At 42.2% G+C, this 72,089-nt stretch overlaps 2 protein-coding genes across 2 annotated transcripts; one reads left to right on the forward strand and one right to left on the reverse strand.

Annotated features, from left to right (window-relative positions):
• Positions 1 to 13,941: 13,941 nt before the first annotated feature.
• LOC141098970 (olfactory receptor 5AP2-like) lies at positions 13,942 to 48,971 on the reverse strand. Its single transcript, XM_073587026.1, has 2 exons — positions 48,906 to 48,971; positions 13,942 to 14,922 (listed from the first exon to the last, which is right to left on the reverse strand). The coding sequence occupies exons 1-2, from the start codon at positions 48,969 to 48,971 to the stop codon at positions 13,942 to 13,944; spliced, it is 1,047 nt and encodes a 348-aa protein (XP_073443127.1).
• A 20,569-nt stretch (positions 48,972 to 69,540) lies between these two features.
• On the forward strand, positions 69,541 to 70,473 carry LOC141098971 (olfactory receptor 5J3-like). The gene has a single exon (XM_073587027.1). It carries the CDS (start codon positions 69,541 to 69,543, stop codon positions 70,471 to 70,473), a length of 933 nt encoding a protein of 310 aa, XP_073443128.1.
• Positions 70,474 to 72,089: the final 1,616 nt, after the last annotated feature.

Below are 72,089 nucleotides of genomic sequence, written 5' to 3' on the forward strand. Positions count from 1 at the left end.
AACAAAAAACATTGTAATTAAAGTGCCACCCTAACACACTCCTACCAATGGCAATTGTTCTTTGGTGCCTTGTGGCTAATATGGCTCTTTCTCACACACATTTCTGATAAAGATGTCTACATATATTAGAGAGGTTGTCCAGGTTTAGGAAAAAAATCTGTAGTCTCAGAAAACGTGTGGTGCACACTTTCATGAATACTTGGAATTCCCCATGTTAGGCTGGTTTCACATTTGCGTTTTTTTTCGCGGTATTTTAGCGCTAAATAGCGCATGCGTTTTTTTACCTATACTTTGCATGGGATGCGCTTATGTGCGCATACACATGCGTTTGTACGCGTTTTTCCGCGCATGCGTTTTTTTGCGGTATGCGCTCGGGCGCACAAAATGCAACCTGTTGCATTTTTTGGGCGTCCGACTTGCCTCAAAAAAACGCATGCGCGCGCAATGCGTTTTTTTACAGCAAGACACCCATTATAAGTCTATGGTGAGCATATGTGCGCATTGGCATGCTTATGTATGCGTTTTTTTGCACATGCGTTTTTTTTTTTTACCATTAGTTTAGACAATGGAATTTAGGGGTTTGGGTTAGAGTTAGGGTTAGTTAAGGGGGTTTAGGGTTAGGGTTAGGGTCAGGGTCAGGGTTAGGGTTAGGTTCAGGGTATGGTTTGGTTAAGGGTTAGGGTTAGGGTCAGGGTCAGGGTTAGGGTTAGGATCAGGGTATGGTTTGGTTAAGGGTTAGGGTTAGGGTTAGGGTTAGGGTCAGGGTTAGGGTTAGGGTATGGTTTGGTTAAGGGTTAGGGTTAGGGTCAGGGTTAGGGTTAGGGTTAGGGTTAGGGTCAGGGTAAGGGTTAGGGTTAGGGTATGGTTTGGTTAAGGGTTAGGGTTAGGGTCAGGGTTAGGGTATGGTTTGGTTAAGGGTTAGGGTCAGGGTTAGGGTTAGGGTTAGGGTCAGGGTTAGGGTTAGGGTATGGTTTGGTTAAGGGTTAGGGTTAGGGTCAGGGTTAGGGTTAGGGTTAGGGTATGGTTTGGTTAAGGGTTAGGGTTAGGGTCAGGGTTAGGGTTAGGGTTAGGGTCAGGGTTAGGGTTAGGGTTAGGGTATGGTTTGGTTAAGGGTTAGGGTTAGGGTCAGGGTTAGGGTTAGGGTCAGGGTTAGGGTTAGGGTATGGTTTGGTTAAGGGTTAGGGTTAGGGTCAGGGTTAGGGTTAGGGTTAGGGTCAGGGTTAGGGTTAGGGTTAGTAAAGTCATGGTTTGGGTTAGAGTGAGGGGCCACCTAATGTTTGGAAAAAATGCAAACGCGGTAAAAACACACTAAAAATGCATACAAACGCATAAAAACGCTGCGTTTTTTTCATGCATGCTCATAAAAATGCTTGAAAAAAACGCAGCAGTTGTATGCTTTTGTATGCGTTTTTTCAATGCGTTTTTTTGCGGGAAAAACGCGCTGCAAAAAAAAGCAAGTGTGAAACTAGCCTTAGCAGACATTCACATGATCGCAGGTACATGATTTGCATACTCTCCACCAGTGCTGATTAGTGTTGTTTGGCCTCCCTTAACCCCTTCACCCCCAAGGGTGGTTTGCACGTTCATGACCGGGCCAATTTTTACAATTCTGACCACTGTACCTTTATGAGGTCATAACTCTGGAACGCTTCAATGGATCCCGGTGATTCTGACATTGTTTTCTCGTGACATATTGTACTTCATGTTAGTGGTAAAATTTCATTCAAATAACTTGCATTTATTTGTGAGAAAAACGGAAATTTGGCGAAAATTTTGAAAATTTCGCAATTTTCCAACTTTGAATTTTTATGCCCTTAAATCACAGAGATATGGCACACAAAAAACATGATAACTAACATTTCCCACATGTTTACTTTACATCAGCACAATTTTGGAACCAAAATTTTTTTTGTTAGGAAGTTATAAGGGTTATAAGTTATAAGTTGACCAACGATTTCTCATTTTTGCAACACCATTTTATTTTTAGGACCACATCACATTTGAAGCCACTTTGAGGGGTCTATATGATAGAAAATACCCAAAAGTGACACCATTCTAAAAACTGCACCCTTTAACGTGCTCAAAACCACATTCAAGAAGTTTATCAACCCTTTAGGTGCGTCACAGGAATTTTTTTGAATATTTAAAAAAAATGAACATCTAACTTTTTTTCACAAAAAAAATACTTCAGGTTCAATTTTTTTTATTTTACCAAGGGTAACAAGAGAAATTGGACTGCAAAAGTTATTGTGCAATTTGTCCTGAGTACGCTGATACCTGATATGTGGGGGGGAACGACTGTTTCGGCGCATGGCAGAGCTCAGAATGGAGGGAGCGCCGTTTGACTTTTTCAATGCAAAATTGGCTGGAATTCAGATCGGACGCCATGTCACGTTTGGAGAGCCCCTGATATACCAAAACAGTGGAAACCCCCCACAAATGACACCATTTTGGAAACTAGACCCCCTAAGGAACTTATCTAGATGTGTGGTGAGAACTTTGAACCCCCAAGGGCTTCACAGAAGTTTATAACATAAAGCCGTACAATTAAAAAAATCATATTTTTTCCAAAAAATGATCTTTTCACCCTCAATTCTTATTTTTCCAAGGGTAACAAGACCCTAAAAGTTATTGTGCAATTTGTCCTGAGTACGCTGATACCCCACATGTGGGGGTAAACCACTATTTGGACGCATGGCAGAGCTCGGAAGGGAAGCAGCGCCATTTGACGTTTTTGGCTGGAATTGAGATCGGACACCATGTCGCGATTGGAAAACCCCTGATGTACCTAAACAGTGGAAACCCTCCACAAATTACACCATTTTGTAAACTAGACCCCCCAAGGAACTTATCTAGATGTGTGGTGAGCACTTTGAACCCCCAAGTGCTTCACAGAAGTTTATAACGCTCGGACGTGAAAATAAAAAAATCATTTTTTTCCACAAAAATGATATTTTTGCCCCCAATTTTTTATTTTCCTAAGGGTAACAGGAGAAATTGGACCCCAAAAATTGTTTTGCAATTTGACCTGAGTAGGCTGATACCCTACATGTGGGGGTAAAACACTGTTTGGGCGCATGGCAGAGCTTGGAAGGGAAGGAGCACCATTTGACTTTTTCAACTCAGAATTGGCTGGAATTGAGATCAGACGCCATGTTGCATTTGGAGAGCCCCTGATGTACCCAAACAGTGGAAACCCCCAATTCTAACTCCAACCCGAACCCCAACACACCCCTAACCCTAATCTCAGCCCTAACCCTAGCCCTAACCCTAGCCCTAACCCTAACCCTAGCCCTAACCCTAGCCCTAACACTACCCTAACCCTAGCCCTAACCCTAGCCCTAACCCTAACTCTAATGGAAAAATGGAAATAAATATTTTTTTTTTATTTTATTATTTTTCCCTAACTAAGGGGGTGATAACGGGGGGTTTGATTTACTATTTATGGCGGTTTTTATATTTGGCAGCTGTCGCACGCTAAAAGACGCTTTTTATTGTAAAAATAGTTTTTGCATCACCACATATTGAGAACTATAATTTTTCCGTATTTTGACACACCAAGTCAAGTGAGGCCTTATTTTTTGCGGGACGAGTTGACATTTTTATTGGTACCATTTTCGGGCATGTGACATTTTTTGATCGCTTTTTATTCCGATTTTTGGGACGCAGAATGAACAAAAACCAGCGTTTCATGAATTTCTTTTGGGGGGGTGCGTTTACACCGTTTCACGTGCAATAGAATTGATAAAGCGGTTTTATTCTTCGGGTCAGTACGGTTACAGCGATACCTCATTTAGGTCATTTTTTTATGTTTTGTCGGTTTTATGCAATGAAAACTATGTTATATAAAAAATAATTATTTTTGCATCGCTTTATTCTGCGAGCTATAACTTTTTTATTTTTTCGCTGATGATGCTATGTTGTGGCTTGTTTTTTGCGGGACAAGATGATGTTTTCAGCGGTACCATGGATATTTATATGCGTCTTTTTGATCGCGCGTTATTACACTTTTTGTTTGGCGGTATGATAATAAATCATTATTTTTTGCTTTGTTTTTTATTTTTATTTTTTAAGGGGTTCGCTAAAGGGGTTAACTAATGGGACAGTTTTATAGGGCGGGTCGTTACGGACACGGCGATACCTAATATGTGTACTTTTATTGATTTTTTCTTGTTATTTCCAAAAAATGGATTTATTTGGGGGAATATTTTTTTTTTTTTCTAATTTATTTGGCGATTTTTTAAAATTTATTTTAACACTTTTTTTATTTTTGTTTTAACTTTATTAAATAGTCCCAGGTGGGACATAACTGTCCTGTGACAGATCGCTGATCTGTCACATCACAGATCACTGTGACAGATCAGCGATCTGTCACAGGCAGTGCAGAAGGCTTCCTCATGCCTGTGCTTTGCAGGCACTGAGGAAGCCAGCTTCCTGCAAGCCCCCGAAGGCCCCCGTCGCCATCTTGGATTTGGGGGACTGCAGGAAAGGAGCCCCATGCAGCAGCGCTGCACATTGCGCTGCCGTGGGGGGCTCAGGGAAGCACGGAGGGAGCCCCCTCCCTGCCGATGCTTCCCTTTAACCCCCGGTACACCGCGATCATGTTTGATCGCAGTGTGCAAGGGGTTAATGTGTCGGGGGCGGTCTGTGACCGCCCCTGACACATTGTGCCGGGTGTCAGCTGTGATAATCAGCTGACACCCGGCCGCGATCAGCGGCGCTCACCACGTGGGCGCCGCTGATCGCGGTAGACGTACTATCCCGTCCATGGGCATAGGGGCCCGGGTCCCATGGACGGGGTAGTGCGTCTGATGGCAGGAAGGGGTTAATAGAAGTTAATTGAGAAAAGCCAGAAGCCAGATGAGTCTAGACCTCATATGATCAAATACATGTAGTTGTAAGAAAGTGGACAAGAGAGAAGATGAGTATATTTGATGCCTAGCTGAGTAATTGTAAACGAACCTGCATCTACTGATCAAAGGTGAAAGTTAAAATAAACGAAGAATTATAGTAGTAGTAACTTAATAAGCATTTGTTATTGCCTGTTTCCTTGTGCACACTGCAATCTGTCTGGCTGGCTCTACTTCTATCAGGCTCCACCTCCTACAGCAGTTCCCACACCCCATCCTGCTCCTTCTCATCGTCCGTTTCCATTGCGGTATCTCAGAGCATGTCATCCACATGAGACGGAAGCTGGAAGCTCTGCAGCACTGCCTCAGCGAAGCAGAAACAGACTATGCTGAAGCTAATTTGTTTAGGAGATAAACCGCACACCATGGTAAAGTTTCTTAAAGGAATAACAGACCAGATAGATCTGTGGTTTTTGCCACTGAACCTCCAACCAGGTATGGTTGTGTAATCTGGTGGCGGCTGTGAAGCATGGCAAACTTACACACATGCCATGCTTGGCATATGTGCCCAACTTGGTAGTTCAGCGCAGGGGCGGATATATCATTGGTGCAACTTGTGCAGCCGCACAGGAGCCCCAGGGGTGAAGAGGCCCAATTCTACCTCCAAAACTTTTAGGAGCTCATAGGTTGCAAAGGGCCCATATATTGTTCTTGCACAGGGGCCCTTTTCTGTCTGTGTCCGCCAGTGGTTCAGCGGTTTCTGAAAACATATCCAGATTTGCTAGAGTTTCTGGTCAAGATATGCCACGTCAGCGCCCATTTCCACAAGTTGGCTACAGCTTCTGCTACTCTGTCACGCTGTGACTGTTCTTGATTGGGGAAAGGGGACCTGACCCGTCCCTACGACTGGGGGCCCTAACTATCCCTGCTCCTAAAGGTACCCCTAAAGATGAGGGGGTTTGGATGAATACATACTTCTCTAACTTGGTATACATGGTTATTATCCTGTAGAACCTGTAACACCTGTAACACCTGCCTGATATGTACCCGATGAGACTTGAGATCGAGCAAGTAGATTAAAATTTTGTCAAGATACATTACTACAAATCTACCCACAAGGTGATGTCATTTTTGAAATACTGGAACACGGCGGGAGCATTAGTCAAATCAAATGGCATGGCAAGAATTTCAAAATGCCCTTTTGAGGTGTTAAATGCCATCTTCCACTCACCCTCCTCCTTAATTCTTATCAGATTTTAGGCTCCCCTGAGATCCAACTTGGAGCCTGCAGTCTCCTTGAATTGTTGGAGTTAAATAAGGGAAATATTATCATGAGCTTGGGTTTTGTTTTTACCTACTAGATACCAATTTAGCTTAATGACTCTCTTCACCTATTGGACATTGCTTTCCCACCTTTCATTATAGGGTGTTATAGGGGAGTGAGGGACAGCCTACGATAAGTGGGGGTGCCAAAAATTGTCCTTTTAGGGTGCCAACCTCCACAGTCAGGTAGGAAGTAATAAAGGAATATTGTAGGGTATCTGATAGGTTAGGTTTATCTTTTGGTATATCTGGGTATATACCTTTTTTCACTGGGTTGGTGTTTTTTAACATATTCTAATAAATGTAGTTTTTATAAGGAAATATATGTTCACTCGTCAGTTAATTATTTCCTGGATGTATTTGTCTTGTGATAGAATAATGTCGCTGACCTGACACTGTGTGTAGGTTACTGTGCACAATCCTGGTGACAGGTTCCCTTTAATTATCTCTGTGGCCTGCCTGTCTATAGGAGCCTTTACACATAGCAATATCGCTAGCGATATCGCTAAAGCGTCACCGATTTTGTGACGCAGCAGCGATATCGCTAGCGATATCGCTAGCAATATCGTTATGTGTGATACTTATCTCCGACTGGCTCCCCCGCTGTCTGTTGCTGATCACGCGAGATCGTGCAGCTCCATTTCTCATCGGGCGCTTCCTGCTGGGCTTCCTGCTGGCGCTGACGAGCGACGCGTGGACGCGGGCGGGAGGATATCATCATTGCCGCGTCTGAAAAGTAAGTAACGACTGCTGCTGCGTCGCTACATCGCTGTGAGATCTGCCTGTGTGGCAGCACACTAGTGACCATTTAGCGATGCACCAGCAATCCTGACCGGGTCGTATCGTTGTTGGGATCGCTGGTGCATCGCTAAATGTAAAGGGGCCTTTAGACTGGATTATGCTTAGTCAACCAGGGAAGACAAAGAACAATTGGAGTAGGGGGGTCTTCCAGAAAGTAACAAGAAAATAGCTTCCTGTGAAAAACCCCTACACAAAGGTTCACCTTATGCGCTATTTGTGTAAAGCTTCCCTACCCAAGGGTGGAGAGTCTATCGCAAACTGTTAGGAGTCTGATTTCTTCCTTCCCTATGATGAAATCTAGACCCTTACATGCTGCAGTCTCCTGCGTTTCATCTGCGGTAGAGGAGATTGCAGAGGAGAGTGCCTTGCGGCAACTCTCTCCAGAGGCTAAGTTCTCTGTTCCCTCCACTGAGCATTCTTATGGGACGAGCTCCCATTGGAGTTCGGGAGTCACATGCTCAGGTCCTGTGTCTAATCCTATTGGCTCCTCCTGGAGCCTTGGAGACTTCCAGAAGGTCCTGTCTGGTATAAAAAGCGCGCATGGCTTTTCCGCCATGCGCTAGTATTTCATACTTGCTGCTGTATGTATGGTGATGGATGCTTGGACTGGTGACTAACTTATTAAGAAACCCCTTCCCTCTGATAATACGATTGTGTGAGTGTTTGGGTTCAGCCAGTAGCAGCGCTAGAGTCAGCGCACATATGCGCCATCTTGCTCAGCAGCTTAGCATCTGCATTGCGCCAGCGTTATTGCAGCGCCTTGCCAGCGGCTCAGTTCTTGCCGCGCTGCAGTTGCAGCTTTCTCTGCGTCTGCGGTTGCGACACTTCGCACCTTATTTGACGGTAGGTCTAGACGGAGTAGTCCTGCTGTTTAAGGCTACTCCTGTGACCGCGAATACCGCGACTGTATCGATGTGTGTCTGTGACTCTGAACAGACTCAGCGTTTAATTTGAGCTTATTTGCCTGCAGCTCTGTGAGTATAACAGAGCTTGCTTTTGTGCACTGGGTGCCGTCTAACCCTTGTGCACATTACCGCATTGTGCTCTGCCTCTCTAGCAGCGGTTTTTCCATTCACCACACGGTGGACCCCGGGTGGCGAAGGCACTTTATTTATTTTTTATTTAGTGTCTTCTGCCACTCCTAACACAAACGAGTCTAAGAGCCATGAAAAATCCATCTACTGACTGTAGTGATAATGAGTCAGGTGGGAGTGAGAAGACTCAGGATTGAGGTTCTCATGAAGTTGAGACATAAAGGCCTTACCAGTCATATGTAATAGAACAGAGGCATATCTGGGGGGCAGCCGGGGCTTGAGCCTAATGCGGCGCTCCACAGTGTCTCCACTGGTGGCTGCATTCTGCCGCCATGGACTGGGAGTCAGCTGTTCTCTGTACTAGCTGTCAAGCTGACAGCCTGCACAGAGAAGCTGCAGTGCACTGGCTCCCAATGTTCAATTGTACTCACATTTTAGAGACGCAAGTACAATTGAAGCACTGCCCGCCAGGTCAGAGCAACCCCAGCAGTGTGATCATGTCATGTGATCACTCTGCTAACGTCACAGCACCGCAGATTGGTGGTAAGTGCTCCACGTTAGTAGAGCTGAAGACACCGAAGATAGGAAGGGGGTACTTACTGCTTGCAGGGGCATTTCATACCCTGAGGGTGTGTTTACTGTGTGTGTTTTTGTGTGTTGTTGTATTTACTGGATGTGGGTGGTGTTTAATGAGGGGTGAATTTACAGTGTGTGTTGTATTTAGTGTATGGGGGTATTTACTGTGTGTGTGAGGAGGTATTTACTGTGAGGTGGGGGGGCATTTACTGGGTATGAGGGGGTATTTACTGTGTGTTGGGAGTATTTACTGTGTGTGTGGGAGGTATTTACTGTGTGTACGAGGGGTATTTACTGTGTGTGAGAGAGAGAGGTGTTTACTGTGTGTGTGTGGGAGGTAATTACTGTGTGTGGTAGGTATTTACTGTGTGTGTGTGTGTGTGTGTGTGTGTGTGTGTGAAGGGGTACTTACTGTGTGTGAGGAGGTATTTACTATGTGTGACTGAGGGGGGTAATTACTGTTTGTGTGAGGGTAGTATTTACTGTGGGTGTGTGAGGTGGTATTTACTGTGTGGGTGGGGGTATTTACTGTGTGTGGGGGTATTTACTGTGTGGGAGGTATTTACTGTGTGGGAGGTATTTACTGTGTGGGGAGGGTATTTTCTGTGTGTAGATATTTACTGTGTGTGAGGGAGTATTTGCTCTAATGGGCAGAAGGAGATTGACTGTGATGGGGATATTTAGTATAGCTGGGCTGGGTGAGATTTTGTCTAGCAGGGTATGATTTGAGGACACAAATTTGGGAAGCAAGGAAGGGACAGGTGCAGACACAACATGGAGAGCAGGAGAAATTTGAAGACACAATATGAGGAGGAAGGTATGAGATAGGGGGTGTGTAAGGGGGGATGGGTGCAGGGAAAAATATATGAGGACACAGTATGGGAAGTGAGGGTGATGGCATGGTTGCAGACACAGTATGGGAAGTCAGACGGATGTGTGAAGAGGCAGTATGGAAAGTGAGAAGGTAAATGTATGAGGAGGGAGGAGGAAACGCGCAAGGAGACAGTATGGTGGGGAAAAGTGTGAGTGGGCACAGAATAGAGACTGAGTAGTGTGGGGGGTAGAGCATGTGGGAACAGTGTAAGGGTACAGTCAGGAGGCAACAGTATACCAAAGAGGGGGAGTGTGATAAGGGGTCACAGTATAGAGACTGAGCCCTATAGGGGTGACTCAGTGTGAGAGAACAGTGTGAAGAAGGGGCCCAGTATGGAAAGGATGGGGCAGTATGAAGAGCATGTACCATAAGAGGGACAGTGTGGGGTCATATTTTGTGCAGGGAATATAGTGAGGGGCAATTATTTAGGGGCTCAGTGTAGGGCACATATTTTATTCAGGAGCATTATAATGACACTGCTATCTTTAAGGGCATCATGTGGGAATGTGCTGCACAAGACCGGAGAAGAAGGAAGTCTGCAGAGACGGCTGTGGATGAGAAAACTCATGGAGTCTGGACAAGATGATGAAGAAAAGAAAGAGAATGACTCCAGAAATGGTGTCATCTATCAGGTACCTGGATGTAAATGTTTTTTGTGATACTGACTAATTCTCTTATTTCTATTCATGTTAGGGATATTAAAGGAGTTGTCGAAGTTTGTGATGAGTCTGCAGTCATTCTATGTGACTGCAGACTTCCGAATTCTCACAGAGCACACTGCATGCTGTCAGGATTCTCTGGTGCTGGTGATTTGCATACACTTGGTCACGCCACGTGCTGACAAGATATGCGTGGACTGACTCAATAAAAATGAATTGAGCAAGGCCGGGCACGTCTAGTGGCCAGAAGTATTCAAATCACATACATGTGCAAAGGAATATCCTAAATGTGTGCAGTGCACACTCTGTGAGAATTCAGAAGCCTGCAGCCTCCTATAGTGACTGCAGACTTTCATCTCAAACCTGGACGCACCCTTTAATTATACAAAGATGCCCTGCAGCCAATCCTAACAGCCTGAAATATACTCACTGTCAAGATTCAGCTCTGCTTGCTAGTTCCAGCAGTCATCACATGGCTGCTTCACTCATATGCGATTTTCATACTGTTGGGTAACAACGAGCTTCTCTTCAGCTTCTCTCAGTTTTTAACTGAACATTGAATTAAGGAGAGCAGCACATGACTAAGGCCAGAGTCACACTAGTGAGTGCAATGCGAGAAACTCGAGCGAGTCCCTCTCACCAATACCCCGCACTGCTGTTGGTGGTTCAGACCGGAGCGTTCAGCTGCATAGAAAGACATGCAACCGCACACTCCAGTCCTAGGTATTGAGATGCAAGACTCGTGCGAGTTTCTCGCAAGTGTGACCCTGGCCTAAGTGTGCAAATCGCATATGTGCTTGGGGGGGGGGGGGTCATCAAACTGAAACAGTGTATGTAATAGAATGTTGCATAGATTTTGTATTAAGTCGCATTGCTGTGTCCTAATAGACTATACTGATCCTGTTACTGTAATAATATTATTAATAATATTAATTTTATTTCTATAGCGCCGACATATTTCGCAGCACTTTATATATACATATATACTTATAAATAGATTTTCTTTTTTGTGTTAGTGTTGGTTAAGAACCACTGTCTCCTCATTGTGTGCGCTATTGCATCCAAGTAACTTGCTTAAATAATTACAAGACTGTCGACTGTCATAGGGAAATGTGACAGCACGCAGTGTGGCAGCCTGCAAGCACATAGATTGACTACAGACATTTATACAAAGCCTGGGCTACCCTATAATCACATTTAGTATTCATCTAATTTGCAAATTAATCTTAGAATTTAGAACTCAGTAACAGGTTAACTTTTTTATTAATTGCCATTTTTTCATAAGAAGATTCTTCTACATGCTGCATACAGTGCAATGAAGTGATTATGCTGCTATAGTGACCTCTTTTGGATATAAGGAAAAAAGAACAACTACTAGGAGAATGTTTAGTTAAATTGTATTGTGAAGCATTTACAGAATTAAAATATTTTTATCTATTAATGACTAGTGATGATCGAGCACTAAAATGCTTGAGTGCTCAGTACTCAAATCGAGCAGGTCGGACGCTTGGACGGCGAGACTCAAGTACCGAGTATAATGGAAGTAAATGGGAAACAGAAAGGCTAGAGGGTACAGGAAAATCGCTGAAATGAATGGAAACAGTGTGCAGATTGAATGGGACCAGCATGAAGAAGACGCTTGGATCCATCTCTGACTTCCAGGTCGCTAGTGTGAACAACATTGTCAGAGTATAACTCCACTTTTACAGACTGACAATAAAGCATATAAAACCAAGGATAAAGTGGATTTTGCAGGAAAAAATTTAGGAAACATTATTTCCCATATAAAGACTTGTATATAAGGCAACTAAAAAGAAAAAGAAATAGCCTCCTCTGCACCTTAACCCTTTCATGACCGGAGGTATTTTCATTTCTGCGTTTTCGTTTTTTTGCTCCCCTTTTACCTTGAGCCATAACTTTTTTTATTTTTTTTGTCAATATGTCCATATGAAGGCCTACTTTTTGCGGGATGAGTTGTACTTTTGAATGACACCATTGGTTTTAGCGTATTGTACTGGAAAACGGGAAAAAAATCAAAGTGCGGTGAAATTGCAAAAAAAAGTGCAATTCCACAATTGTTTTTTCGTTTTACTTTTTTACTGTTCACTAAATACTAAAACTGACCTGCCATTATGATTCTTCAGGTCATTACACCAAACATGTTTAGGTTCTTTTTTACTTAAGTGGTGAAAAAAAATTCCAACGTTTGTTTAAAAAAATTGCGCATTTTCCAATACCCGTAGCGTGTCCATTTTTCATGATCTCAGGTAGGGTGAAGGCTTATTTTTTGCGTTTGTGTTTGTTTTTTTATTGTTTTATTTTGAATGGGGCAAAAGAAGGGGGGTTAGTTGATTTTTTTAATATTTTTTCTTTTTTTTTATATTTTTAAAAACTTTTTTTTTTACTTTTGGCATGCTTCAATAGTCTCCATGGGAGACTACAAGCTGCCATACAGGCTATAATCAGATTGCCTGTATGTAGCAAAATTGCTGACTTCCTATGAGAGCCGACAACCGGCGGCGCTCATAGCAATCCAGTAGTGACAAGCATAGAGGTCTGCTGGAGACCTCTGGTTGTCATGCCAACCCATCGGCGACCCGCAGTTATGTGACACGGGCGCCGAGGGCCGGGATTTCTGGTGTGCTTGCCGGAAGCATGTGCTAAATGCCGCTGTCAGAGTTTGACAGCGGCATTTAATGAGTTAACAGCTGCAGAAGGATCACGATACAATCCGTGCCTGTCAGTGGCACATGTCAGCTGACATGTCTCGGAAAAGATATGGGCTCACTGCCGAAGCCCACATCAAAGGGAGGGTGTCCGACATTGACGTTTTATTACACCCGATGTCGGAAAGGGGTTAATAGCTTTGGCATCTCTCACCATATTTCCCCATTGCCTATGACTACAGTAGATGACAATGTAGATGGGGGAAATAAAACTATACCTACCGATAGTCACCAGTAAGTGTAATTTTAACATTTTACTACCTTTTCTGGGCATGTGCTGTATGACATGTTTAGACGCACCCTGTTTAATTTTTGAAGGAAAGACTCTGAAACTCACAAAGCCTATGCATACAATGCAAAAACTGCCAAAGATTAGGGACTCAAATTGTTAGGTAGTGGGACTCCTAGACTCATTAAGCCTATGCACTAAGTGCAAGGGCTGCATAAAATTAGAATTGGGGATGACAATGCACATTGGAAAGAATGTAGAGGAGGGCCACAGGAAACATTTAATTAGCATTTTTAGTGTATTCGAATGCATCCCTTCCCAACGAAAAAAGGGTATATGCTCCTCCTCCTCCATTCCCCACAGAAGAAAAAAGGTGAAGCACATTTGGTGACAAGACAAAGGCCTCATCACCTACTAACAAAGAGGACAGGAGGGACAGAGGAACCAGGCTGTAAGAGGTTTGTTTTGAGGTTACTTGGATGTTGAGAATCTGCTGAGCCATTATGGAAGCCCAGAAGATTCTGGAATCAGCAGTTTCCATAAGTCAAGATAGCTGTAATTTTTAAGAGGTAGTTGTTGTCCACCAGAACTATAGAAAATAATTGCTTGGAAAAGTATGATAAAGTTGCTCTGTTTTTCATGCAAAACCCTGGCACTTTGCTTTCCTTAGCAAGACAGTCCATATACAAGAGTCACATGCACAGTGGGCAACTGCTTGGCTAGTCACACTAGTGCATGCACTAATTAATATTTAGAGTAGTATACACCTTATAACTTTTTTCTTAGTTTTGCTTGTGTCTGATATTATTTGTTCTACCATCGGATTACATTGATTATACCACCTTCAACTCACAGACTTTTTGCTAATTCTAGAAATTAATGAACCATAAGTGAACAATAATTCTTTGACTAAATTGCTGCATATTTCGCCTCACTTCTTTGTTTCTCAAGCTGTAGATAATAGGATTCAGCATTGGAATAACCATTGTATACAGCACTGAAGCCACAATTTCATGACCAGTCAAAAGACTACTGGATGGATGAAGATAATTGAATAATACGGTACCATAAAACAAAGTGACACATGCTAGATGAGAGGCGCAAGTGGAGAATGCTTTCTTCTTTCCTTGGGATGAGGGCATTTTGACAATAGTGGTCACAATGAAAACATAAGATATTAGGATAATTATAAGTGAGCCTCCTCCTATGAGAGCGGCACATACAGAGATTAGTAGCTCATTTAAGAATGTACTTGAGCATGAGAGTCTTATCAAAGGAAGAGCATCACAAATGAAATGATTGATGATCTTTGCACCACAGAAAGATAAGCTGAATGTGCAGCCTGTTTGAATGGTGGCTTGTGTTATGGCTGCAAAGTATGATGCAGCAACAAATATGGTACATGTTTGATTTGTCATCATGGTTCCATAACGAAATGGGTTACATATAGCAACATATCGATCATATGCCATTACTCCAAAGAGAAGACATTCTGTGGAACCAAAGGATGAAAACATAAATAACTGCATTGCACAGCCCAACGAAGATATATAACCCTTCCGAAGAAAGAGATTGCTCATAGTGTTGGGAACAACAGAAGAAGCGTAACAGAGATCAATAAACGACAAATGGCTCAAGAAAATGTACATGGGTGTGTGGAGACTGGGAGACAAGTGGACAACTAAGTAAATGCCAACATTTCCTATAAATGTCACCAGGTACATAATAAGAAACAAATAAAACAGAACTATCTGAAGATGTGGATCCTGTGTTAGCCCAAGAAGGAGGAATGTGGATGTCTTTGAGTAATTCTTGAGACTTCTTACTTCTAGTAATGATGGCTGATTCATCTGAAGAAAGAAAGAAGAGAACATCATTTCATATACTGTTATAATTTATATTTTAGTTCTGTTCTTAAAGTGATCCTTCGTAGTTCTTAAAACTTTATGAGATGGAGATCATATGTAAGTATCATGGATCTATCTTAAATCCAGTATATTTATGAGGATTCACATTGATATGCAGGAGAATAATGCAGTTTAGGCTTAAACTATAGTGGGATATTACACTAGTTTAACCATATACAAGTATATTATGTCTTATAAAACCTTTAAACTGTTGACAATTCACCTGTTTGGTTGAAATACAATTTGAAGACTCAAATTTTAAGCAATCCACTAGAGTTGAGCGAAACGGGTCGGTCATATTCAAAAGTCGCCGACTTTCGCTGAAGTCGGGTTTCATGAAACGAAACCCGAACATAGTGTGAGGTCGGCCACGCGGTCGACGACCAGAGCGCCAAAGTCGAGTTTCAAAAGATGCTTCCAGCGCCCTTTTTCAGCCAATGATGGAGGACGCACACTGTGGGCAACGCGATGACATAGGCATCGGTCACCACCATCTTTGAGAAGGGCATGCAAGTGATTGGCTTGCTTTGTGTGGCGTCACAGGGGCTATAAAAGGGCGCGAACGCCGACCGCCATCTTACTTATGCCGATCTTAGCATAGAGAGAGCTGCTGCTGCTGATGATTCTGTAGGGAGAGCGTTAGGCAGGGAAGAAGAACCAAAAAACTGCTTCTGCTGTTAGCGATTTCCACTTACAACACAGCACTTTGTGTGCAGTGACAGAGGAGGCTCTATTTTTGTGCATCAGCTCTGTTGGTTATTAGGCTGCCTTATAAGGCTCCCTGATAGCTGCATTGCTGTGTGCACACTGCTGTGCAAACTGCTTTTTTAAAAGCAAAAAAACTTTTCATCCTCTTTTCTGCACAGTTACCAAGGGTTCATTTTTCCACCCTTTTGTGTGTGCACTGTGCAGCAGTCCTGCTTATTAGGCTGCCTGCGTCCTTACTTGGACTGAGAGCACCATTGTCAGCATCCTCAAATCTCTAGTGAGATCCAAAATCTCCCCAATCCTATAGACACCCTCCACCTTGTCATGCACCATCCAATTTCAGCCTGTTACATTAAGGTGTAATCTCTACTGGGCCAGAGACAATAGATCTGCGTCCTCAAATCTATAGTGAGATTCAAATTCTCACCAATCCTATAGACACCATACACCTTGTCATACACCATCCAATTTCAGCCTGTTACATTGAGGTGTAATCTCTACTGGGCCAGAGACAATAGTTCTGCGTCCTCAAATCTATAGTGAGATTCAAATTCTCACCAATCCTATAGACACCCTACACCTTGTCATACACCATCCAATTTCAGCCTGTTACATTGAGGTGTAATCTCTACTGGGCCAGAGACAATAGTTCTGCATCCTCAAATCTATAGTGAGATTCAAATTCTCACCAATTGTTAAATATTAATAATCCGTTAATTTCTTATAAGACTCAGTTCTGTACATTGCTTTAGCTTACACGACATAGGCTATTTTTAAGCTTGGCTCATGGTAGAAAGACAGCTCCATATATGTAGAGACCACGTGCTTTAGGAGACGTATATAATTCATGGCTAACTGTAGAGGTCGCTCTTCTTCTTCCCTCACCATCATGAGACACAGACGCAAGATGACATAACTCAACAGCTGGTATGTTACTTTACTACGAAGAAGCCGAACTGAGAGACAGACGCCATTTGCCATGTGAGATCCCGGAGAGATAGTAGAATACACGTTGCTTTGCTATGAACTGATGGACAATATCTCACCTATTTTTATTCACCTGTTTTTTTGTAATAACCTTTCTTTGATGGAAGAATCCAAATAAACCACTATATTTTTATCTGGTAATTAGTCCTGAGTATTTTACAGGATAAGCATTATTTTACATTGGAGAGCCAGCCAGATCTGAATTTTTGTACTTTTTTGCGGATTTCCCTCCACTTGCCCGAAAGGGGATTGGACTTTGCTAACGTCAAATCATATGTGCAAGTTATCGGGAATTCCACTACTTACAAGAATCACACAGAACCTAGAAGTAAGAAGTACCAGATAGATTGAGAAGTACTACAAGTGCCAAAGTGCCAGACGTGCTGAAACCAAGACAAGAGCCCAGCATTGTCTATCAAAGGAACAAGCTGAGAAATTTCAAGGTAAGAGAAATGGATGTAATTAATTCTTATGCTAAGCAGAGTAGATTGAAATTTAAGTCTGTAGACAATTCTAATTCAGAAGTTTTATGGTTAAGTTTATATGCCGAGTGTGAACTCGAGAATCAAAGGTTAGATTCTAAGTTTTTCAATAGAGAAAGAGAGAGATTAAAAAATATTCTACAGATGGTAGATATATTTCATAGATCTGTGTCAGAGAAATCTAAAAATGATTGTGTAGAGGATAGTGATATTCCCGAGATTCACTGTAATGTGGAGAAACAGTTACAAGTAGCAGCAGCCATTGAAGGTGACCTTGCAGACGTGGAACAAGATGGAGAAGTAGGAGGAGACTTCAGAACTGACGTAGAGGACGTACAAGGGAAAGACGTACCACTAAAAATAGACGACTCACAGGCCCAAATCCGAAGGAAAACTTTGATAAAGATATGCAGAATAATTCCCGCATATGACAATACAATCCATGTTTGTAGAAACTCTGAGGTTTTTGAAAGTTGTGTTGATAAATTTGATTTATCTAACGAGGAGAAGAATCAGTTGTTCAAAATGTGGATCCCTGTAACCTTTTCCAGGAGATTGACTTTAAAGTTATCTGGTGAAACACATGAGAATTTAACTGATAAAGACAGATTAAAAATTCTCATTTTTTGTTCATCAAATGAAAATCATCCAGATATTGATATTCTTCAAAAATTAAGGATTGGTCGGAAGGAATGTATTTTTACGTTCATGTCCATATATGAACGTTTGTATAGAATGCTGAGTGAGAATGTCAAAACACCGTCCCTCATAAGGAGTTTTGTAAGCAAATTTTGGTTTCTAAATCCTGCATCTCGTGTTATTGCGTCACAAAAAGATTCTTTGTTTGAATGTGCGCAAACCCTTGATTTTGCCAGAAAACACGAGAATCGTGAAAGGAAAGTAAATTGTGCTAATTTTGTAAAGACAGGCAGAGTAAAATCTTATCAGAAGCTTGTATTAGCAAAACCTTCTAAAATGAGTTTTCCCCAAATATATGAAGTACAAAGGAGATCACATGTTTGTTATAAGCCATATGGAATGATGCAAAAGAACACCGAAAAGACACAAATTGAATTAAGAAAAATGATGAGTTCTGATTTTCTTTCTGTAACCAAGATGGCCGAATTTGACAGACAGAAACAGGTGGTGAGTGACATCATGGCCTGTAAACTGAATACTCTGCTCCAAGAATCTATCAGCTTTAAAATGGCAAGAACCTTTCAGGATATTTTTTGCAGAGAAATAAGTATGGGTTTAGGAATTGGCTAGAAAAAGTAATTATATATATATATATATTTTGTGTAACAGTGTTATACAATTAGTGAGTTATATGTAATTATTTTATAGAGTATAATCCTGTAGTTTTATGGTTTGTAGATATATACATAGTCATACAGTATATATAGAGTGTTTGTAGAAGTAGAAATTGTAGAACTGTATTTTTTAATGAAAATTAAAATCTACATCAGTAATAATATTTAGAATATGAATATGATATTAACCTTATTTTTTATGTTTCCTTAGAATTTTCATTTCAAAGCAGGACTTAATCGGGAAAAATTCTCTTACAAGAATTTATGCCTTTATTTACACAGGATGTTGCAATAATTGCATGATTTTATATCTAACCCTTAAAAGGAAATAACTAATTGCTTTTTAAAATGTTCTGGGTGTATGCTTTACTGCATGGTTTGAATGACAACCACAGCAGGGGAATTTGAACCTTGTTCTAATAATACAAGTATACCAGTATACTATGTCCCTGTTCCTTAGGAAAATAATTTTTAAGGGGGTCTCAACTTTTGCAAAGCAATGGAATTTTTTTTTTTTCCAGGCCTAAATGTCAAGTATAGCTATACATATACATATATTTATGTCATGTGGGGAATATTCAAAGAAATATTAAGACTAAATTGAAATAGTTTACAATGCATTGATAATTAGGATAATTTGGGTTAAAATACGTGTATTCATCACACCTTCGTATGTGAGGTATTTGGTTTAAACTTAATATGTGACACAGTCTGAGTGACAGTGACTGAGTGTATGAGCAGCTGCTGAGCGAGTAATGTGATATGTTTGTGAGGCCTCAGGATTCTGAATGAGGAAAGAAAAAAAACCCCAAAGCTTTTATCTTTAGGAGAAATATGCAGATCAGATAAATTATTAGAATATTAGGATATATAATGAAATATTATCTATACAACATATATTTCTGTATTTCTATAGTAATTATTTCTTGATTTAGTTAATTGTGGATAAGTGCAAAGTGCAATCGCACATCAAAATGGTTTATGCAAATTAATTTTTCCAAAGGATAATTTTATGATATTCAAATTAATTTTAATGGTTACACATCTTCAGACAAATAAATGGTATAAGCAAGTATAAATTCACATAATTTATACATTAATTATTTTTAATTTTGGTTTTGATAAATGAATTATTTCATAGAACAATATTTTTTGGTATTAAGGGGGAAAATATGTTTTTGATCCTGACTACATCATCACATTTGATTAATACTTCTTCTTCACACATTTTAATAGGAAAAAAATATTAATAAGGTACAATGGTATAAGTATTGGGTATAATAACAAGTATTATAAAGAGTCATTTCTTTACACTAAGAGGAATTATATGCAAAGTTGCATAATTTGAATATTTTGATAACACAAGTTTATGACAATTATGAAATAATCCAGATCATGGAAATATTAAGGGTATATGTTACTGAAGACATAACTACTCTGCATCAACATAAAGGCCTTATTCTTATTTTTATTTTTATTCTTATTTTTCATTATTTTTAATTCTTTCACCAATATTTAGTAAAGTAATATCTACTGAGAATATTGCTTCATTAAATATAGCAATTATATGGTTCTATTACTAAGGAAATGTTTCACTTCTGAGTTATATGCAACAATTCTTTTATTCATTCATTCGCTCACTCATATATTCTTATTTTGGTTCATGGCTTTACATTCCTACATATTATTAGTATAATAAATATATTCCTTATTAATAAAGATGATAACACTGGTTACATAAAACACAGTGACACCTATGGGTTGAAAAAGGTAATTACACCTATGACATAAAAAATGTTCTATCACATGAAAAATACGGATAATAATGTATTATCACTTATTATTGGTTTATTATTTCAAATATTGAAATCCATATATGGTACAAATTCTGATAATAATTATATGGATATTACTGATTGCTATGGTACGCTGTGACATTATAGAATAGGAAAATTACCAGATTTGGTATAGACTAGGGAATGAAGACTTCAAGCAAGATACTGAAATTATGTTAATAAAGACTTTTCACATTTCTAAACTTCATTGATTCTTATCAGTTGCAAGAAGAAGAATGCCGCGATCCAGAAGTCCCAGAAGGTAACAAAACTATGATTTCTGAGTATAGACTGTGTTAATTACAAATGCAGTATTCACCACTGTCAATCACAAGTGCAGTATCCACCACTGACAGTCACAATTAAAGTGTCTAACCTGACAACCAGAGGACGATGCTCCTATGATGCTGAGATGAACTGTGTTATCACGTTCTTATCAAGTTCCAGAGGTTTTCAATCACCTGAAAAGCTTCGATGAAAGCTGGTGAACAATGAAGGTAATTAACCCTGACATATGTCCTGTGCATTAGGACAAGGACTGGTTATGGTGCTATGTTTAGCAAGGAAGAGTCATTTTAACCCTTGCTTTGCTGACCAAAGACGTCACACCTGTTCAAAGACCAGTACCGATGGAGGATTCCAGAATATCCAAGACGAGCCAATGTAAGCCCAGGTTTTTAAAAAAATGACACTACACAGATATTAAAGCTGCATAGACTTTGTTTTTGTATTAACATTTGAATTTATGGACTTTGATTTGATACACGACACGATTTCTACAACATCTATATGCTATAAGAAAACTGTATTTTTAAAAGAACCAAGAAGAAGACAGAATACATCAAAATGAAGACCAGATGACATCAGATGATGACTGGACCTGAGATGCTTCAATTTAGACTTAGGGAAGTATAATTATACATATTTTATATGAATATTGTTCACGGCTTACCATAACATGAATTCACATCAATTATGTCATTGAGTACTTATAACGGTAATCTGATATTATTATTATTATTATTATTATTATTATTATTGATATTAAATTATTTTGTCAAAGAAGAAGAAAAGAAGAAAAAAGATCTCATTATATTTTGAGGGTTCCAATTAATGTCTGTCTCCCTCAAAAGGGGGAATTGTTAAATATTAATAATCCGTTAATTTCTTATAAGACTCAGTTCTGTACATTGCTTTAGCTTACACGACATAGGCTATTTTTAAGCTTGGCTCATGGTAGAAAGACAGCTCCATATATGTAGAGACCACGTGCTTTAGGAGACGTATATAATTCATGGCTAACTGTAGAGGTCGCTCTTCTTCTTCCCTCACCATCATGAGACACAGACGCAAGATGACATAACTCAACAGCTGGTATGTTACTTTACTACGAAGAAGCCGAACTGAGAGACAGACGCCATTTGCCATGTGAGATCCCGGAGAGATAGTAGAATACACGTTGCTTTGCTATGAACTGATGGACAATATCTCACCTATTTTTATTCACCTGTTTTTTTGTAATAACCTTTCTTTGATGGAAGAATCCAAATAAACCACTATATTTTTATCTGGTAATTAGTCCTGAGTATTTTACAGGATAAGCATTATTTTACACCAATCCTATAGACATCCTCCACCTTGTCTTCACCATCCAATTTCAGCCTGTTACATTGAGGTGTAATCTCTACTGGGCCAGAGACAATAGTTCTGCGTCCTCAAATCTATAGTGTAGTAGATACACCTTCTACCTTGTTTTACAGTACCATATAGCTGGTGGTATTTTGGGTACATTTTCACAAAAATGATCAAGTATGGTGGAAGACGCCATGGAAGTGGGCAGGGGTTGCCAGCTGGTCCCGATTGTGGTGGTGGTGGTGTTGCATCTGTTGGTAGTGGCAAAAGCACAATAGCACTTAAGGCAGGAGGTGTTGAGCCTGCGTCATCGTCTGGCTCCACAAGGCCTCGAAGGCTCTCTTTTCTGGGAGTAGGTAAACCACTTTTAAAGCCGGAGCTCCAGGAACAAGTTTTGGCATACATTGCTGACACAGCCTCCAGCTCTCTCACCTCCTCTTCTGAAGTTTCAAAAAATAAAAGCACTGAGTCGTCATTGGAGGCTCCTGGTCAGGAACAACACCTTTCCTTGTGTCCTTCACCCCTACCAAAAGTGAAGGATGTGGCACACTACCGATTACTCCATCAAGCTCTTTTCACATACCATGCCTGGGTTAGCAAGTCAAATCGTGAATTCCCCAGTCCAAGATGAATCTGACATGGAGTGCACTGATGCACAGCCACTGCTAGATTTTTCTGCTGGTACATTCACTCAGAGCACTACATTGTCCTCGCAGTGTACTGAGGCAGAATCAGACCCTGATGAAACTCAGGTGCCCCTTCCCGCATATTATACCACCTTACATGGTGACACAGAGGAAGGTGCACATGAAATTGAAGAGGAGGTGATGGATGACCCAGTTGTTGACCCAGATTGGCATCCATTGGGGGAAGAGGGTGCCGCTGCCAATAGCTCAGAAGAGGAGGAGCAGGATCCGTAGCAGGCAACGACATCGCAACAGCTGTTATCTGGCAGGACCGTAGCAGTCCAAAAACGTGTTGCAAAAACCAAAAGGGTTGCAGGACAGCTTGGCCAGACAGTCAAATTAGCACAGCGTGCAAGGTCTCAAAATGTCTTCCATAGTAGGAAGAGTGCAGTGTGGCACTTTTTTGAGCAAAATACTAATGATCAGGCAAAGGTTATCTGTAAGAAGTGCGCAAAGACCTTTAGCCGAGGGAAAAATCTGAGAAATTTGAATACCAGTTGCATGCTTAGACACTTAACTACCATGCACTTGCAAGCGTGGATGGACAACCAAACCTCACGTACCACATGTGCACCTGCTCCGAATGAAGGTAGTCAGCAATGCTACATTGCTTCCCCCACTGTAAGCCCACCGGTTAGCACAGCACCATCAGCAAATGTCGAGGTGTCGTCGCAAGCGCAAAGCAGTCATGAAATCACAATGATATTGCTACGAAAGACTGAATCTAGGTCATCAGCAACACCACCAACACCATCACCAACCCTCTCTCAGTCCACCATATGCAGCTCTCAAGTCCAGCTCACCCTACCAGAGACTCTGAGTAGGACAAGAAAGTACTCATCCTCTCATCCGCGTACACTGGCTTTGAACACCCACATTGCCAAATTAATCTCGTTAGAGATGATGCCCTACCGGTTGGTTGAAAGCAAAGCTTTCCACGAGCTCATGGCCTATGCAGTACCACGCTATGACCTGCCCAGTCGGCACTTCTTATCGCAAAAAGCCATCCCAGCCCTCCTCATGCATGTGAAAGATCGCATTGTCCATGCACTCAAGCAATCAGTGAGAGGAAAGGTGCACCTCACAACAGATGCATGGTCCAGTAGGCATGGCCAGGGCCATTACGTGTCCATCACTGCGCACTGGGTTAATGTGGTGGATGCAGGGTCCACAGGGGACAGCGGCAGTGGAACAGTGCTGCCTAGCCCATGGTATAGGAAACAGTTGGCTGTGGGCGTTCGACCCTCCTCCTCAAGCGAAAGCTTGTCCACAGAGCGCAGTCGCACGAGCACTCCATCCGCAGCTGCCAGTGTTGCACACGAGGTGTCCCACTATCAAACAGCTAGTGGTAAGCGTCAGCAGGCTGTGTTGAAGATGATGTGTTTGGGAGACAACAGACACACCGCGGAGGTACTGGCCGACTACTTGCAGCGACAAACTGAGTTATGGCTGGGCAGTCTACATCTTGAGGCAGGCAAGGTAGTCAGCGATAACAGCCGGAATTTTGTGGCAGCCATAGCCCTTTCAAAACTCAGACACATACCTTGCCTGGCTCACACCTTGAACCTGGTGGTGCAGTACTTCCTCAATAATTATCCGGAGTTAACACCCCTGCTCCATAAGGTGCGAAGACTGTGCTCGCACATCCGCCGGTCGCCCGTACACTCCAGTCGTATGAAGAAGCTGCAGCAATTGCTCCACCTTCCCAAGCACCGCCTAATTATCGATGTTGCAACAAGGTGGAACTCCACCATGCACATGGTTCAGAGGCTGTGCAAACAGAGGCATGCTGTAATTCATTTGTGTGAGGATACACGTGCAGGCAGTTTGCAGGCAGACATGGAGTTGTCTGGTGTGCAGTGGTCGAAGCTGAAAGACCTTCCTTCAGTGTTTTGAGGAATGCACACGGCTGGTAAGCGCAGACGACGCCATCATAATCATCAGCATCCCACTTATGCGTCTGCTCACGCAAACTTTGACGCACATTAAGCAGCAGGCGTCAGCAGCAGAGGAGGAAGAGGAGGAGGGAAGCCTTGATGATAGTCAGCCATTGTCTGCTCAGGGAAGTCTCGTGGATGAGGTGGAGGAAGAAGAGGAAGAGGAGGAGGATGATGGGGATGATTATTTTGGGGAGGAGGATGCTTTTCAGGGGGCAAGAAAAAATGTTGGCGTGGCAAGGTCAGGTACAGGGTTTGTGTGTGACTGGAGGGATGTGAATTTGCCAGAAAGTGCTCCTCCACCCAGCACTCGCAGTGCATCATTGACACCTGGAACATTGGCCCACATGTCTGATTATGCCTTGCGGATCCTAAAAAGGGACCCCCGCATTTCCAAAATGATGAACGATGACGACTACTGGTTGGCCAGCATCCTGGGATCCACGCTATAAAGGCATATTCCAAATCATCATGCCACAGGAGAACCTAGAGCTAATATTGGCTAACAAACAAGCAACTCTGGTAAACCGTTTGTTTGAGGCATTCCCAGCACACAGCGGCGGTGATGTTTTTCGAACAAGCTGTAGGGGGCAACTTAAAGAGGTGTTCGTGGTGCACACAGCTGAAGTGGCGTTGGACACAGGGGTTTCATGACCATGTTGTGGACTGATTTTTCAAGTACCGCTCACACGACTGGTAATACTGCATCGATCAAAAGTGATAGGAGACGGCAGTTGTCAACTATGGCTACAAACTACTTCTCCTCCCATATTGATGTCCTCCCTCACCGGTCATTCCTCTTTGACTATTGGGCCAGTAAACTTGACACCTGGCCAGAATTGCCACAATATGCCTTACAGGAGCTCGCTTGCCCTGCTGCTAGTGTGTTTTCTGAACGAGTCTTCTGTGCTGCTGGATCAATCCTGACAGAAAAAAGGACAATGGTTGTTACTGCTGGATTGCTATGAGCGCCACCCGGTGGTCGGCGCTCATAGCAATTGAGTAACTGCTACATAGAGGCGATCTGATCATCACCTGTATGTAGCATAGCCGATCGGGTTATGGCAGCTTATAGTCTCACATGGAGACGATTGAAGCATGCCAAAAGCAAAAAAAAATTTAAAAAATATAAAAAATATATAAAAGTTCAAATTACCCCCCTTTGCCCCATTCAAAATAAAACAACAATAAAACAAACATACACATATATAGTATCGCTGCATTCAGAATCACCTGATCTATCAATATAAAAAAAAGAATTAACCCGATTGCTAAATGGCATAACAAGAAAAAAGTCAAAGCGCCAGAATTATGTTTTTTTGGTTGCCGCAGCAATGCATTAAAATTCAATAATGGCGATCAAAAGATTGTATCTGCACCAAAATGGTATCTTTAAAGACATCAGCTCAGCATGCAAAAAATAAGCCCTCACCCAACCCAAGATCATGAAAAATGGAGACGCTATGGGTATTGGAAAATGGCGCAATTTTTTCAACAAAATTTGGATTTATTTTCTTTCACCACTTAAGTAAAAAAGAACCTAGACATGTTTGATGTCTGTGAACTCATAATGACCTGGATAATCATAATGGCAGGTCAGTTTTAGCGTTTAGTGAACATAGTAAAAAAAGCAAACAAAAACAATTGTGGAATTGCACTTTTTTTTTGCAATTTCACCACACTTTGAATTTTTTTCCTCATTTCCAGTACACGATATGTTAAAACCAATGGTGTCATTCAAAAGTACAACTCGTCCTACAAAATCAAGCCTTCACATGGCCATATAGACTGAAAAGTAAAAAAGTTATGGCTTTGGGAACAAGGGGAGCAAAAAATGAAAATGCAAATACCTTCGTTCATGAAAGCTGCAGAGGAGACTTTTTTTTAATTTTGCCTTATATACAAGCCATTATATGGGAAAGAATGACTATTGAAGCATGCCAAATGTAAAAAAAATGTTTTTAAAAATATATAAAAATTTTTTTTAAAACATCCCCCTTTCGCTGCATTCAAAATAAAACAATAAAAAAATCAAACATACACGTATTTGGGATCGCTGCATTCAGAATGGCCCAATCTATGAATAAAAAAAAGAATTAACCTGATCACTAAATGACGTAGTGAGAAAAAAGTCAAAATGCCAAAATTTTTTGGTCGCCTCGACATTGAATTAAAATGCAATCACGGGCGATCAAAAGATCGTATCTGCACCAAAATGGTATCATTAAAAACGTCAGCTTGGCATGCTAAAAATAAGCCCCCACCCAACCCCAGATCACGAAAACTGGAGACACTACGGGTCTCGGAATATGGCACAATTTTTTTTTTTTAAAGGGAATCTGTCACCCAATTTTTCGCCTATCAACTGCCGGCACCGACATCAGGGGCTTATTTACAGCATTCTGTAATGCTGTAGATAAGTCCCCAGATGTAACCTGAAAGATAAGAAAAATGAGTTAGATTATACTCACCCAGGGGCGGTCCGGGTCCGGTCTTGGCCCTATGGGTGCGCAGGCACCGGATCTATTCTGCAAGAAACAAACCTTAGCATGGCCATATTGACGGAAAAATAAAAAAAGTTATGGCTCTTGGAAGAAGGGGAGCGAAAAATAGAAACACAAATATGAAAAAAGGGCAAGGTCTTGAAAAGGTTAAAGTTAACCTGTCACGTCTTTTTCAATATTAAACTATCCACATTGACTTGCCAGTGATGACTATCATGGTCTTCTCAAGCAAAACTTCCCACTATTTATCTAAACCCCCCCACTTTTTATCCTTAAGTGATTGCATCATATGCCTTCTCTTTAGTCGTAGGAGTGACACTTTTTATCCTTCAAGTCACGGTCAGTCACAATCATCTTCAAATTATTCAAACCCATTGTAGCCTAATTGATTGCCTTGGCTGTCCCAATGTCATGGCAGTTGGCCAGTAAATCTGACGCTTATGCACAGACTATCAAGACCTCCCGTACATGTGCATTTAATCTGAGTGTATGTCCCCAGCTTCATTTCATATCTGAGCATGCTCTGGAAGCACGGTGAATCAGTGTCTAGGTGACATATGCATTCCGAGCATGCACACTCTGCGCAGCACTCTGTTTCCACGTATCCAAGGCATGCGCAGATATGAAGTTAAATATCTAAAAAGGACGTGACAGGTTTCCTTTAACAGTGCACCAGCAGGGGTGTCACATCATAATAATCATTAGCACAATTGTGACGTGATCGCGGGTTGCCAATGGGTTGTTATGACAACTGGCAGTCTGGGTCTGTCTGGGTTTCAAAGGAGAATGTGATTTTTAATATATACAGTAGGCAGCAATACTGTAGCGTGGCTGTATATAGCACAAGCGGTCAGACGATCACAGCTTCAAGTCCCCTAAAGGAATTATCAAGTACAGTGAAAAGTAAAAAAAAAAAAGCATTTCAAAATTATGAGAAAATAAAAAAGCTTTAAAAGTTTAAATTACCCCACGTTTAACCCATTAAAATTAAAGATGGTTGTAATAATAATAATAATAAAAAAAGTAATACATATAGGTGATATCACCACTTTCAGAAAAGTCCATCAAAATACAAAATCAATTAACCCAATCGGTAAACACCATAAACTGAAACAATTCAAGATCAAGCACTTTTTTTTGGCTGCTGCAGTACCACAAAGTAACAAGTAATCAAAATGTGATATCTATCCCAAAATGGTATCAATAAAAATGTTGTCCCATCCTGCAAAAAATAAGGTTTCACCCAGCTCCGTAAAACGAAAAATGAAAATGTTATGCGTATCGGAAAATGGCGACATAACGCCCCAATTTTTTTTTTTAAACTTCTGATTTTTTTCATCACTAAAATAAAACTGGACATGTTTGGTATTCCTGTAATCTTTCTGAAGAGGAAAATCATATTGCAAGGTCATTTTTTCCATACAATGTATGCCATAAAAACAATTCCCAAATACAATATCAGAGTTGCATTTTTTTTTTTAGCAATTTCTCACCACTTGGAATTTTTTTACGCTTTTCCAGGACAACTTGTCTGGACAGAAAAATAAAAAGTTATGGCTTTGGGAAGAAGGTTAGGGAAAAACAAAAACGCAAAAATCGAAATTCGCTGTGTCGTGAAGGGGTTGATTTTCAAATTTACCCCTTCAAGTCTATGGAACCTTGAAAATTCAGACAACACACAAATGTCATCCTACGAAATGTTCATCATTTTTTTTCGCATATAAGAAAAACTTATTACAAAACGATGGAACAAAACAAAACACTGACTAAACACTGAAAAACTAATGAAAATGTGATGCAAAACACTAATACAAATTAGTCAGTTTTTCACACACAAAAATGGACACCTGAATGAGGCCTAAGAGTCATGTAAAATAATAAGTAATCTGAAAGAAATGATTAATTCAAAATGTCTACAACCTTTATATGTAACAAGTGGGCTTACAATAAAAGACCCCACCAAGATCTTTGAACAAATTATTAAACAGCATGTATGTAAATATTTAGATAAAAATATAATATTTAACAGTTTTTAAAAGTTCATGGGCCAGCATGGGTTTGTAGCAAACAAGTCATGCCAAGATCAATCCTATTTCCTTCTATGATGGAATTACTAACTTGGTGGATAGGGAAAAATGGTAGATATAGTATATCTCGAATCGACTTTATCAAAGCATTTAATAAAGTACTAAATACTATTGTTATTGAAAAAAATGACCAAATATGGGATTGTCAAAGCTACGGTTAGGTGGATTCATAACTGGCATCTGTCTGAGATAGTTTGGTGAAACCTTCTTTGTGCATAATTCAATGATTCTATGAAGGTTTAGAGGCTTAGTAGACTTTCAGGAAAGCCAATTTGCATAATTTGGATTTAAGCAAGATTAGTAGTCTACATAAAAAATAATATATATCAGTCATCTACTCAGCAACATACACAAATTAATAGCTTACAATGGTCAATCATTTGATCTCCTCTTTCCAAGTAAGAGCAAGTAGAGTTTATCCTCTGAAAGAAACATAGGACACTGTTATGCTTCTTCTGTCCCCCCGAGGGTGCACAATCAACGAGTTATGTGTTTCAGTGCTGCAAGGTTATAATGTCTTCCGCATACCCAGGAGGATGTCTTCCCTGATAATTATATATCTCCCTTGATAATTGGGAGTTATGCCAAAGTAATTACTATTTCTGGTGGAAAATTAATTAGTACAGTTTTCATGCAGTTTAGTTCATTAAATGACTCTATTCTAAGTATATTTCTACATATGGGACAAATATTGTCATATAAAATTAAGTAAAAAAGGCATTCTGAGAGTAAAGATTTAAACAGCAGGCTGTCATGCTCGCCATGTCTGTCATGTCCGCCATGTCTGTTTTGCCTCATGACCCCTGGAGCGGTGTGCACGCGCATCTCATGTCTGCTATCCTGCATGTTCCCTAGAGCAGTGTGCACACTCACCTCATGACTGTTGGGCTGCAAGATGCCTGCGTTTCTGCTCTGCCTTCTGTAATCATCTCTGCATGTCTGAAACCCCTGATCATGTGACCTTTCCTAGGTTCCAGCATTGTCTGGTTCTGCGATCGTCTCTGCATGTCTGGAATCCCTGGTCATGTGACTGCTCTCTGTGATCCTGGAGGATCTAAACTGGAAGTTCTCCCCTGGTCCTGACCCAGAAGTGGAGGTGCTAATGCCCTATATCAGACCACCCCTCCCTATGCTCAGGGCCTGAGTATTGTGTTTTTTCCCTGCATGGCTGCTTGGTCTGCTGGGTCGCTCCCTCTATTCTGTGCCCCTGCACTCTGCCCTGTCGTGCGTCTGTGCACACGCTCTGTGCTTGTACTCCGTCTCTTGTCTCGTGCCATGTCTAGTGTTTGTCCTTTGTGCCGTGTTTTGTCTCTGCTCTGCTTTGCCTTGTAGTCCTTCCTTGCTCGGATTCCATTCTGTGCTTCAGTCTAGCTTCCGTTCCTTGTTCCGTACCTTGCCTTGCTCTGCCTTGTTCCTCCGTATGGCCTCTGTCTTTGCTTGCTCTGCCTCGCTCTCTCCTATGGTGCTCTGTAGTGCTCCCTGGCACATGCACCATTCCTCCTCTCTTACTTTTGGTGCTCTTTTCCATGTCTAGTCCCAAGGTTCTGCCTTGGCCTGGCTCTGGGCTTCGGCCTACGCTCTGCTGCTAGACTCTGTCCTATTGTGCTCTCTTGCACATTTCTAGGCTAGTCCCAAGGTTCTGCCTTGGCCCGGCTCTGGACTTCGGCCTACGCTCCGCTGCTAACTCTGTTCTTGCTCTGACCTGATTCCGTGTCTCTGCCTATGCTTCCCTTCCTGGTTCTGTACTCTGCCTAAGCTCTGTCTTGTTTCTCGTCTTGCCTTGCCTTGTTGCTTTGTGTGCTCTTTGCATATGCCTGGCCTTCCTAGCCTCCTGTCTGTGCCTCAGCCGTGCCCGCCCTCGCCGTGCCCGCCTGCTTGTGCCTCAGCCGTGCTCGTCAGTCAGTGACAGCTGTGTCGCCTGCCATGTCTCAGCCGGGTTCGCTGTAGTCTTGCCCGTCTGTCAGTGCCGCAGCCCGATCAGCTAGCCAGTGCCCCAGCCGTGCTCTCTGTGCTCCCTTGCACCTCACGCTGTTTCTGCACTGCACTCTACTTGCTCTCTAAAGCACGCGCAGGCCCTCACCTGCTCCTTGGCATACCTCCCCATGCTTCTGTACAAGTACGCGCAGGTCTTGCCATGTACACTGTCGTGCCCTCTTGCACGCACAGGCCCTAACCCTGTCCTTGAACCCTGACCCTGGCGTGCCTCTCTGCATGCGCAGGACTCTGTCTCGCCTGACCCTGGCATGCCTCTCTGCATGTGCAGGACTCTGCCTCGCCTGACCCTGGCGTGTCTCTCTGCACGCGCAGGACTCTGCCTTGAACCCTGACCCTTGCGTGCCTCTCTGCACGCGCAGGACTCTGCCTTGAACTCTGACCTTGGCGTGTCTGTATACATGCACCTTGTTTGTATGTTGAACCTGTCCCTGGCGTGCCCTCTGCATGTGCAGGCCTCCATCCTTGTACCTGTCCCTGGCGTGCCCACAGCACGTGCATGCTTCAGTCCTTGAACCTGACCCTGGCGTGTCTCATAGCACGCACCCTGTCTCGTCTCCTGGTTTGCCTGCCGGATTCCCGAAGCCTGCCGACCGCTGCCAGAGCTCCGGAACCAGATGACTGCGGCCTGATGTCCGGAGCTGATTTCCGCAGCCTGATGCCTGGATCCTGTCGGTCGTTGCCTGTAGTCCGGAGTCCAATGCCATCGCACCCAACCTTGGACCTTGGCGTGTCTCCTTGCACGCACTCTGCCTTGGACTCTGGCGTGTCCCCTAGCACGCACCTTGTCTTGGACTCTGGCGTGTCCTAGCACGCATCTTTTCTAGGAACTCTTGTGTGATCCCTAACACGTCCCCTGCCCTGGACTCCGGTATGTTTTGTGCACGTGTTATGATTGGAACATTTGGCATGCCCTTGCACGCATCTTGCCATTTGTGCCCTGCACCTGATTCCCTGTTTATGCCTTGCACCTGAATAAAGTGAGTAACCACGTTTGCTGAAGAAACTCTGTGACTTCGCTTTATGTTTCGTATCCTGTCCGTCCTGTTGCCAGACACTCAATAGTGTCTCCCTGAGCCGGCCGTCTGGTCCAGCTGCTGTGGTGGCTCACCCCCTTGGTCTTGCCCCTGACACTCCCTGTATAGGGGGTGGCTTCTCACTAGGTCAGCTCGTCCTAGGTGGGTGGGTGCCATGGCCCAGAGGGTTCACTCTAAAAAGGAAAATGACTCAGCGTAAGCTAACGCTCGTCACACAGGCATCATGTTTGTTGTAATCATAAAGGACTACAATTAATTGCCAATCAAGGGGCGAAACTGAACACTGTCCCATCCTCCATTTTTCTTGTTCTAAATTTGCAAAAGGGACCTGATTATTAGGGTCCATTTTATTTACCACTAGCTGAAGAGCCCAGCGCTGCCCAGGCATAGTAACTAACTATGGTTAGTTATAACAAATTATAATGATTATATCTATATTTATAAAGCTGAATGTAGAGCCCCGCCCACTCCGCATAGCCACATTCACTATAATATCCCACATCATCCCGCCAACCAGAGCCACCGGACTACTACTCCTAATATTCCACATCATCCCGTCAGCCAGAGCCACCAGACAACTACGACTAATATCCCACATCATCCCATCACAGACGCCAGACTACTTCCCCTAATATCCCACATCATCCCATCAGCCAGAGCCACCGGACTACTACCACTAATATCCCACATTATCCCATTAGCCAGAGCCACCGGACTACTACCACTAATATCCCACATCATCCCGTCAGCCAGAGCCACTGGACTACTCCCCCTAATATCCCACATCATCCCGTCAGCCAGAGCTACCTGATTACTACCAGTAATATCCCACATCATTCCGTCAGCCAGAGCCACCAGACTACTACCCCTAATATCACACATCATCCCATCAGCCAGAGCCACTGGACTACTACCCCTAATATCCCACATCATCCCATCAGCCTGGGGTCAGAACCAGAGCGCTTAGTGGAACGGTCGTAACTTCCATACCGGGAATCCCTTTAAGAGAGGCCTGTGGTCAGAACCAGAGCGCTGAGTGGATTTGTCCTGACTTCCATACCAATGATCCCTTTAAAACCTCTTCAAGACCGCAATACGTATATATACTGACCTGAGATACAGTGGGGAAAAAAAGTATTTAGTCAGTCAGCAATAGTGCAAGTTCCACCACTTAAAAAGATGAGAGGCGTCTGTAATTTACATCATAGGTAGACCTCAACTATGGGAGACAAACTGAGAAAAAAAAATCCAGAAAATCACATTGTCTGTTTTTTTTTCATTTTATTTGCATATTATGGTGGAAAATAAGTATTTGGTCAGAAACAAAATTTCATCTCAATACTTTGTGATATATCCTTTGTTGGCAATGACAGAGGTCAAACGTTTTCTGTAAGTCTTCACAAGGTTGCCACACACTGTTGTTGGTATGTTGGCCCATTCCTCCATGCAGATCTCCTCTAGAGCAGTGATGTTTTTGGCTTTTCGCTTGGCAACACGGACTTTCAACTCCCTCCAAAGGTTTTCTATCGGGTTGAGATCTGGAGACTGGCTAGGCCACTCCAGGACCTTGAAATGCTTCTTACGAAGCCACTCCTTCGTTGCCCTGGCAGTGTGCTTTGGATCATTGTCATGTTGAAAGACCCAGCCACGTTTCATCTTCAATGCCCTTGCTGATGGAAGGAGGTTTGCACTCAAAATCTCACGATACATGGCCCCATTCATTCTTTCATGTACCCGGATCAGTCGTCCTGGCCCCTTTGCAGAGAAACAGCCCCAAAGCATGATGTTTCCACCACCATGCTTTACAGTAGGTATGGTGTTTGATGGATGCAACTCAGTATTCTTTTTCCTCCAAACACGACAAGTTGTGTTTCTACCAAACAGTTCCTGTTTGGTTTCATCAGACCATAGGACATTCTCCCAAAACTCCTCTGGATCATCCAAATGCTCTCTAGCAAACTTCAGACGGGCCCGGACATGTACAGGCTTAAGCAGTGGGACACGTCTGGCACTGCAGGATCTGAGTCCATGGTGGCGTAGTGTGTTACTTATGGTAGGCCTTGTTACATTGGTCCCAGCTCTCTGCAGTTCATTCACTAGGTCCCCCCACGTGGTTCTGGGATTTTTGCTCACCGTTCTTGTGATCATTCTGACCCCACGGGGTGGGATTTTGCGTGGAGCACCAGATCGAGGGAGATTATCAGTAGTCTTGTATGTCTTCCATTTTCTAATTATTGCTCCCACAGTTGATTTCTTCACTCCAAGCTGGTTGGCTATTGCAGATTCAGTCTTCCCAGCCTGGTGCAGGGCTACAATTTTGTTTCTGGTGTCCTTTGACAGCTCTTTGGTCTTCACCATAGTGGAGTTTGGAGTCAGACTGTTTGAGGGTGTGCACAGGTGTCTTTTTATACTGATAACAAGTTTAAACAGGTGCCATTACTACAGGTAATGAGTGGAGGAAAGAGTAGACTCTTAAAGAAGAAGTTACAGGTCTGTGAGAGCCAGAAATCTTGATTGCTTGTTTCTGACCAAATACTTATTTTCCACCATAATATGCAAATAAAATGAAAAAAAACCAGACAATGTGATTTTCTGGATTTTTTTTTCTCAGTTTGTCTCCCATAGTTGAGGTCTACCTATGATGTAAATTACAGACGCCTCTCATCTTTATAAGTGGTGGAACTTGCACTATTGCTGACTGACTAAATACTTTTTTTCCCCACTGTATAAGAGAATATCATCCCCATAAAGGTGACAATCCAGCAGTTTTCGGCTGTCCACTATATCTGACAACTTGCCGTATCACAAATTATCGGTGTTGACACCGTCCATATCTGTTTAACCCCTTAGTTGCTGCTGTCAAAAGTGACTACATCAAATAAATGGTTAAAAGATTGTGGGGGCTTGCACTTTAATCTAATTGACACACCGAGATCATGATTGTGTGGTCCTGATGTTTGCCATAGCTGTTCATGGCCTTAGAGTCTCCCGGCTATAGCGGTCAGTTCAGAAGTTAGCGACATTTAGGTGGTAAACAAACACTTTTTCATTCCGGCTATACCACTTTGCATTAATTCCTAAAAATCACCGGAAGGGTTAATAAACTACCTTACAGCGGTTTTCAATATGTCAGGGGGGTGCTGTTTTTAAAATGGTATCACGTTTGGGGTTTCCAATATATAGCACCCCTAAAGTCACTTCAAACCTGGATAGGTCCCTCAAAAAAATAAATTTTGTAAATTTCCTTGAAAAAATGAAAAATTGCTGCTACATTTTTAAACCTCCTAAAAGGCTAACAAAATAAATTACAGTTTAAAAAATTGTGCTGATGTAAAGCCGACATGTGGGAAATGTTGTTTATTCATGTTTTTCTGTTGTATGACTATCTGGATTAAAGGGATAATCATTCAAAGTTTGAAAACTGCAATTTTTTTACATTTTTGTCAAGTTTCTGATACTTTTATAAATAAACACAAAACATATCAATCTAAATTTACTATTATCATAAATTATAATGTCCCGCGAAAAAACAGTATCAAAATCACTGGGATTTGTTGAAGCATTCCAGAGTTATGACCACATAAAGTGATATTGGTCAGAATTTAAAAAATTGGCCCGGTCCCGAAGGGGTTAATAGAAGCCTGGGGCGAGAATCAGAGCACTGAGGGATTTACCCTAACTTCCATACCGGAGATCCCTTTAAGAGAGGCCTGGGGTCAGTACCAAGCGTAGAGTAGATTTGTCCTCACTTCCATACCGGGGATCCCTTTAAGAGAGACTGGGATCAGAACCAGAGCGCTGAGTGGATTTGCCGTTACTTGCATACCAATGATCCCTTTAATAGAACCCTGGGGTCAGAATCAGAGCCTTGAGGGATTTGCCCTAACTTCCATACAGGAGATCCCTTTAAGAAAGCCTGGGGTCAGAACCAAAGCGCTGGATGGATTTGCCCTTACTTCCATACCGGAGATCTCTTTAAGAAAGGCCTGGGATCAGAACCAAAGTGCAGTGGATTTGCCCTAACTTCCATACCAATGATCCCTTTAAGAGACCCTGGGGTCAGAACAACAAAGCTGAGTGGAACGGTCCTAACTTCCATACCAGGGATCCCTTTAAGAGAGACCTGGGGTAAAAACCAAAGCCCTGGATGGATTTGCTCTGACTTCCATACCAATGATCCATTTAAGAGGGAAGATGTGCCTATGGGATGGAGGATGTGTGATGGGGATATGGGCAGGGAGGGGGGTATTCATTTCTGTCATGTGCTCTCTGCTCCTTTAAGGGGGGCAGACAATGGCTGGGAGCTTATGTTCCCGGGGATGCTAGATTTCTCCCACCATGTCAGTGTCTGCTGAGGTGTTGTCAAGTGGAAAAACTTGCTTATAGCAACCAATCACAGCTCAGCTACTTTTAACCAGCTCTGGTGAAATGAGAGATGCTTAGTGATTGATTGCAAGGAAAACTGTTGCTCATAGCAACCAATCACAGCTCAGCTTCTTTTGAACAGCTCTGGTAAAATGAAAGATGCTTCGTGATTGGTTGGTGATATACACACACATACATACATTCACTTTTATATATAGAGATTAAAGAAGCATTCCCACAAACATTTTTAGTGTTTAGATGTGTGTGTACATGCATGTAATTGTGTGAGTTTTTTTAATATTTTCACCTAATAGCACTGCTCTCTGATATCCAGTGCTGGTCTTCAGCTCTTCTCAGTGATGTCACCTCATATGAGGCCTATGCTCTATTCGTGAGCCAGAAGTCAGTGTTACAATGAAAATTTATGGCACCTTGTTCTGACGCTCCATAGGCTTACATTTTAATAGTAATTTCCGTGTCACGCAGATCAGTGTGACCTGGAGGAGTCTGCAGATCGGTGACGTCATTAAGAAGAGGAAGGTAATGGTGCTGGACACCGGAGAGAGCGGTTTCAGGTGAGTACATTAATACACTCACACTACATTATATTCACATGCACACACATTTAAACAATAAAAATGTTTGTGGGGGTACTTTAACCCCTTCCCGACCCATGACGCCTACGTAGGGATTATGGAATAAATCACCCTCCTGCGGGTCGGGTGACCAGGGTCAATGAAAGGTCACCCGACCTGCACACACAGGACCCTTTATACTTCACCACCAGGGGGTGGCTTAGCCCCTACGTGGTTATGATCTCTCTGATTGGCTGCTGAAAGTGAAACAGCCAATCAGAGCGATAGTAATATTTCATCAATGAAATTTGATGAAATATTACAATCCAGCCATTGCCGATGCTGCAGTGCACCCGCCGGACTCTGCAACGCTGCAGATTCATTCATTCATTTTGATCACTGTGATAAACTGTCACAGTGATCAAGATAAAAAAAGTAAAATGAACCCCTCCTTTATCACCCCCTTAGGTAGCGACAAATAATAAAATAAAGAAAATACTTTTATTTTTCCATTAGGGTTAGAATTAGGGTTAGGGTTGGAATTAGGGTGAGGGTTGAAATTAGAGTTAGGGTTAGAATTAGGGTTGGAATTAGGGTTAGGGTTGGAATTAGGGTTAGGGTTGGAATTAGGGTTGGGATTAGGGTTTGGGGTGGGTTGGGGTTGGGATTAGGGTTAGGCTTGTGGTTAGGGTTAGAGTTGGGATTAGGGTTAGGGGTGTGTTGGGGCTAGGATTGTGGTTAGGGTTATGATTAGGGTTGGGATTAGGGTTAGAGGTGTGTTGGGGTTAGGGTTGGAGTTAGAATTGAGGGGTTTCCACTCTTTAGGCACATCACGGGGTCTCCAAACGTGACATGGCGCCACCATTTATTCCAGCCAATTTTGTCAAACAGTGCTCCTTCCATTCCGAGCCCCGACGTGTGCCCAAACAGTGGTTTACCCCCACATATGGGGTATCAGCGTACTCAGGAAAAATTGCACAACAACACTGGGGGTCTAATTTCTCTTGTTACTCTTGGGAAAATAAAAAAATTGGGGGCTAAAAAAATTATTTTTATGGAAAAAAGATTTTTTATTTTCACGTCTCTGCATTATAAACTTTTGTAAAGCACTTGGGGGTTCAAAGTGCTCACCGCACATCTAGATAAGTTACTTGGGCAGTCTAGTTTCCAAAATGAGGTCACTTGTGGGGGTTTCCACTGTTTAGGCACATCAGGGGCTCTACAAACGTAACATGACACCTGCAGACCATGCCATCAAGTCGGCATTTCAAAACGTCACTATTTTCTTTCCGAGCCCCGACGTGTGCCCGAACAGTGGTTCCCCCCACATATGGGGTACCAGCGTACTCAGGACAAACTGTACAACAACTTTTTAGGTCCAATTTCTCCTGTTACCCTTGTGAAAATAAAAATTTGCGGGCTAAAAAAATCATTTTTTGAGGAAAAAAATGATTTTTTATTTTCACGGCTCTTGGTTATAAACTTCTGTGAAGCACTTGCGGGTTCAAAGTGCTCACTATGCATCTAGATAAGTTCCTTAGGGGTCTAGTTTCCAAAATGGGGTCATTTGTGGGGGAGCTCCAAAGTTTAGGCACACAGGGGCTCTCCAAACACGGCATGGTGTCTGCTAACGATTGGAGATAATTTTCCATTCAAAAAGTCAAATGACGCTCCTACCCTTCTGAGCCCTGCCGTGCACCCAAACAGTGGTTCCCCCCCACATATGGGGTACCAGCGTAATCAGGACAAACTGGACAACAACTATTGAGGTCCAATTTATCCTGTTACCCTTGGGAAAATAAAAAAATAGTGGGCTAAAAAATCATTTTTGAGGAAAAAAAAGTTTTTTATTTTCATTGCTCTGCATTTATAAACTTCCGTGAAGCACTTGGGGTTCAAAGTTCTCACTACACATCTAGATTCTACACAAGGGTTACAGGTTAAGAATACTATTCAAAGACCCCCCTTGCTATGTTACAGGCAACCTCCCAATCTAAGCAACATCATTATCCGAAGTTCAATGCCCTCAGATTCACCAAGAGGAACATATCCTTGCAATGGGAGAAGATGCAAAATCTGCATTCATATAGAGACCAAAATCCAAATTCCCAACACACAGCAGGACTATAAGATCCCTGGGACATTCAGATGTTCCTCTTCCAATGTGGTGTATTTAATTCTATGCAATATATGTCCTGTGGGTGGCCTCTATGTTGGAGAAACAGGACAGAGACTGAGAGCAAGGATGAGGTCTCATCGTCATACAATTACAGACAAAAAAAACATTTACCTGTGGCTAAACATTTCTGTGGTCCAGGACACAACATAGACAATTTGAAAGTTGTCATTTTAAAAGGCAATTTTAAATCACAGAAACATCGGAGGGTGTGGGAACATAAATTCATTGCAATCTTTGATTCTATTCACACCGGACTCAATTTGTCAGAAGGATTTATGGTCCATTACCATATCTGAGCTATTTCCTCCAAATAGCCCTTTGATCTCACAGAACTTTTACACCACCTATCTAATCTTACATAATTAAGGATTCTCTCTTCAAGCTCAGTGTTGGTTTATTGAAAGTCCATGTATCACACCTTGCCTGTGCATTATATTGTATATAAATAAGGTTTCTTCAAATATTTTGTTATATCAACCCGATGAAGGGATGTAAGCAGTCCCGAAAGTTTGCTTTGTAACATCATTCACTATAATTTGTTAGCCATTAAAAGCTATCACACCCACAAGATTCCTATTTTGTTTTGCTCACTGAGAGCACTTTATATATTTATAACTCTCTGGTTTAACAAAATAAAAATTCAAAATTTGAAAATTGCGAAATTTTCAAACTTTTTGCCAAATTTCCATTTTTTTTCACAAATAAGCGCAAAATTTATTGACCTAAATTTGCCACTAACATGAAGCCCAATATATCACGAAAAAACAGTCTGAGAGTTGCTAGGCTGCATTGAAGCGTTCCTGAGTTATTAGCTCATAAAGGGACACTGGTCTGAATTGAAAAAAATGGCCAGGTCATTAAGGTCAAAATAGGCTGGGTCATGAAGGAGTTAAAGATGGCTGGGCTACACCTTGAAAACAAAAAATACAGCAAATGTACAGTAATGTTAGGTGGTATAGTAAAAGTCTAGGTTTCAAAATAGGCCTCCTTTTAATGCTCTTACAAGAGGCACAGCTCCTTTAAATTGCACATTTACAGACCCCCCAACTGGACTTATGTTTATTGTATTTATTCTGCACTTCCTCTTCTTTTGTCCACCAGATTGTTACGTGAGAAGCAAATATATAATCAATAAGGGAAAACATAACAGCAGTAGAGTTACATTTAGTTCACAAAAGGGTGAAACTGGATATGCCAGTATTTCAAGTGCAAAGGATAAAGCATATGTCTGCTTTAGTTAGCAAATGGTCTGCACTAAGCAGAATATTTCCTACTGTCTGCATATATGGAAAAGGGAGGAGGGCACAGGATATTTGAAATGGCACATTAGCCATTCACACACAGCATCTTTCAAATGTGCCAATTCAGGTTATCCTGGAAATATGAGCCTATGATCCAGGCTATAAAAAGCTAGGTTACACAAAGAGAAATGTTCACATGTGGGGGCAGTTTAAAGGCTGATGTGCTCCATGATTTACTTCTCCGTCCCTCAGGGAAAACAGACAATAACTGTAGACAGAAACATTAAAGGTATTTCTGTTATTTCTCACTTTTTATTTTATAACTGTTTATAACTGTATTGCATATTTGTGCGTCATTGTATTTGACCTTTTTATATATTTTTTGTAAGCACTGTATGTTTTTAAAGCCTAAAATCTTTAATATGTTGATCCATTTTCATTCTAAAGAATCCAATAGCCCATGAGAAAGTGTGTGACCTTTTATCTGACTGTAACATATTTTAGGGACTTTTCACCCCCGTGTGTTTGATGAGTTGTGGCAGCATTAAGTAATCGTGGTGTGCTGAATGTGTCGGGGTGTGATTTATGCTCACTTTATAGCCTAAAACAGAGGTTGAGAGCTGAATTGCATGAGAGGAGATAAATTAATCCTTACAGGTGCACGCCACGTCACGTGTTGAGACGTGTGTATGTAACATTATATTTGAAAACATGTTTATTATACCGGGTGAGTCATAAAGGACGGATGTATTTGAAGTGGCTATAACTCACCACCAGGTGGAGGTAGAGATGTGCGGGAGGCGGGGTTATGTTTGTGAGGTGAAAGCATTGTTTTTATTTTAGTTTCAGTTTAAGCTATGGTGCCGTGGACGATAGAACATCGCGTTTTTGCGTACGACAGTTTTGTCAAGAATAATGAGTGTATCACAGCCGTTCAGCGTGAGTTTCGGCGTCATTTCAATATTCACAGAAATCAAGCTGTTCCCGCTCGTAACACTATTCTACGTTGGGTTGAAGCACTCCGTACACGAGGTACACTAATGAACAAACGACCACCGGGGGCTCCACGAACGGCACGTACCCCTGAAAATGTGGAACGCGTCAGGCAAGCCATGCTGCGTAGTCCGAGTCGATCTGCTCGGAAACATTCTTTAGAACTTGCCCTCAGTAATCGTACAGTAAGGCGTATTTTGCATTTAGACCTGCATTTCCACCCCTATAAATTGGCCATTGTGCAACAGTTGGAGCGCGGGGATTACGCAGCGCGACTGAAGTTCGCACATGAGATGGAAGCAATTATTGAGCAAAACGACAACCTTATTTTATTCATGAGTGATGAAGCTCATTTCCCTGTCAATGGCATGGTTAATCAGCAGAACTGCCGTTATTGGGCCTATGAAAATCCGAAAGAATTACATGAACGACCGCTGCACAGCCCTAAGGTAACGGTGTGGTGCGCTATGGGCAAATATGGCGTGATCGGTCCGTACTTTTTCGAAGGCGATAATGGCAATACTGTTACCGTGAACTCACAACATTATATCGCCATGATAAATAACTTCTTTGTTCCTGAGTTACGACGGCAACATATCCCCATCTCTAGTGTGTGGTTTCAACAAGATGGGGCAACGGCCCACACAGCCGGAGCAACAATGAACGTTCTTCGCCCTCTCTTCCCTGGTCGCATCATTTCCAGGTTTGGCGATATTAATTGGCCTCCTAGGTCCCCAGACCTGTCCATGTGCGATTATTACTTATGGGGTCACCTCAAATCACGTGTATACAAGCTTAAGCCTCGATCATTACAAGAACTGAAGGAAGCTATTCGAGTGGAAGTTGCCCAAATCGACAGAGTTGTGTTGGAACGTGTTGATGCCAACTTCCAAGAACGCCTTTGGAAATGCATCACTGATAATGGCCACCACATGGCAGATGTTGTTTTCCACACTTGAATTTGTCAAATATTTGTCAGTATACGTAACCAAATCTGTGAATACATTTATATTTAATAAATATTTAACGATTTTATGATTAGTTTAAAAACGTCCGTCCTTTATGACTCACCCGGTATTACTTGCCTATAGAATGCAATCTTTTTTCATTGGAAAATTGTGGGCCTAGGAACGTAAATTTATGCAGCGCTGATTACACAGACACATTGCAACATTTGAAAATTTGTACAACTGCAAGTCACTCAACTACAGTTTCTGCTTACATACAAGATGGGACTGCGGATAAATCAAGTCACATGCTAGGGGTTAATCTCCCTAACAATACATTTGAATTGTCTAACAATAGTTATGAGTTAAGGGCCTGTCACACTAAGCGATATCGCTAGCAATATCGCTATAACGTCACTAGTTTTTGTGACGTTATAGCGATATTACTAGCGATATCACTATGTCTGATACTTACCTCCGACCGGCTCCCCCGCTGGTTATCGCTGATCGCGCGAGAACGTCCTGGGCCGTTTCTCGTCGTCAGCTTCCTGCTGGGCTTCCTGCTGTGGAGACGAGAGACGCGTGGACGCGGGCGGGAGGACGTCAGGATCGCCTCGTCTGACAAGTAAGTAACTACCCCCGACCCCTGCGATGTCGCTGGTGAGATCTGCCTGTGTGGCAGCTCACTAGCGACCACTTAGCGATGCACCAGCGATCCTGACCGCGTCATATCGCTGGTCGGGATCACTGGTGCATCAATAAGTGTGACAGTACCTTTAGCAACAGAAGGTAATTACTCAGATAACTACAGTTCTGATAACTTAGACACTGAAGAGAAATGGTCAGAGGGAAACGCCCTGTTTCACAAAAAGTTGATCCATTTCTCATTCTGATAGCAGCTTAAAGGACTTAGTTTTAGAGATGAGCGAATATTTCAATGTTTGGTATGGATTAGAATCGCAAAATTTGCAATATTTGCAATATTTGCCAATTTATTCATTGAATATTCGCAGAACATAGCCAAACGCCTTTCAAGTGAATGGAAGACAAAAACAAAAGCATACATAACACATTCAAATGGGCCCAAAACACATCAAATGAGGGACATATACCAGGAAAGTTGCCTCAATTCACGCATAATACAAATTGTAGCATGGCATGGCATGGCAGCAATCAGCCATGCATGAGGTATTGGCATCTATGCCAGCATTTACAGCTTTGAATTGAAAGTCACAATAAGACGAGGTGGGTGAGGGAAAATAATAAATATTAATCTTTATATAGCACTAACTTATTCTGCAGCGCTTCACAGTTTACACACATTATCATCACTGTCCCCGAAGGGGCTCACAAACTAAATTCCCTATCAGTATGTCTTTGGGAGGAAACCAGAGTACCCGGAGGAAACCCACGCAAACACGGGGAGAACATACAAACTCCTTGCAGACATTGTCCTCGGTAGGATTCGAACCCAGGACTCCAGCGTTGCAAGGCTGCAGCGCTAACCACTGAGCCACCGTGTTGCCTAATGTAGATCTCCTGTGTTGGGAGCCCTGATACCACATGCAACAGCTCAACCTGCTTTCATGCTCAGGAACACTTAGGTGGCACAAATATCAGTTTCGTAGACTACTATTGTCAGAAAAATCTAAGGATAGTAACAGGGGTAGTTGACTCAAAGGTAGTGGAGGCATACTGCTAACGGCAACATGCATGAAGGAGGCCTAACCAGGAATCTACACATTTACAAAAATTAGTGGCAGACATCAACAAAGTGGCATCAATTTGACAAGAGTAGAAATAATATAATAGGGATCAACATGTCTTCCACCCCATTAACCCATCACATGGACACCCCAGGAGTGTTGACATTTCCAAAAATTAGGGCCCTACACTACTGAAGTGGCATCAATTTCACCAAAGTAGAAATGGTATAATAGGGACCGACACATCATCCAGTACAGCCAACCCAGCAGATAGAGACCAATCATGGCTGTTCACATTACCACAAATTTGTGTTAACATCTGCAGCAGCAGCAACAGCAGGCAAAGAAGTCAAACTAAAGATATCACAGAGTGCAATTACGCGAGACTAATGCAGCACACTAAAAAATGCAACAGTACAGTCTGCGATTGGGGTGCAAAAGTCCTTGGAGATCCAGCCGTATTCACTTATCCATCAGGACACCACCAGCAGCGCTGAAGACACATTCTGAGAGGACGCTGGCTGCCGGGCATGATAAAACCTCCAAGGCATGAGAAGCGAGCTCAGGCCACGCATCGATTTTTGAAGACCAAAATGTGAAAGGGTCCAAACCCTCCCTGATGGTATTGGTAATCAGTTCTAGATACTCCTTGTCGCAGGGCTACCATGACAGTGTGGAGCAAGAAGATCACAGTGTCTGATTTCTCTTACTCCTGCGCCAAGAAGAACCACTTCCTCATTTTAATGGTGTTTATTCCTTCTGGCAGAACAGGGGTTAATCGGCCATGTTGGAAATCTCTAAGCTCACAGCTGAGATCAGACTTCTTTCCCCTTTATAATCTGGACTCTGATGCAATCAGTTTTTTACAATCAGTCATAATCGTCAAAGTGTGAAAAAAACGGATCCTGTGCAGATTGTGAAAAACTGATGTGTGGAATCTGTTTTTTTGATGGATCCATCGCAGCAGCTTGTGGTGAAGTTTGTCCCTTGTGTTTCTGGAGAGAGAGAGATTTTTTGATGTGCCAAAATGGCTATAGGTGTTAAATTAAAGAAATAGAGATTATTCCGTGCATGCTCAGCTTTAAAAAACGGAATCAGTTGCTGGAATCCATCTTTTGATGGACAGCGATGGATCCTGCACCCATAGGCTTCAATTATAGCCAACGACAGATGGTGATATATCCGTCGCTGTCCTACTTTTCAACGTAGATAAAAAACGTTCCTATGTCCGTTGTATCTGGCCGATGGATAAAGAATTTCTGACAGATCCGTCGAACGACAGATAAAATGTGTGGCCATCCATTGCAATCCGTCGCTAATACAAGTCTATGAGAAAAAAACGGATCCAGCAGCATCAGTTGCTGGATCCGTTTTTTTATCACAAAATGACGGATTGTGATTGATGCCAAAAAACTGATGTGTGACAGAGGCCTTAGAGCTTGTATTTCCTGCATGGCTTCAGGAGGGAGAGGTGTTCATATGAGAAGGCATGTTGAAGGAGTTATCTTTAACTGTTGATTGGTTTGTTATTGTGGTAATTACCTATCCTTCTCTATTTTGGTTTATTCCCCTACCTCCACTCCCTGATGTATTCCTTTGTTATATGTGAGTGAATATTTTGTATGCCTGGAGTTTTCTGTTAACGCTTGTTTGTGTTGCCTTGTTTGGGTCGGTGTACTATGGTGCACTGTAGTGCCCCTCTTCCCTGGGTGGGGCAAGATAACAGACAGAGGGCTGACTCAGGAGGTAAGGCAAGGGTGGAAGCCCCAGCATGTTCACCTTCAGAAGTATCCTGGGGAATAGGGCGAGCTAGGGCACCCCCTAGTGTTAGGGACATGGAAAGAGCCCCTGGGCCTGGGTCACCCGACAGCTGTGTCGTGACACTACTGGACCATCCTCTACATTTAATAACCACGCATGAGACTTGGACTATGTTGTGCTAGTGCATGAGCTGGTCTAAAAGTGTCAAAGGACACACAGAAATTGCCTTCTTGCATTTACACTACGGCATTGACAAATAGACATGCTGGATGTTGGAAGTCAAGAGCTGTGATTCATACTGTGTGCCTCACTGCTGTCTGGCGAAAATCTCTCTTAAGGTTGTGCAAAAGCGTGTTTAGATACTCCAGCATTTGCACGTACCTTTCCAGGGCGGGAAGCATCTGGAAAAATTTGGTCTAACAACATGGATCTAGCAGAGTGGCAACCCAGTAGTTAGCACTATTTGGAATCATAACTATACTGGGATCATGTTGCAGATAGTGCAGCAAGAAGGTACCCATATGTTGGGCTCTTCCTTGAGGTCCAATCCCATGTTGTGTTGGTGTCTGGATAACACTGATGCTTGTTTCCTCCATCTCCTCCCGTCAACCATGAACAACAGAGAGGGGATGATTATCCTCTTCATCTCTTGACAGTTGCCCACCCATCACCTCTTCCTCCTCCATTTGTTACTCGGATCTTGCACCTTCACCAACAGTTTGGAGAATGGGGTGCTCCACAAGTCTTGCAATCCCAAAGGCTTTCAGGGCGCTTGGTGATGGAGAACTAAACCACTGCACACCATAAGATGTAGAACTAAACAAATAGACAACAGGGGTTGGAGAACTAAACTACTTAACAGCTATGATTGAAGAATGAAACCACTACACACCAGAACATGGAGAACTAAACTAATAGACAACAAGGGTTGGAGAACTAAACTACTAAACAGCTATGATTGGAGAACGAAACAAATACACACCAGAACATGGAGAATTAAACTAATAGACAACAGGAGTTGCAAAACTAAACTACTAAACATCTTGTGTTGGAGAAATAAAATAGTACACACCAGGGGAAGGAGAACTAAAGCACTAGACACCAAGGTGTCACTAAAAACCAAGTCTTGTAATCCAAGGCTTGCGGAAGAAACCACTGTATCCTCCTCCATCTCCTCTAGGGTCTCCACCTGTGCCACAGGTAGTTGACTCAAGGGAAGTGCAGGCCTACCAGACTGGGAGCCCTACTGCTACAGGCAACATACATGAAGAAAACAACTTGGAATCCAAACATTTAAAAAAATTAGTGGCAAACACCACTACAGTGGCATCAATTTCACCACAGTAGAAATAGCTTAATAGGGACTACACCCAACCCAGCAGATGGACACCCAACAAGAAGTGCTCACCTTTCCAAAAATTAGTCGCAGACACCAACAAAGTGGCATTAATTTCACCACAGGAAAAATAGTACAATAGGGACCGACAGGTCTTCCACTACACAAAACCCAGCAGATGGACATTCAAACAGGAGTGTTCACATTTCCAAAAATTAATGGCAGACACCACCAAAGTGGCATCAATTTCACCATGTAGAAATAGTAGAATAGGGACTGACACGTCTTCCACTACATCCAACCCAACAGATGGACACCCAACCAGGAGTGTTCACATTTCCAAAAATTAGTGCTAGACACCACCAAAGTGGCATCAATTTCACCACAATAGAAAGAGTATAATAGGGACCTACATGTCTTTCGCTGTACCCAACCCAGCAGATGGACACCCAACCAGGAGTGTTCACAATTTTAAAAATTAGTGGCAAACACCAACAAGGTGGCATCAATTTCACCACAGCAGAAATAGTATAATAGGGACCGACAGGTCTTCCAGTAAAGCCAACCCAACAGGTGGACACCCAAGCAAGAGTGTTGACATTTCCAAAAATTAGGGCCTGACACCACTAAAGTGTTGTCATGATCCATTTTTGAATCTGTGTCATAGTCTGGATTCTCTTTTATAAGCCTTTTTCCTTTCAGGCCCTCGGGGGTTAATATGGGTTTTTGACCCCGGTGGCTGCTGGTGTTACTACAAGTTTAGTGAGTCTGCTTCTGGGTTTCCCCCCCGGTTGCTGCTGGTGTTACTACATGCTTAATTAGTCAGCAGGTGGTGACCACCCCCCTCCTTCCTATAAAAGGTCATCAGGTGCTGTAGCTCACTGTTGGTAATACTAGTCATTTGGAAGCCAACTGTGCTGAAGAGAGAAGCTATCTTGAGCAGTGCTGTTTGAAGCTCATCTGGAGCAGTGGTTATCCTGCTGGAAGCAGTGTTCGGGTGCCTTACTCTGCGGTCCGGTGCATGAGTGCAGAGCAAGCTAAGTGTTGTTGTTTTTCCCTGTCTGTTATTTTCCCTGGTGTCTTATTAGTACAGCAGTGGGACCAGTGTTCACACTTGCCAGTTCCCTAGTAAGGTATAGGTGCAGGGCAAGTGAGGGACCTAGGTATCCTGGTCGGCGACAGGATGAAAGAACCTGTATAGGGAACGTGAGGAGAGTTCAGGGCTCTTCCTTAGGAGAGTGCAGGAGGTGTCCACTTCTCGGTTCCCTATTGAAGGACCCACCATTGTAATTGTGTCCCCGGTGTCCCCTTGTTTGTCTTGTTTGGTGACCGACCGATCGTCGGGTCACGTCACGCAGGGCCAGTCACATTGTGACAAGTGTCATCAATTTCACCAGAGTAGAAATAATACACAATAGTTCACATTTCCACAAATTTGTGTTAACATCTGCAGCAGCAGCAACAGCAGGCACAGTAGCCCCACTAAAGATATCACAGAACGCAATTAAGTGAGAACAATGCAGCACACTAAAAACTACATCCAGTAACAGAAGCTGTCTGTAGTCTTTGGATAGGATGTGACACTGTTGGTTCCCTAGTGCTTTCACAAACAATTCCACCTACCTCACTTACATCTTGAACACCAAGACTATTCCCCCTTCCACCCCAACCTTGTTTATTCCCAGTCATGTTCCTCAGATAGTGTGGTAGGAGCACAGTATAAACAACTAAAAATTAGATTTTTTACTCTGCCCCACCTCTTCACACAGCTGAATTTCAGCTGCACTAAATGTGAAGTTGAAATATGGTGTGTTAAATCGTGTTAGTCACAGAAGACATTATTTTTTTGTGTGGATGAGGCCTGTATAACATAGAATGGATTATCCAAATAATTTCAAAGTGAGATCTCCCCCTACTGTATGACATTAATAACTGTAGACATTTTTTTTTGGCTTGCGGATGAGGCCTGTGTAACAGACAAGATGCTACAAACAATTTCAAAGTGAGATCTCCTCTACTGTAGAACATCAGTAACAGAGTAAATGTTTTTTTTATGGATGAGGGCTGTATAAAATAGACTAGATACTTCAAGCAATTTCAAAGTGAGATCTCCCCTACTGTATGATGTTAATGTCCAAAGAATTTTTTGAGGATCTGCGGATGAGGTCTGTATAACATAGGCTAGATGCTACAAACAATTTCAAAGTGAGATCTCCCCTACTGTAGAACGTTAGTAATAGAAGAAATGTTTTTTTTTGGGCGTGGATGAGGACAGTATAAAACAGACTAGATACTTCAAGCAATTTCAAAGTGAGATCTCTCCTACTGTATGACGTTAGTAACCAAAGAAATAATATAATATAATTGCAACAAGGGATGTGGCGAGCAGTAACATGTTTAGCAACAGAATTTTTATTTTTGCTTTAATCTGCATGAGCAATGCAGACAGTGGAATTTCAAAATAAGGAAATGGTTGCACTCAATGGCATTAAGGCATGTCAATGTGAAATATAGGAAAAAACACATGATATACTTAGCACAAAATTTGGCCAAAAAATGTCAGCCCATCCACCATCGTCAAGGTAATCTCATGGATCGGATGGGTCCATGACCTAACTGCCCAGTATGAACACTAACCTATGGCTAATATCTTGGTAAAGACTATATTTATAGGAAGGTTGGAACCAAATGTGATTGGATGTAATTAAAACCACAGCATGGTGAAGGGTGGAGTGCACAGTCAGAAAGCTAGCATACAAATAGCAGAAAACTGACTGCACATCTATAACTAGTCCGAACTAGTGCATACCAAAAAACAGTAAATTTCAAAAGCCATTATGCTATTCACACTTCATATATTTCACATTGACATACCTTAATGCAATTAAGTGCAACCATTTCCTTATTTTGATATGTGTTAGGTGCTGGGATTTTTCCACTGCACAGGATAGATCCCAGGCCTTGTCTGGTGCTGTGGTTTCCCATTCAGGATCAGCTGCTGGGGTGACTGCTCAGCACAGACTCCAGCCCCAGCACCTTGCTCAGGCTTTTTCTGCATGTGTAGTTCCTGCTGGCTCTCCAGCTCAACCTATGGTTTACACATGCAGCATTGTACTCTGGAGCCTAAGTCCAGATTTCATCCTACTGAGCATGCCTTCTCATTGGTGCTCAGACATCACCTGCTCAGGTTATGTGGCAGCTTCTGATTGGTCCACAGGCAAGGTCCTGTCTGTCTGGACTTGAGCTGTATGTATAAATGGTCCTCTGGAGAGCATGCCAGTGCACTAGTATCATGTGTGTTTGGTGAGTTGGTGGCTGCTTTACCGCCCTGTGTACACATGTGCCGCTAATAGCACTGCGAGTGTTTGTCTATAGAGGCAGTGTAGGGTGGGAACTCCCGCTTGAACTTATCATCTGCACCGGGCGTCCTCAGGAGCGTGTGCAGAAAGCACAACCATGTGTCAGAGCAAGTTCAACCACCAGCTTAGTCTTCCCTGGGGGTTAAGTTATAGGGACTCCAATTAGTATTTTTCTATACGCCTGTGCAGTCTAACAGGGTATAGTCCTTTGTGAGTTGCTTCATAGTACCACACTGTGGTGTAACAGAGCTTGTTACTTTGTGCTCTGTGCACACTGAGTAACACTTAACTCAGTGTGCTTAACCCCTTCATGACCCAGCCTATTTTGACCTTAATGACCTGGCCATTTTTTGCAATTCTGACCAGTGTCCCTTTATGAGGTAATAACTCAGGAACGCTTCAACGGATCCTAGCGATTCTGAGAATGTTTTTTTGTGACATATTGGGCTTCATGGTAGTGGTAAATTTAAGTAGATAATTTTTGCATTTATTTGTGAAAAAATCAGAAATTTGGCAAAAATTTAGAAAATTTTGCAATTTTCACATTTTGAATTTTTATTCTGTTAAACCAGAGAGTTATGTGACACAAAGTGGTTACTAAATAACATTTCCCACATGTCTACTTTACATCAGCACAATTTTGGAAGCAAATTTTTTTTTCGTTAGGAAGTTATAAGGGTTAAAAGTTGACCAGCGATTTCTCATTTTTACAACAAAATTTACAAAACCATTTTTTTAGGGACCATCTCACATTTGAAGTCACTTTGAGGGGTCTATATGGCAGAAAATACCCAAAAGTGACACCATTCTAAAAACTGAACCCCTAACGCTACTCAAAACTACATTCAAGAAGATTATTAACCCTTTAGGTGTTTCACAGGAACTAAAGCAACGTGGAAAGAAAAAATGGACATTTTAATTTTTACAACAAAAATTTTCTTTTAGCATCAATTTTTTCATTTTCACATGGGCGACAGGATAATATGGATCCTAAAATTTGTTGGGCAATTTCTCCTGAGTACACCGATACCTCATATGTGGTCATAAATCACTGTTTGGGTACATGGCAGGGCTCAGAAGGGAAGGAGCGCCATTTGACTTTTTGAATGGAAAACATGCTGGAATGTTTAGCGGTTGCCATGTCACGTTTGGAGAGGCCCTGTGTGCCTAAACATTGGAGCTCCTCTCACGGTGGCACCCTGGATTGTTTCAGCGGCTTCTTAGAGCTGCAGCTCCTTGCAGATACTGCTCCAGACAGCGCGGCCTCTCTCTCCCTAAGGCCTGCTTCATCCAGTCACATTGTATCCAGCCCCTTTGATAGACTCGAGCTCCAGTCATTACAAAATAAACAGGATTTCATTCCTGCCTTAGGATATCTTTTACCCTACTGTATCTCTTACAGTCTACTCTAAAGAAACAAAAAGACCTTTCTGATGAAGGTCCGTTTTTGGACCTTTGGACCGAAAACGTTCATATGATATGAGTCTATTTTTGTCTGGATGCACAATAAAGAAAAAATTGCTTCTCCTATTTTGAGTGCCAAGTAATTTTGTATATATATATATATATATATAAACATTGGAGCTGTGTCCTGAGTACATAGACTGTGCACAAAGATACCTGCGTAGCGGGGTCCCAGTGGTGTCGATGCATGCTCCCAGCTCACAGGACCTGAAGCATGTGACTGCTGGGGGCGTGGCCTCAGCGCCACAGAGCCAGGAGCTGCAGGGACACTCCTAGAAAGGTAACTACAGGGCAATTTTACCAAGGGGCATAGACAGAGACAGAAACCAGATGAAGCAGGGGTCAAAGCACGAGATAGCAATACAGTACCAAAGGGTTAGACAGACTGGATAGTCAGGACATAGCAATAGATCAGAAAACCAGAACGGACAATAGACGGTACAATAGGGACAAACTGTAACGGAGTAACAATAGCCAAGCCAGGAGGTCAGAACCAGAAAAGACAATAGTGCCAAAACGAGAGACGGAGTACAGAGTGAGGGAACGGACAGGGTCATACACGGGAAGCAAACAAGCAACGCAGAATACACGCACACCAGGGGTCAGACACACCAGAACAACAGTATAGCTGACAGAGAACCCTGGTAAAGAGTGAGTATAAATACCCCTCCCAGATCCAGAAATAGGCCACGAACACTTAACCCTGTGAGTGCAGGGCAATAACCCTGTTCAAACCATGACAGTAGCTCCCACACAAGTGACCCCATTTTGGCAACTAGACCCCCCAAGGAACTTATCTACATGCATAATGATCACTTTGAACACCCCAGGTGCTTCATAAATTGATCGGTAAAAAAAAAGTACTTTTTTTTCACAAAAATTTTCTTTTAGCCTCAGTTTTTTTATTTTCACATGCTCAACAGGATAAAATGTATGCTAAAATTTGTTGGGCAATTTCTCCAGAGTACACCGATACCTCATATGTGGTCATAAACCACTGTTTGGGCACACGGCAGAGTCCAGAAGGGATGGAGCGCTATTTGACTTTTTGAATGGAAAATTAGCTCCAATCGTTATCGGACACCATGTCGCGTTTGGAGAGCCCCTGTGTGCCTAAACAGTGAAATCCCCCCACAAGTAACACCATTTTGGAAACTAGACCCCTTATGGAACTTATCTAGATGTGTGGTGAACACTTTGAACCCCCAAGTGCTTCACAGAAGTTTATAACGCAGAGCAGTGAAAATAAAAAATCTTTTTTTTCCTCAAAAATGATTTTTTAGCACGCTATTTTTTATTTTCACAAGGGTAACAGGAGAAATTGGACCACAAAAGTTGTTGTGCAATTTGTTCTGAGTACAATGATACCCCATATGTGGGGGAACCATGTTTGGGCGCACAGCAGGACTCAGAAGAGAAGGAGCGCCATTTGACTTTTTGAAATGAAAATTACCTCTAATGGTTAGTGGACACAATGTCGTGTTTGGAGAGCCACTGTGTGCCTAAACATTGGAGCACCCCCACAAATGACCCCATTTTGGAAACTAGACCCCCTAAGGAACTTATCTAGATGCATAGTGAGCACTTTGAACACCCAAGTGCTTCACAAAAGATGCCGCAGTGCCGTGAAAATAAAAAATATTTTTTTTTCCTCAAAAAATTATTTTTCAGTGCGCAATTTTTTATTTTCACAATGGTACCAGGAGAAACTGGACCCCAAAAGTTGTTGTCCAGTTTGTCCTGACTACGCTGGAACCCCATATGTGGGGGGGACCACTGTTTGGGCACACATCGGGGCTCAGAAGAGAAGTAGTGACATTTTGAAATGCTGACTTTGAGGGAATGGTCTGCGGGCATCATGCTACATTTGCAGAGCCCCTGATGCACCTAAACTGTGGAAACTCCCCACAAATGACCCCATTTTGGAAACTAGACCCCCCAAGGAACTTATCTAGATGTGTGGTGAGCACCTTGAACCCCCAAGTGCTTCACAGAAGTTTATAACGCAGAGCCGTGAAAACAAAAAATCATTTTTTTTCCTAAAAAAAATGATTTTTAGCCAGCAATTTTTTTTCCACAAGGGTAACAGGATAAATTGGACCCCAAAAGTTGTTGTCCAGTTTGTCCTGAGTACGCTGGTACCCCATATGTTGGTGGGGACCACTGTTTGGGCACACGTCGGGGCTCGAAAGGGAAGTAGTGACATTATGAAATGCTGACTTTGATGGAATGGTCTGCGGGCATCACGTTACATTTGCAGAGCCCCTGATGCATCTAAACTGTGGAAACTCCCCACAAATGACCCCATTTTGGAAACTACACCCCCTAAGGAACTTATCTAGATGTGTGGTGAGCACCTTGGACCCCCAAGTGCTTCACAGAAGTTTATAATGCAGAGCCGTGAAAACAAAAAATCATTTTTTCCCTAAAAAAAAGTGATTTTTAGCCAGCAATTTTTTTTCCACAAGGGTAACAGGATAAATTGGACCAACAAAGTTGTTGTCCAGTTTGTCCTGAGTACGCAGGTACCCCATATGTGGTTGGGGACTAGAGTTGAGCGATACCGTCCGATACTTCAAAGTATCGTATCGGATGGTATCGGCCGATCTTTAAAAAAAGTATCGGTATCGCCGATTCCGATACCGGAAGTCCCATTCAAGTCTATGGGACTTCCGGTATCGGAATAAGAAAAACCCTTTCCTGCCCTTGTACAGCCTCTCTGGGGTCTGTACGGGCCTTTCGGGGGGCTGTGCCGGCCTGCCAGGGGGTCTGTGCAGGCTCCGGTGGTCTGTGCCGGCCTGCCGGTGGTCTGTGCAGGCTCCGGGGGGCTGTGCCGGCCTGCCGGGGGGCTGTGCCGGCCTGCCGGGGGGCTGTGCAGGCTCCGGGGGTCTGTGCAGGCATCGTCCGATGGGACTACAAGTCCCATCGGGCGATGCCTGCTACCATGACAGTGATTGACACATTAGCCAATGATGGGACAGTAGTAGTCCCATCATCCGGCTAATGTGTTAAATGTAAAAAAAAAAAAAAAAAAAAAAAATTACATGCTACATACATACAACATGCATACTACATACATGCTACATTCATACTACATACTACATACATGCTACATTCATACTACATAAATACTACATGCAACATACATACTACATATATACTACATGCATGCTACATACATACTGCATGCTACATACATACTACATACATACTACATGCATGCTACATGCATGCTACATGCTACATACATAACACATATATACTACATGCATGCTACATACATACTACATGCTACATACTACATATATACTACATGCATGCTACATACTACATGCTACATACATACTACATATATACTACATGCATGCTACATACATACTGCATGCTACATGCATGCTACATACATACTACATACATACTACATGCTACATACATACTACATATATACTACATACATACTACATACATACTACATGCATGCTACATGCATGCTACATACATACCACATACATAACACATATATACTACATGCATGCTACATACATACTACATGCTACATACATACCATATACATACTACATGCATGCTACATACATACTACATGCATGCTACATACATACTACATGCTACATACATACTACATATATACTACATGCATGCTACATACATACTACATGCTACATACATACTACATATATACTACATGCATGCTACATACTACATGCTACATACATACTACATATATACTACATGCATGCTACATACATACTACATGCTACATACATACCACATACATACTACATATATACTACATGCATGCTACATACATACTGCATGCTACATGCATGCTACATACATACTACATACATACTACATGCTACATACATACCACATATATACTACATACATACAATACATTCATACAATACATACATAGACATACAGTACATATAACATAGAGTAACATACTTACCAATACTTGTCACATTGTTCCCCGAAGCCATTGTCTTTTCCGGAATAAATATTAACATAACAAACCACAAAAATACTCACCCACGATCCGAAGCAGTCCACGAGTGTGTCCCACGACGATCTTGGGTAGAGAACTGCAGCATCAGCTGTTGCTGCCATTCTCTACGGGCTGCAGGAATCCAATGAAGGAAGGTAGGTATCCTTCCGCACTGTATTCCTCCGCCACTTAAAAAAAAAAAGTCCCTAGTCTCACTTTATGCCATTGCTGTGTGGGAAATTCCCACACAGCAATGGCATAAAGTGAGACTAGGGACTTTTTTTTTTTAAGTGGCGGAGGAATACAGTGCGGAAGGATACCTACCTTCCGTCATTGGATTCCTGCAGCCCGTAGAGAACGGCAGCATCATCTGATGCTGCAGTTCTCTACCCAAGATCGTCGTGGGACACACTCGTGGACTGCTTCGGATCGTGGGTGAGTATTTTTGTGGTTTGTTATGTTAATATTTATTCCGGAAAAGACAATGGCTTCGGGGAACAATGTGACAAGTATTGGTAAGTATGTTACTCTATGTTATATGTACTGTATGTCTATGTATGTATTGTATGAATGTATTGTATGTATGTAGTATATATGTGGTATGTATGTAGCATGTAGTATGTATGTAGTATGTATGTAGCATGCATGTAGCATGTAGTATGTATGTAGCATGCATGTAGTATATATGTAGTATGTATGTAGCATGCATGTAGTATATATGTAGCATGTATGTAGTATGTATGTGGTATGTATGTAGCATGTAGTATGTATGTAGCATGCATGTAGTATATATGTAGTATGTATGTAGCATGTAGTATGTATGTAGTATGTATGTAGTATGTATGTGGTATGTATGTAGCATGTAGTATGTATGTAGCATGCATGTAGTATATATGTAGTATGTATGTAGCATGTAGTATGTATGTAGTATGTATGTAGTATGTATGTGGTATGTATGTAGCATGTAGTATGTATGTAGCATGCATGTAGTATATATGTAGTATGTATGTAGTATGTATGTGGTATGTATGTAGCATGTAGTATGTATGTAGCATGCATGTAGCATGCATGTAGTATGTATGTAGCATGCATGTAGTATGTATGTAGCATGCATGTAGTATGTATGTAGTATGTATGTAGTATGTATGTAGCATGCAGTATGTATGTAGTATGTATGTAGTATATATGTAGTATGTATGTAGCATGTAGTATGTATGTAGCATGCATGTAGTATATATGTAGTATGTATGTAGCATGCATGTAGTATGTATGTAGTATGTATGTAGCATGCAGTATGTATGTAGTATGTATGTAGTATATATGTAGTATGTATGTAGCATGCAGTATGTATGTAGCATGCATGTAGTATGTATGTAGCATGTATGTAGTATGTATGTAGTATATATGTAGTATGTATGTAGCATGTAGTATGTATGTAGCATGCATGTAGTATGTATGTAGTTTTTTTTTTTTTTTTTTAACATTTAACACATTAGCCGGATGATGGGACTACTACTGTCCCATCATTGGCTAATGTGTCAATCACTGTCATGGTAGCAGGCATCGCCCGATGGGACTTGTAGTCCCATCGGACGATGCTTGCACAGACCCCCGGACATCAGCACAGCCCCCCGGCAGGCCGGCACAGCCCCCCGGCAGGCCGGTACAGACCCCCACAGGGTGCACAGACCACCGGCAGGCCGGCACAGCCCCCCGGCAGGCCGGTACAGACCCCGGGCAGTCCACACAGCCCCCCGGCAGGCCAGCACAGCCCCCCGGCAGGCCGGCAGAGACCCCCGGAAGGCCCGAAATGACGGCGCATCATGATGCGCGCACACCGCGCATCATGATGACGTCAGGCCGTCAATCAACTGAACTTCCGATTCCGATGCCGAATTCCGATATTGAAAAAATATCGGAAGTCGGTATCGGAATTCCGATACAGCAAGTATCGGCTGATACCCGATACTTGCGGTATCGGAATGCTCAACACTATTGGGGACCACTGTTTGGGCGCACGTAAGGGCTGAGAATGGAAGTAGTGACATTTTGAAATGCAGACTTTGATGGAAAGGTCTGCGGCCGTCGTTATGTTTGCAGAGCCCCGGATGTGCCTAAACAGTAGAAACCCCCCACAAGTGACCCCATTTTGGAAAATAGACCTCCCAAGGAACTCATCTAGATGTCTGGTGAGCACTTTGAACCCCCAAGTGCTTCACAGAAGTTTATAACGCAGAGACGTGAAAATAAAAAAATCATTTTTTTTCCAAAAAAATCATTTTTTAGCCCCCAATTTTTTATTTTCCCAAGAGTAACAGGAGAAATTAGACCACCAAAGTTGTTGTGCAATTTTTTCTGAGTACGCTGATACCCCATATGTTGGGGTAAACCACTGTTTGGGCACACGTCGGGGCTTGGAAGGGAGGGAGCACCGTTTGACTTTTTGAACGCAAAATTGGCTGGAATCAATGGTTGCACCATGTTGCGTTTGGAGACCCCCTGATGTTCCATAAACAATGGAAACCCCTCAATTCTAACTCCAACTCTAACCCCAACACACCCCTAACCACAGCCCTAACCCCAACACATCCCTAACCCTAATTCCAACCCTAACCATAACGCTAACCCCAACACACCGCTAACCCTAATCCCAACCCTAACCATAACCCTAACCACAAGCCTAACCCTAATTCCAACCCTAACCCTAATTCCAACCCTAACCCTAATTCCAACCCTAACCCTAACCCTATTTCCAACCCTAACCCTAGCCCTAACCCTAGCCCTAACCCTATTTCCAACCCTAGCCCTAACCCTCTTTCCAACCCTAACCCTAACCCTAATGGAAAAGTAAAAATAAAAATAATTTCTTTATTTTATTAGTTGTTCCTGCCTATGGGTTGATAAACGGGGGGTCTATTTACTTTTAATTCTATTTTGATCACTGTGATAAATTCTCACAGTGATCAAAATAGAATGAATGAATCTGCAGCCGGTGGGCGCACTGCGCATGCGCCCGCCATTTTCCAAGATGGCGGTGCCCATGAAGCAGGACCGCGGGACACCGGGAGCAGGAGAGGGACATCGGAGGTACCGGGGGGGTGAGGGGGGGTCGGAAGGTGAGGGGAGCCTAGAGAAGGGGGAGGGGAGCAGATGATGACGGCGTGGCACATTGCTGCTGTCAGTCGGTATCGGGGGCCGATCGGCCCCGTGAGTCGGTGGGGGGGTCAGATCACAGTCTCCAGCCATGTCCGATGCAACTGCAGCATCAGCCATGGCTGGATTGTAGTATTTCATCAATTTTCATTGATTGGCTGTTTCACTTTTAACAGCCAATAAGAGCAATCGTATACACCGGTCACCGACCCGCAGGGGGGCTTTAAAGTCATGATGCTACATAGGCGTCATGGGTTGTTTTGGCACGACTTCTCATAACGTCTATGTGGCGTCAAAGGTCGTGAAGGGGTTAAAGTGTTTTTTTACAGCCTTGCTCCACCATTGTGCCAGCTGCGGTTTTTCCATCACCGCATGGTGAACCCTGGGTTGTGAACGCACCTTATTATTATTTCTTATTTGGTGCATTCCGCAAATCCTAACAATATGTAAGCTGTGTTTTTGGTATGCAGTTGTTCAGACTAGTTCTTGATGTGCTGGTCAGTTTTCTGTTATTTGTATGCTAGCTTTCTGACTGAGCACTCCGCCCGTCACCATGCAGTGATTTTAATTGCATCTAATCACGTCAGGTTCCAACCAACCCATAAATGTTGGCTTTACCAAAATTTTAGCCATAAGTAAATGTTCATACTGGGCAGTTTGGTCAGGGATCCATCCGATTCATGAGATTGCAGTCACACCAAAAGATCAGAATGGATGGCACAGCTAAGCAAATTATAGGAAAAATTTATTTGACTGTAAGACTGGTTCAGGGATTTCAGATGCCCCATGCAGAAAATCACCAAGTCCAGGAAATAAAGTGGCTTCAGGCACTCGCCATCCCAAAATGGTCCTTTATTCGGTAAAATGCAACAACAGCATGGACGGGTAAAGGTGTCTCCAGATTAATTAACCATATGAGGGATAAACATGCTGGCAATCCAGAAGCATTACTAAAGTACAAGGTGCCATGGGATTTAATGATAAGAATGATATGTCTGTATTTGTATGATTTCCATATACACTGCTCAAAAAAATAAAGGGAACACAAACAATAGAATATAACTCCAAGTAAATCAAACTTCTCTGAAATCAAACTTAGGAAGCAACACTGATTGACAATCAATTTCACATGCTGTTGTGCAAATGGAATAGACAACAGATGGAAATTATTGGCAATTATCAAGACACCCCCAATAAAGGAGTCAGTTTCTAACCATTTGTGCAGACAAATGCACATTTGTGGCCTGCTGGAGGGCATTTTGCAGGGCTCTGGCAGTGCTCTTCCTGTTCCTCCTTGCGTAAAAGCTGAGGTAGCAGTCCTGCTGCTAGGTTGTTGTCCTCCTATGGCCCCCTTCACATCTCCTGGTGTACTGGCCTGTCTCCTGGTAGCGCCTTCATCCTCTGGACACTACACTGACAGACACAGCAAACCTTCTTGCCACGGCTCACATTGATGTGCCATCCTAGATGAGCTGCACTACCTGAGCCACTTATGTGGGTTGTAGAGTCCATCTCATGCTACCACAAGTGCAAAAGCACAACCAACATTCAAAAGTGACCAAAACATCAGCCAGAAAGCATTGGTACTGAGATGTAGTCTGTGGTCCCCACCTGCAGAACCACTCCTTTATTGAGGGTGTAAGTTAGCGCTCATTTTAGTGTTGGGGAACACTCACTTGGCAGCAGATTAATAGGGTCAGGCACGGGAAATTTCACATAACCAGTCCATACGGTTTATTTTTACACAACATAAACCATGGAAGCATGAAGAAAAGGTAACAGTCTTACATCAGACAAAATAAATGTTCATAATAGGGCTCCGCTCTCTCAGACCTGTGGTCACACAGGCTGTGCTATGTCCAGCAAACAGGATCTATAGCCTCTACACAGTTATTTCCCCCTGTCCAGGGTTACCTCTTAGGAGCTCATGCTCCGCACGCTGACTCCTGTCAGTACTCTCTCAGGGAAGTGGCCGCACTGGGATCACCATTCCAGACAATGCCTTACTCACTAGGCCGACTCACAGTTCCAGGCCCACAGCCGGGCAGTAGCTTCCCCAAACTCAAGCCGTCACAGACTCTGCTCATACGCGTGGCCTCTCCGGGTGCTATTCAGGACGTCCATCCCCTCCTGGGACCGTCCAACACACATAGGCCTCACTGGGTGCTATTCAGGGATCCGACCGACCCCACTCCCAGGGTCTCCCAACACACCGACCTCACCAGGTCCAAAGTCTCGCCACATGCTCCAGGGATCCGATCCTCCTCCTAGGATCTCCCAACACAGACCTTACAGGACCTTGCAGTCTGCACCTTTCAGGTACACACACTCTCCCCTGTTACCCACTCTGGTCACATTATATGGTCCGTAACCACACCCACTGGTGAGGTATGGATCACATGGTCATGACCTCATTGCATGTGTTAGGAACGGCAGAACGCACTAAATAAAAATATAAATAAAGTGCGCTCGCTGCTCGGGGTCACCGTGCAGTAGGTGAAATAACCGCTGCTAAGTGGTGGCAGGAGCAATATGGCGAAACTGCACACAGGGTTAAATTCCACCCTGGTGCGTAGAGCAATCTCAATTAAACTCACGGAGATGCCAAATGTACAAACACAAATAACAGCCTGTTATAGTCACAGTACTCAGTAAAAAACGCACACACGGTGTACGGTCACAGGAGTAGCCCAAGACGGCAGCACTACATCCGTCTAGACCTACCGTGTGCACGGCGTTGCAACTGCGAACGCAAAGGAAGCTGCCACTGCAGCGCGGCGTGGACACTGCAGCTAAATGACAAGGCAAGGCGCAAGCGCAATGTCGGATGCTAGCAGGTGTGCAAGTTGAAGCAGAGGAGCGCTGGCGCTGATACTAACTCAGTCCCTATTCACATGCGTAATATCAGAGGGAAGGGGTTTCAAATGAGTCAGTCACCAGAATCATGCATCCGGCCTCATACACACAGCAGCAAGTATGACCATACTAGCGCATGGCAGAACAGCCATGCGCGCCTTTTATAGCAGCCGAGACCTTCTGCACGCTTCCAGATCTCTGAGATGGACCAATGAGAACTGGAGCGGGACCTGAGCACATGACTCCTGATCTCCAATGGGAAATCATCCCATGAGCATGCCCAGTAAGAGGACAGAAGGCCTCAGGAGAGATTTGCTGCAAGGCAATCTCCTCTGCAATCTCCTCTGCAGTGGAAAAATAGGAGGAGAGTGCAGAATGTGAGGATCTGGATCCCTGCTGAGTAAACGCAGGAATCCGACTCCTAACAGCAGGTCCTATTATAGACACAGTCACACACACAGGCTTCACTTTGGGCTTTCAGACACATGCCCCTGGGTGGATTTGTAGGTGACTGGTCCCACCCATCTCACCAAGTCACCTGGAAGCTTCCCAATTGAAAAACAGAAACCATCTGCAGTAACCTCTGCTGATCAATACATGTTCCAGCTTCCATCACAGGGCACCCACCCCTGTGATACATATCGGCCATTTACAATCCTGCCGCTCATCATTTCCCCATCAAAATAAAGGAAATGCCTGCATGCATGTCCTGGGAAGCCCATACAGCACGCCTTTGCTGTCACAGGGGTCACTGCATTACAAGGGTGTCTTGATAATTGCCAGTCATTTCCATCTGCTGTCTATTCCATTTTGCACAACAGCATGTGAAATTGATTGTCAATCAGTGTTGCTTCCTAAGTGGACAGTTTGATTTCACAGAAGTTTGATTTACTTGGAGTTATATTCTGTTGTTTGAGTGTTCCCTTTATTTTTTAAGGAGTGTAGTTTGGTTTTTATTTGTTATTTTTAACTGTTTGTTAATTTTGTTATTCCAGACATGTGAGGGATTGTGGGGTTACTCAGCTGGCGGGTTAATGACCAGCAAATGAGATATGGACTGACACATGTATTTAGTATGCGTCATTTCCCTCACAGTGCAGACCTGTAGAAGTGCTTGTGTGCACAAAACAGCTGTCATCTAGTGTGTTTCCACTTTTCTGCTTCCATGCTGTTGTTGCATTTTACCGAATAAAGGATCATTTTGGGATGGTGAGTGCCTGAAGCCACTTTATTTCCTGGACTCAATTCATGAGATTACCTTGACGATGGTGGATGGGCTCAAATATTGTGGCTAAATTTTGTGTGAAGCATCTTGTGTTTTTTCCTAAATTTCAAAAGCCATTATGCTATGCACGCTTCATTTATTTCACATTGACATGCCTTAATGCAATTGAGTGCAACCATTTCCTTATTTTGATGTGTAAGCTGTTTGTTGGTATACACTTGTTCATACTAGTTCTTGATGTGCTGAACAGTGGAATATCATCACTAATAAATAACAAGGTGAGATGTGGCGTGCTGAATCACGGGGCAGCAATCAGCAACTGCCAAAAAAAAATATTTTTTCATGTCCAACAGCTCAAATCACAGAATAATATCACCACACTACTAAGTGACATATGCCTTGCTGTATCACATTTAGCATGTGAAAAAATAACATTTAGGAAAGTCTACTCATGCATGGAGCACATTAGAAGCGCTGAAAATACTTTAGTGTCAAAGCAAATATTTCCCCATTCTTTTTACAGAATGTTTCCTATTTTTTTCAGATTTTACACAATTTTGCTTGTGTTTCTGATCACAAATTCGAATTTTATGTTTGGAGATCTTTTTTTTTAACACATTCGCTCATCACTACAGGGTGGACCATTTATATGGTTACACCTAATCATTTTGGATCCAACTTTATTTTTTCCAATAGGAAGAGGGTCATGTGACACATCAAACTTATTGAGAATTTCACAAGAAAAACAATGGTGAGCTTGGTTTTAGCGTAACTTTATTCTTTCATGAGTTATTTACAAGTTTATGACCACTTATAAAATGTGTTCAAAGTGCTGCCCATTGTGTTGGATTGTCAATGCAACCCTCTTCTCCCACTCTTGAAACACTGATAGCAACACCGCAGAAGAAATGCTAGCACAAGCTTCTAGTATCCGTTGTTTCAGATGCTGCACATCTCGTATCTTTACAGCATAGGACAAAAACTTCGCCAGATGCACCAAATTCATGAAATCATATGTACCATTTTAGAATCATAGAATCATAGAATCGTAGAGTTGGAAGGGACCTCCTGGGCCATCTGGTCCAACCCCCTGCTCAAAGCAGGATTCGCTAAATCATCCCAGTCAGATGTCTGTCCAGCCTCTGTTTGAAGACTTCCATTGAAGGAGAACTCACCACTTCTCGTGGCAGCCTGTTCCACTCATTGATCACTCTAACTGTCAAAAAGTTTTTTCTAATATCTAATCTGTGTCTCCTCCCATTCAGTTTCATCCCATTGCTTCTAGTCTTTCCTTGTGCAAATGAGAATAAAGTTGATCCTTCTACAATGTGACAGCCCTTTAGATATTTGTAGACAGCTATTAAGTCTCCTCTCAGTCTTCTCTTTTGCAAACAAAACATTCCCAAATCCTGCAACCTTTCCTCATAAGACAGGGTTTGCAGACCGGTCACCATTCTGGTCGCTCTTTTCTGAACTTGCTCCAGTTTGTTGATGTCTTTTTTAAAATGTGGTGCCCAAAACTGGACACAATATTCCAGATGAGGTCTGACCAAAGAGGAGTAGAGGGAAATAATGACTTCACGTGATCTAGACTGTATGCTTCTGTTAATACATCCTAGAATTGCATTTGCCTTTTTTGCTGCTGCATCACACTGTTGACTCATATTCAGTCTGTGATCTATTAGTATACCCAAGTTTTTTTCACATGTGCTGTCACTTAGCCCTATTCCTCCCATTCTGTATATGCTTTTTTCATTTTTATTGCCCAGATGTAGTACTTTGCATTTCTCCCTGTTAAAAACCATTCTGTTAGTTGCTGCCCACTCCTCCAGTTTATTTATATCTTTTTGAATCCTCTCTCTCTCTTCTCTAGTATTAGCTATCCCTCCTAGCTTGTGTCATCAGCAAATTTAATCAGTTTACCCTCAATTCCTTCATCTAAATCGTTGATAAAGCTGTTGAACAATACAGGGCCCAGGACAGAGCCCTGTGGTACCCCACTTGAGACATTCTTCCAACTGGATGTGCAGCCATTTACGACCACTCTCTGGGTCAGATCACTAAGCCAGTTATGAATCCACCTAACAGTTGCCTTGTCCATTCCATACTTAGTCATTTTTTCAATAAGGATTGTATGAGAGACTTTGTCAAATGCTTTGCTGAAGTCAAGATATACTATATCTACAGCATTTCCTTGATCCACCCAATCAGTGATTCCGTCATAGAAGGAAATTAAGTTAGTCTGACATGACTTATTAGTTACAAACCCATGCTGACTCTGTTTAATCACTGCATTCTTATCCAGGTACTGACATACATGTTGTTTAATAATTTGTTCAAAGATCTTTCCTGGTATAGAAGTCAGACTCACCGGCCTATAGTTGCCTGGGTCCACCTTCTTCCCCTTTTTGAAGATAGGAACAACATTTGCTCTTCTCCAGTCTTCTTGCACTTCTCCTGTTCTCCAAGAATTTTCAAAGATTATGTAGAGGGGTTCAAAAATTTCTTCTGCTATCTCCTTCAGTACTCTGGGGTGTAATTCATCTGGACCTGGAGACATGAATTCATTTATGTTAGCTAAGTGTTTCCTCACTATCTTTCTGTTTATAGATATCCTGGATTCTTCTATTCCCTTAATAGGACAGTGAAGAACAGTTGATGTTACATTTCCTTTCTGAGAGAAAACAGATGCAAAATAGGAATTTAAAAGTTCAGCCTACTCAACATCCTGTCTTACCATTTCATCATTTTCATCCTGTAAAAATCCTATAGCATCTTTGACTTTTCTTTTACTTTTGACATATCCCCAAAATCCTTTATTATTGCTTTTGACATCTCTTGCAAGCCTCAATTCATTTTCAGCTTTAGCTAATCTGATTTGTGCCCTGCAGGTTCTGCAGACAGCATTCAGCATTATATTCTTCTTTAGATATGCCTCCCTCTTTCCATTTTATAAACATTTTTTTCTTCCTTTTTAGCATGTGCTTAAGTTCTGTGTTCATCCATCCTGGTTTCCTTAAATGCTTCCTATTCTTCCCTCTTTTCGGAATTGTTAACAACTGTGCTTTGAGAATTTCATTTTTCAAGATTTCCCATCCTTCCTGGACATTTTTGTCTTTAAGGATATCCAGCCATTGGATCCCTCCAATTCTCTTTCTGAATCCCTTAAAATCTGCCTTTCTGAAATCTAACCTTGACGTCTGAGTCTTCACAGGTCTTCCTCCTCTAGTTATCCAAAATTCTAAAATAGCATGGTCGCTACCTCCTAGGGTCCCAGCCACTTTTACCTCCTCAACCATTTCCTCCCTGTTTATAAGGATTAGATCCAAGGTAGCAGTTCCCCTTGTTTTCTCCCCTACCTTTTGGAAGATAAAGTTGTCAGCAAGAGGGGATAAGAATTTCCTTGACCTGTTAGTTTTGCCTGAGAGAGATTCCCAACAAATGTCTGGATAGTTGAAATCTCCCATGACAACTATGTCATATTTTTTGGAGAACTTGGCCATTTGATGCATAAAGAGTTCATCCATATCTTCAGCTTGCACAGGCGGCCTGTAGTAAATGCCTACAATGGTGTCCTTTCCATTGTTCTGTCCTTGTATTCTTACCCAAACAGTTTCCACAGAACTCCCAGTCTCTGAAGCTTCAATCTCTGTGCAGATATACGCGTTTCTAACATACAAGGCGACACCTCCTCCTCGTTTATCAAGTCTGTTTCTTGCAAATAAGTTGTATCCTTCTAGTCTTGTATTCCAATCATGTGTATCGTCCCACCAAGTTTCAGTGATTCCAATGACATCATATTTCTTTTCCTGCGTTAGTAGTTCCAATTCTCCTTGTTTGTTGCCCATGCTTTGTGCATTAGTATAGAAACATTTTAGTTTGTGATTGGTTTCTCTTTCTCCAATATTTTTATTAATTAGATTCTTTTGTCTTTGTTCTTCCTTTTCACTTCTAATAGCAGAGTTCTCAATAGCATTTGTCAGGTGTATGGCTTTTTCTGGTCTTTTGCTTCCCTTCCCGTGTTGTTCTAGTTTAAAGCTCTCCTTACAAGTGTAGCAAGGCGACTACCAAATACATGTTTTCCAGTCTTCGTAAGGTGCACCCCATCTCTAGCAAGTAGTCCATCATATAAGTAATTCACTCCGTGATCCAGAAATCCAAATCTTTGCTGACGGCACCATCGACGTAGCCAGTTGTTCACCTGCAGAATCTTATTCCACCTCCTTGTTCCATGGCCATCCACTGGGAGGATGGAAGAGAAGACCACCTGCGCTCCCAGTTCTTTCACTTTCTTGCCTAAGTCTTCAAAGTCTCTGCAGATGGTTTCCAGGTCGTTTCTTGCGGTGTCATTTGTCCCCACATGTAGTAGCAGGAATGGGTAGTCATCTGTAGGTCTGAAGAGTCCTGATATCCTGTCAGACACATCTTTAATTTTTGCACCTGGAAGACAGCACATTTCCCTTGAGGTTATATCGTGTCTGCAGATAGCGGCCTCTGATCCTCTCAACAGGGAATCCCCCATGACCACCACTTTCCGTTTCTTCTTCACAACATTTTTCTTTCTCCATCCAGGTGGATTCTGAAGGCGTACAAGATTGCTGTTTGTTGGCAAAGTCTTATCCTGATGTATTTCTTCATCATTTTCCTGCGTGAGAGCCTGGTACTGGTTCCTGAGCAGTATGGGTGCTGACTGCCTCTTGATCCTCCTGCTTCTCTGGGTCACATGTCTCCATTCCTCTGTTTCTTCAGGTGCACTTCGAATTTCTTCTCTTTCTGTAACATGAAGAGATAATTCTGCTCTGTCCAAGAACTCTTCACCTTCCTTAATGATCTTCAACGTAGCTAACCTCTCTTCGAGATTTTGCAACTTTTCCTCCAACAGGGACACAAGCTTGCATTTGTGGCATGTGAAGTTTGGCTTTTCCACTGGTAAGTCAGTGAACATGTAGCACGAAATGCAGCTCACCAAATCGCTCCTGGCCTCTTCCATATTGAGATCTCTTAAAAACAATGAAAGATGAGCCAAAATGGTTTTCCTATTTCCTCTTTTCAGCTGCAACGGCCAAAACCCAGTGATTGTTGAGCTCGCGGAGACTCTTCACTTATCTCAGAAGGCACTGGGAATATGCAAATGATCTCCTCAAGACTCTTCCCCTGGTTTTCCTATTTCCTCTTTTCAGTTGCAACGGCCAAAACCCAGTGATTGTTGAGCTCGCGGAGACTATTCACTTATCCCAGAAGGCACTGGGAATATGCAAATGATCTCCTCAAGACTCTTCCCCTGGTTTTTTGACGAATTTGGAGCCAAAAATGGCAGCTAATACCAGAAAAGAAAGAATGAAAGTGACTTAAAAAAATCCTCAAATTATGAATCGGAGCCATATGCTTTCATGTTTCCATTTCTCTAGTACTAATTGTAGAAATTACATAACAAGATTTTTTTTAAATCTGTTTTTTTATTTTTATAAAGGGTAAATTATGTGACCATTAGTCAAAAAGCGATGTTTAGTAGCTTATGTTGTTATTCTAAGAAGCCTAGAATGATCCATTTAATTGGTTTAGGGCCTAACCATCTATTTTGTATTTGTGCAAATGAAAAGAATGATTAAAGCAAGGTTCACACTAACATTTATTTTAATTTCGAGGGAACTTTTTACATGGGGTCCCAAATGCATTGGTTGCAGTGGAAAAACTTGAAAGCTTATCATTATTTGAACTTCAAACGAACCTATGTGTCTTTTCCTCGTTTCTTTAGTCTCTCAGTGATCTGCATAATTTCTCCACTCAAGATTTCCATTATTTCTAATTGTGCCTGACCTCTAATTGTTGGGCACCATAACAATTGCTAGGACCTCTATCTATAGGGACTTGAAGCTGAATCTTCTGCAGTAAATTCTATTCATTTCTCTGTAGATTTCTGGGACAAATACAGACAACAAAATAAATCATTAATGATTAATTATGGGACAATTAGAAATAATAAATCCTCTTGGAACAATGCAGCTCTCAGATTGTGCAGCTCAAGAGCTTCAACGAAATGCTTTATAAAAGTCGTGTTTGCAGACAGCATTCTATGCTTTTAGCTGCCTTGAAGTATTTGTGCTGCTTGTTTCTGAATCTACATATAATTGCAGATTTTGTAGAAAACATAATGTTAAGTTTCATATCACGCTGACACATGGAACCACAAAAATGAAGAATGAAACATTTGTCACAGAATTTATTCTCTCAGGTCTCTCGTCCAACCCAGACCTCCAGCTTCCTCTCTTTCTGCTCTGCCTATTAGTCTACATGATAACTTTGCTGGGAAACCTTATGATCATTGTATTAATTAGAGTAACTCCCCGATTGCAGACACCAATGTACTTCTTCCTTATGAATTTATCACTTCTAGATGTCCTTTATTCATCAACTATTACACCCAATATTATTGCCAACATCTTCTCTGAAATCAGAACGATCTCCATTATCGCTTGTGCAATACAAATGTTTCTATTCATTGACCTGGCGAGCACAGAAGGGATGATACTTGCAGTGATGGCTTATGACCGATATGTAGCTATATGTAAACCGCTGTACTATACAGTCATTATGAACAATGTGAAGTGTGTTAAATGTGTTATCTCAGTGTATGTGGCTGGTTGTGTTAATTCATTAATTCATACATGTGCTGCATTTAGCCTCCCGTTCTGTCGGTCTAATCGTGTCAACCATTTCTATTGTGATATCAATCCCATCCTAAGACTTTCATGTAAAGATACATTTCTTAACCAAGTTTTCTTATTTGTTTTTGCTGGTTCTATTGAAGTAGGCTCTTTTTTATGTATTGTGATATCATATGTCTACATTATATTTGCCATAATTAGAATTAGTTCATCTGGAGGTAGGATCAAGTCTTTATCTACTTGTGCTTCTCATTTTACTTGTGTAGCCTTATTCTACTGCCCAGTTTTCTTTATGTACTTGCGACCAAATTCTGCATATGCAGTGGATCAGGACTGGGTTTTGTCAGTGTTCTATACAGTAGTAATACCTATGTTGAATCCCATGGTCTATAGTTTAAGAAATCAGGATGTTAAAAAAGCTCTGGTGCAACTTAACATAAATAGGATTCGATGTGTATAGAGATAGCAGAGCCACAATGACTGTATCACATGATGTCAGCTTTGCTGCATATACAGTTGAAACTACAAGTTTACATACACTATATAAAAAGCCATATATGCATGTTTTTCTCAATATCTGACATGAAATCAGAATAAACCAATAATAATGGGAGAGAGAGAATGTTTTAAGCCATTTTTATTACTTACTGCAAAGTCAAAAGTTTACATACATTTCATTAGCATTTGGTACCACTGTGAAAATGACTTGGGTCAAACATTTAAAGGGAATCTGTCACCTCTTTTTTCGAAATATAATCGAAAAAGGGGTGATAGATTCCCTTTAAGATATCCTTCCACAAGCTTCTCTCAATAGTTGGTAAAAATTTGGGCCCATTACTCCTGACAAAACTGGTTTAACTGATCCAGGTTTGTAGGTCGCCTTGCTCGCACCTGCCGTTTTATATTTGCCCATAAATTTTCAATAGGTCAGGGCTTTGTGATGGCGACTCCAAAACATTGACTTTGTTATCCAGCCACTTTGCTACTATTTGGCAGCATGCTTCAGGTCATTGTCCATTTGAAGACCCATTTTCACCAAAGCTTTAACTTCCTGGCTGATGTCTTGAGATGTTGCCTCAGTATTGACATATAATCTTCTTTTCTCATGATCCCATCTATTTTGTGAAGTGCACCAGTCCCTCGTGCAGAAAAACATCCTCACAACATGATGCTGCCACCCCCGTGTTTCACAGTTGGGATGGTGTTCTTAGGTTTCCAAGCTTCTCCCTTTTTCCTCCAAATGTAGCGATTGTCATTATGCCCAAAAATGTTCAATTTCAGTTTCATCAGACCACATGACAAATCTCCAGAAATTAAGGTCTTTGTTCCTGTGTGCATTTGCAAACATTAATCTGGCTTTTTTATATTTCTCTTGGAGTAATGGCTTCTTCCTGGCAGAGTGGCCTTTCAGCCCGTGTTGATACAGTACTCGTTTCACTATGGATATTGACACAATCTTATCAGATTCTGCCATCATTTTCACAAGGTCTTTGGCTTTTGTCCTTGGGTTGATAAGCACAGTCGGACCAAAGCACGTTCATCTCTGGGACACAGAACCCGTCTTCTTCCTGAGTGATATGATGGTTGGACATTCCCATCTTGTTTGTACTTGAATATAATTGTTTGTACCAATGAGTGAAGAACTTCCAGGTATATTGAAATTCTACCCAAGGATAAGCCAGACTTGTGAAAGTCCACAGTTCTCTTCCTGATATCTTTGCTTGTATTTCTTTAGACTTTACCATGATGCTACACAAAGAAGCAGTGTGTTTCAGGTGTGCATTAAAATACATCCACATGTGTGTCTCTGATCAACTCAGATGTTGCCAGAAGCTTCCAAACACATGACACCATCATATGAGCAGTCCAAAATTGTTTAAAGGCATAGTAGTCTTAGTGTGTGTAAACTTTTGACTTTGCAGTGAGAAATAAAAATGCCTTAAAACATTCTCTCTCTTATTATTCTGGCATTTGGCAAATATTAATAATTATTGTAATCCTAATTGGCCTAAAACGGGAAAGGTTTATGCTGATTTAATGTCAGATATGTCAGAAAAACATGCATATATGTCTTTT

The sequence above is a fragment of the Dendrobates tinctorius genome, unplaced genomic scaffold (genome assembly GCF_039654945.1).
Source record: "Dendrobates tinctorius isolate UK_male_01 unplaced genomic scaffold, ASM3965494v1 ptg000097l, whole genome shotgun sequence".
Taxonomy (NCBI): Eukaryota; Metazoa; Chordata; class Amphibia; order Anura; family Dendrobatidae; genus Dendrobates; species Dendrobates tinctorius.

Coding starts and splice junctions, on each gene's coding strand:
- LOC141098971 (XM_073587027.1), top strand. CDS start 69,541: ATGAAGAATGAAACATTTGTCACAGAATTTATTCTCTCAGGTCTCTCG.
- LOC141098970 (XM_073587026.1), bottom strand. CDS start 48,971: ATGACTGGGAATAAACAAGGTTGGGGTGGAAGGGGGAATAGTCTTGGT. Junction 14,923..48,905: donor GTGTTCAAGATGTAAGTGAG/GTAGGTGGAATT, acceptor TTCTTTCTTCAG/ATGAATCAGCCATCATTACT.